The following is a 72089-nucleotide window of genomic DNA, read 5'->3' on the forward strand; positions in this document are numbered from 1 at the left end:
TTCAGCGTAAGCGACGGCAGTGCCCTGGAAGAGGTGTCGGTGCTCATTTGTGAAATTGGTGATCAAGACGTCAGCTTGGCCATCCCTAACGTCAATGATTCCTCGAGCCACGCTAATTCCGAGCGTAAGTAGAAGGGAGACGTTACACTCTGCGAGGACTTCGCCTTCACGTATGCCCTCGGACGTTACCGCAATCATTACACTAGCACGAGGTGGTATCGTGACGCTGTCGTCGGAAATTCGAAGAGCGGCTGTGCGGCGGCTGGCATCTCGTGTCGTCGCTTTCTTTGTAGAGAAAGAGATACAGCGTCGGCGGAGGTCGATGATGGCGCCATACTCTCGAAGAAAGTCTATGCCGAGTATTAATTCACGGGAGCATTCTCGGAGAACAAGGGAGCTGATCGGAAATGTAGAATTTTGAATTTGCACCCGAGAAGTGCACACACCAAGCGGTTTGACGACATGTCCGCCAGCTGTCCGTACGTGCGTCCCTGTCCACGGCGTAATGACTTTCTTTAAATGGCTTGACAGTTTTCCGCTGATAATCGAATAGTCAGCGCCAGTGTCGATTAAGGCAGTAACATTTCGACCGTCGATCAGCACAGGTATGTTCATGGAGAAGTCTCCAGCCTGAGATACTGGCGTCGTCAAGTCTCCGTCGGTCTGAGGTCGCTTCGATTGGAGGTCTTCGGCACGTCCAGTATCAGCGGCCTCGCCTCGAAAGGTCGCTGACGTTAGTTTTCCAGGCGAGGGCTCGGAGATCGTCCTTGCGACATCCGCCTTGCACCTCCCGAATAGGATGGTCGTGGTGACGGCGATCGCGACTGGCGCCTTGATGACGGTGGCGCACGCTGTCGGGCGAGAAAATCTTCAATCTCGGGTGGCCGTTGTCCGAAACGGGGTCGGGGTGAATTGACAGGAAACCCCTGGAGTCCAAGGCGGCGGTACTGGCACTCTCGGTATAAATGTCCCGCCTCACCACAGTGGTAACAGAGCGGTCGACGATCAGGCATGCGGCAAATGTCCGATTTACGCGCGGATGGCCGAGCCTCTCCAAAATAAGGAACCGCCTGCGCTGACTGAAGCGTTGCATACGGGGTGACGGCAGGTAGGGGCGCTGGTGCAGGGATAGGGGGCCTGAATGCGTCTGCATAAGCCGCACGCTGGTAGTCGCTCATGGTAGGAGGCGTCACCGGCGACGGGGCGGTGCATCTTAAAACGTCAGCGTATGTTGCCCGTCGAGGTTCACTTGATGTTGTGAAGGCCTCAACTGGTGGAGCGGCCTTAAGTGCTGCTTCGTAACGTGGTGCGCCGAGCGCATGCTGCACTTCGTCACGCACGACGCTAGCGATGAAGTTGGCTGAAGGCTGTTGCGTCTGATGCAGCTGTCGCAGCTCGTGGCGGACTACCGCTCGGATAATCTCGCGACGCGACTCGACGTTGGTCGTGAGAGCTCCTAGGCCACTGGTAGCAGAGGAGAGATTCACTTGCCGATCGTATTGGTGCGAGCGCTGGTACAGGGCCTTCTCCATGGCGACGGAGTCAGTGAGAAACTCCGCAACCGTTTTGGGCGGACTACGAACGAGTCCACCAAAAAGCTGCTCTTTCACTCCGCGCATCAAGTGACGCAGCTTCTTGTCTTCCGACATGGTAGGGTCAGCTCGCCTGAAGAGACGCACCATGTCTTCCACGTACATAGCCACACTCTCGTTGGGTTTCTGAATGTGAGACTGGAGGGCCCATTCTGCTCGTTCTCGACGATCGGAGCTGGCGTAGGTGTCCAAGAGCCTGCGACAGAACTCACGCCATGATGTCAGGATGCCTTCGCGGTTCTGGAACCACGTGCGAGCACCATCCAAAAGACAGAAATAAACGTTTTTGAGCTTCGCCTCGTCGGCCCATCCATTGAACTCTGCTACGCGCTCGAAGTCCGCGAGCCAGTCTTCCACGTCTTCTAGAAGGTCGCCATGGAAGGGACTTGGCACCCGCGGTTTTTGCAGCGTGTAATGAGGAGGTACCGGAGGTACCGGAGTAGCCGTCGCAGGGTTTGTCGAGGTAGTAGCGGATGTAGCATCCATACCTGCCGACGTTGTCGTTGTCCTCTCAGGTAGCGGCTCAAACTCGGGGGCCAATCCCTGGATTCTCCGGCTGGCGCGATGTACTGGCGTGAGCACCGGTAGCGATCTAGCGTTCCTGCTGCTAGGAGGGGTCTGTTGCATGGGTCGAGAATACCCAGCACCTCCACCAGAAAAATGTCACGTTTAATGAAGAGGCGACTTCTAAAAGAGGCCGTTAAGGTAAGTCCGAGTCGCCAAAGGGGCAGCGCAGCACCGACAAAAGACCAAGGTGCTAGCTCGTGCACAAGACTGTCCTCGTCTTCTTCTGGGAGCAAGTGGCACAAGCGCGTGGCAATATTGCATAAATTATTAGGGTATCGAAGCATGGTGCTCGCTCAACATCGCCATGAGAGACCTATCGGTCCGACTCAACCAAGGTGGGGGGCGTCAATCTCAATCATGCTCTCTACGCGGACGACATCACCATCTGGTGCGGGGGCGGGTCGGACGCAGCGGTGGAGCCGGCTCTGCAAGAGGCCCCGGACGTCACGGAAAAATTCCTCGAGGGCACGGGACTGGTCCTCTCGCCGACAAAGTCGGAGCTCTTGGTGTACCGGCCCGACAAAAAGGGCCGCAAGTTCGACATGCCGCTGGATCAAGTACCGATCGATCTCAGAATGAAGACGGGTCAGCGCATCCCGAGGGTTGATTATCTCAGGGTGCTCGGACTGGTCACCAACGCAAAGGGCAGCAACGTGCAAACAATCGCGCGTCTGAGGGCGAAGACGGAAAACATGGTCAGACTCGTCTCACGAGTGACGAGCCAGAGGGGTGGCATCAGCGAAGCCAACCTCCTAAGGATCTACCACGCCTTCCTCATGAGCCTTATCAACTACGTGGCTTCCGCACTAAACTGGTCGCGGTCTGAGGAAAACAAGATTGACGCACTCATCAGGCAGAGCATTAAACGAGTGCTCGGTATCCCTGTGACGACCAGCACGGATAAGTTGATGCAGCTCGGGGTCCACTATACCCTGAGCGAAATCGTAGAAACACAGAAAACGGCACAGATCGTTCGCCTGTCTGCCAGCAAGTCCGGCCGCCGAATACTCGAGATGGCGGGCCTCACCGCCATGGCCGCGGAGTCGTGCGCCGTCCCCCTCCAACAGGAAGAAAGAGACGCGTTTCGAGTCTCCACATTCCCGAGGAACGTTCACCCACAACACAACGAGGCCAGGCGCGCAGCCAAGGCCCGAGCACTCATCAAGACTGCCCTGCAGAACCCAGAGCTCGCGTCCTTTGTCGACGCGGCGCAGTATCCCAGATCAAACTCGTACGCGGCCACGGCGGTTGACCCGCAAAATCCTGAACGCAGCGTCCATCCAACACTCGACGGCGTTCGTCGCAGAGCAAGTCGCAGTGGCGCTGGCTCAGTGCGATCCCGGGCGCACCCAGATCTTCACAGACTCCAGGTCGCCGGCGATGGCCTTTCTCGCCGGCTCGGTCTCGGCCGAGGCTGCGGCGGTGCTTAGGACCCGCAAGCCAGGCACGGTCCGTCACGTCATCACTTGGTTCCCGGCTCACATGGGCCGGAACGCCTCTCCCGGCTCGAACAACCCCAATGAGCTGGCCCACGACCAGGCGCGAGGTCTCGTCAACCGCGCCGGTCTGAGGGGCCCGGCTTCGCAGGGGATCGACCGAACCACGGACCCGCTGCTTACTTTCCACGACATCAGGGCTCACTACCAGCTGGGACGAGAGGCAGTTCCCGGCTCCTCACCCGAAGCTCGGCAGACCCCAGGCCTCGGTGTTAATAATGCTGCAGACGGGCTCATTTCCGTCTCGATCTAGGCTGAGCCACTACGCTCCGGGTGTGAATCCCCGCTGCCCCGACTGCGGCGAGGAAAGGTCCACCTTTAATCACATGCTGTGGCAATGTTCAGCATTGCACCACTCGCCTTTTAACAGGCAAGAAGACTGGGAAGAAGCCGTCAAGAGCGACGACCTTCAAGTCCAGCTTCGGGCTGTCCAAAGGGCCTGCGAAAGGGCTGAGGATCACGGTCTTCCGCCCCCGGTGCAGGTGCGGCCCGCGACTACGACAAAGTAGTCCCTTAGGACAAAATAAAGTTTCTTATCTGCTGTCTGTCTGTCTGTGCTCGCTCTCGAGGAGCACTGTATATATTTACGATTACAGTCTTTGCTTTATTTCTTTTGCATGGCCACACCATTAGTTTTGATGCTGTGTGTCGTGCTGTGGCATATACGTGACGCTGAGGGTCAGGTCTTTTCTCGCGAAGGTGGCGACCCTAGGATAATCAGGATTGGAATTTGTCTCGTATCCCTTTAGTTTTTCTGGACTGAGGGTGTTGAGGTGTTGCGTTCTTCAGCTTTGACTTCACTGGTCCCCGCCCGGTTTCTTGATGGTGTACTTCCAGAAAATTTTCCTGGTCGAAGTGAATGGGTCCTTCCGTGGTATACCCTTGCTCTTCTTCCTCTGACTCTAACCACCTGTGTGTCTGTTTCTTTAGTTAAGTGTAGTTAAGGAGAGGTTGGTGCCTATATGTGGCGCCGGCTACTCCTCGTCTTTTATATGATATTTTTCCTCATAAAGTTGTCAAAAATCACAAAACTGGACTAAGAACCACATGTACAAACATTCACGTACTAAGCCTTAACTGCAATATAAATAAATGTTCACGTTTACTCTTCAGTCTACGTGCCTTTGATGGCGGCCATGCTTGGCGTCCTGACGACGGTTCTGGTCGGCGAACCTGTTTTAGACGCTTTCTGCAGCTTCGGTCCCCCGTTAGGTAGGCTTCACCACATTAGGCACACTTCGGGTTACATTCGTGTCCGTCCGCAGGATCTTCCATTCCACAAATCCTACACACAAAGTTCCGGTTGTGGGCACACATCAGTTCTGTGACCCACCCTTTGACATGCTTTGCAGACTTGCACTGTATTTCGATACGGATAGCAGGCCATTACGCCTCCCTCGTAGTACACATATCTTGGTACAAGGTTTCCGAAAAATACAATGACGGCACTCATAGTGTCCCCCAGCATTCGTGCGTGAGCGACTTCCACATTTAGCGTGCGCACTCTGATTTTCGATTTAGAGACGTCTGATGGCGTATGTGGGGTGAGTCCGTGGATTAACCCCCGAACTGCTCCGTCCCCCAGAGCTACATATGCTTTCACCGCATGGGGTTTACCATTTATCTTGAGTGATGTAATCTGGCGCAATGTGTTTGCGACTTCCTTTTCCGGGGTTGAGACAATTACAATGTTCGATCCAGGCTTAATACGCAGCAGAAACTGCTCACCTTGGATCTTTTCATCGCAAGCCTCAATAATCGCACGGGCCATCACGGGAGTTGTAATTGCTCGAAGCGGAAGTGCTTGATGCGGTCTTACAATGACCTTGAAATCGTCTTTTGGTAAGGGTGGCAGTTTCTTCCCGTTGCGTCTCGGGCGAGGAGGAGGAGGAGGAGGAAAAGTTTTATTAAGAGAAAAAAACAAGCAGGCGTCTTCCTGCTTGTGTTGGGAGGTGCCCTCAGTCCTGGGCTCCTGCGGCTCTTGCTGTCTCCCGGGCCCGCCGCACTAGTTGTTGCTGGTCACGATGGTCCGAGCTAAATTTTGGCTTGTCTGCGTTCTTCGGAGAGTCGTTCTTCTGGTACTCCTGCGCACGTTCTATCCGTTGCATTTTTCTTTCACTGATGGACAAAACCGTGGTCCATCCCTCTTGGGCGTCTTGAATGCGTTTGTCGGTCGTATTCTCACCGTTGTTGATGGTGGACGGTGCTGGGCTTATCCCTGTTTTGGTGGTCATCGTCTGGTGCGGTCCGATGACCGCAAAATCCATGCGCTCTTCGGTGTTGGAATCATGGGTGGTCGGGGCTCTCCCCACTGAGCCGCTTTTCGCACAACGCGCCATCTGCGTCGGCGTCGCGGCGGTGGCAGAGTCGCAAACTCGCTACTCGTCGGTAGGCTTGCACAGGCTCACTTGTGGAGGTAGCAATCCCTTGGTCGTATTTCCGTGAAGAATGGTCCAAGGTCGAAAATACTGGCCTCCCTGGCTGCCGCTTGACTTCCCGGAATGGATGAGGTGCACTTTTCGGAGGTTCGAAGAACTGGACTACACGAAAAGCATAGAAGTTGCGGAGCGTGATGCGAGTGCGTCCACACTTCTCAACGCCACCCCGCGTCTCCCCCTCTATATATGGTGATTGTAAAGATGCCGTTATAGAATGAGATCTGTAAATACAGACGGCTGTATTCGTAAGTTGGCTGCGACGCGATGTTGTGGCAAATGTTCTCGCTTACGCTTCATTTGTACTGTTGTATGCTTTTTGTGTGTGATGTGGCGTGAGCTGGCACAGCAGACGACTTTGCACAAGAGGCTTCGAACGGCCAACGTTGATTTTCTTCCACCGACAAGTTGGCCCCGCGATATGTAGGTGGCGTTTCCGTTCCTCCACAAGCCATTGCAGGACATATGGGCTAGAGCACTGCACGGGCTCGGGCTTACCCGAAAGCCTAGGCCCGGCCTGGCCAGTGGCCCGGGCCGGGTCTGGTAGGGAAGTTTTTTCACGGGCTCGGGCCGGGCTCGGGCACGGCATCTGCTTTTTGACCCAGGCCCGGGCCGGGCTCGGATTTTCTGGCGGTGTGCATGTAACGTACAGCGAGTTATCCTCGCGCGTCTCGACTCTGAAAAACCTGTTGCCCCGGCGCAGCTGGAAGCTAGCATTACTACTGTTGTGTACTTCCCTTTTCTTTTTCCGTCGTATTTTGCGCTGTTTGAACAGAACGTAAAAGTCCAGAAAGACCGAAGTGGCCTCAAACCAAAGGATGCGATTGTATTCCTTACCTAAATCAATGTAATTAATGCTTTCAGCGCAGTGCAAGCGCAATCGCGACTTGCTGATTCTTCAAAGGCGATTTGGTAAAATGATGACTGGTAAGATAAGATAATTCGTCACGCGGCTGAAATATGGCACGGCGTCCGTCCATGATTGCACGCATGTTCTCAACCGGGCGCCTAGCAGCAGCGCATTACGCTGTACCATAGAGGAACGAGCTTTCTTTCTTCATGTACTCCATCCATGCACTGCGCTCACGAGTGGTCGTGGCTGCGAGAAGTAGGAGTGGCGCCCTGTACGAGTGACGTCACGGCCAGGACGGCGCTCGCTCGGCTTCTACGCGCGCTCGTTCCCATCATGCATGCTTGGGGTATTGGTGGTTCGAGCTGTACTTATTGAAGAATATTTCGGCTTCTTTTTAATGTCATAGTGACCCTCAGATGCCTTTGTCGCCATCATGGCACAGCCCTTACGCAAGTAAATTCGCGAAACCCATCAGTTCACTACAACTTCGTATTGAAACCATGAAGCAGTTCTTTAAGCGCCAATTTCAATGCCTAAGGTATACTCGAGGCTATACAGCGCAGCTTATGCTGCGCTGAGGAGGAAAATTCAAACGCCTTCTGCCTCACCATGTCTCGATCCGGCGTTGTTTAACTACACAAAGAGAGAACTATTCGCTTCGTGAGTGCATAAAAGATAACCTCACATACCCGCCTCATAGAGAAGACACCACAAGCCTAAACTGAAGTCACTTGATTTTTGACCTCTACAGGGAAATAATGATATCTTCAATAAGCCCCATACTGCTAATGAATGAGGCTGCGGCCTATTTCTATCTGCATCCATACGGGCCGAAATGCATATTTAACTAAAGAATTTGGGCCGAGCAGCCTGCGTCACTCATCCAAACAGATTCGTGATGTCTGTTCTTCAAGAAACAATCAGCAGTAAATTGCACAAGTGAGTTGAACGTGTAGCACGGAACAATGAATAAATATTGTTGCATTCCTTTGCGTATTCTGAAAATAGATGTAAGCCTCAATTAGCTTTACTTCAAATTACCGCCACTTAAAGTTAACCGAGGAAGAACGGCCTAATTTTGAGAAGCAGTTAAAGAAACAAGTGGTGCTGGTTCAATCTAAATTGCAGTGTCAGGTCCTCGTGTTACTGCGGAGCGTTTCTGTGACGAAATGAAAAATTAGGTATTATTCCATGAGCTACTCGTTATAAGGAAACACGTTTTAATGGGTTAAAATGAAGGTAAATGTATAGCAGTCATATGTAGCAGACATAGTGAGTGACATGTTCGTTGCACCACTGCAGGTATGGTATCCTAACTGGATTCTTATGTGCTATGTTTATGCGTTTATGCTTTTAGTAGTCACGCGCTATTTGTGCTTTTTTATTAGTCCCTCAATCTGCAAAGTCTAGATCCGCGCATGAAAAACGCGCAATGGTCTGGTCTGAGCTCCTTCGGCTGGCACTGCAGAGTAGCCCTTGAGAAATAAATTGTCGTCTAGGAAATAAGCTCTTTGAATAGTTTGCGCGAATGAAGATGTCGTAAAAATGTATTTTACATGACCGTCATAAGTATACCAGCCCAGGGAACGACAGCGAACAAACGTAAACATTTCAGAAGACGCCAGGACAGCGCCCGAACGGCAGCAGACGGCAGGCGCGAGTCCGTGCCCTGACGGCACGCGAGTGGCGCTCGCAGCGCCCCTGTAGTTCGTTCTCGGGGCTAATAGTGCACTACAATACGGTTGAGTTGGACGAGCGGCTGGGGCGGCGCATGCTTTGCAGTAAGGCGCCCGACGTGGAAAATTACTGTGTCGGCGCTGCGATAGAAGTGGATTGGGCCGCATCGAGATCGCGCTGTTGGAAACTGCTCGCTATACTGCTCGGCAGGGTCATTCGTACTACTTTGCCCGCTGGTATTTGAGTTCAGACCGCTCATATGGTGTTCATAATTGCATATTACATGTGTTTATGCCTTAAGAATATATTGATTCCATTGTCTTCTCTATTTTATTTTTTTAATGCCGCTTGGTGATCTTTTTCGGTCTTGGGCCAGGTTCGGGCCGGTTTCGAGCCGGGCTCGCGCCGGGCTCGGGCCTAAGGTAAAGGGACGGTTGGGCTGGGCGGGAAACGTAGATTATTTACGGGCCCGGGCCGGGCCCGGGTCTCGCCTTAAAGCTTTTGGCCGGGCTCGGGCGGGCAGTCCAACGTAAAAACGGGCCGGGCCGGGCTGAAAAAATCGGCCCATGCATTGCTCTAATATGGGCTTCATGGGAGTTGAGGCAGAAAGTTGGGCTAGTTGGTAAAGATCTGCAAAATAAGAAATGATAACTAGCGTAACAAACCAGGGACTAAAGAAAGAACATGGGGCCACGCTAGTCCCGTGTTCACTATCATGGGACACTATCAAGATCCCGTGTTCTTTGCTTTCTTTAGTCCCTGTCTTGTTACGCTTGTTATCATGTCTTGTTATGCTTTTAGGGGAGCTTCGCTAACAAGCATACCTTGTTAAGGGTACGTTTCTAAGCGCATTAACCTACCCTCCTGTCCCCTCCTAGCGCGCGCACATCCCCCCCCCCCCCCCCCCCCCCCCTTGCGAACATGCGAAAACAGCGCGCATCCTCTCCGCCCCGTCTTCTTCTTTCGCGAACGTAAGAAGGCACCGCCGCATCAAGCCACCATACTTATCGGCTGACCCTCCCAAGCTTTCGCTGGCAACTATAGAGCAAACGGCACGCGGCCTCTATGTTATCGCACCTGGACTTCTTACGGAACATCATGGCCACGCAAACGACGAAGGCTAAAAGTTGCCTGGAGTGTCCATATTATTGATATCATAATAAAATGTCGCATTTTCGCCCGAGACGCGAAGCATCGATTGCGATAGCAACTTAATGTCTGCTATACGAAGTAAGGATAGCAGTTTTATCAGCAGTATAAACTTGCAAACATAGGCATACTACCCAAATTAACAAGCATGGTGCTTCGCGGGCACAAGCAAACATGAAGGCATCTCACTGGATGACCGCGGAAACTGGCTCTCAAAACGCTGGAGTGAGTAATCGCCGCTGCAGCAGCGAGCGAATCGACCTTCGGCTGCCGGTCGCATCAATGCGAACTAAGCAGCGAACACCCAGCACAGGGCGGACTCTGTCACCGCCGCGGATAGCTTTCAAGATACAACGGCCGGGCGTACGCGCGCGGTGCGGAACGCGCCCCCGTCCTCCCTACTCTCCCGCCGGAGCCTTACGGCGCCTTGTGGAGCCTCGCCTCCCGCCGGAGCCTTACCCCCTCCGTACCCTCCCTCCGGAGCGTTGCGCGCTACTGGAAGACGTTGCGCGAGATTGAACCGCGATCGCCGGCTCACCCTCGCATGCTTTCCCTCGCACATACATTATACGTCGCGCGGCTCAGAGTTCATTTTTTTGCAGTTTTTCACCACCGAAGATAAAATCTATGTCTTTCAAAGAAGCTACGGGTTTCGTGTGTCTGGGGAGGACATAAAATGCATTTATAACATGAAAATGTCTATAAATACGACAAATGTCAAGCTTCAACAAAGCTACAAGTATCACCAAGGAACGTAAGTGATCTGCCGTGTAAATTTTTTGCTCCTATATGTACAAGCTTTCAGGTGCGAATGGCTAAATTTTAACATAAACACTGAAATTCCAGGGTCCCTATTCTTAAACAAAGTGTTGCAATATATTTGGCATTAAAGCCCAATACTTCGCAAACGTCCTCTCAAAATACTTGAATGGTCTTCGTGCAAGCGAATTTATTCCCAAAGAATGTGAATCGCGTTTGTTTCCTTTTTCCTACCCGCATTCACTAGGCTGTGTGCTCTGGCTCATCTGGCAAATATGAAAACCAGGAGGGCAAGGTACCCTTACATTCTGGTGTACGAGATTTCGCACCGGTTTCGTTGTTCAAATGAATTCAAGGAACACGCAGGGGAAAAGGGTACTCGTATATCAGCTAGTTACTACAAAAATGAAAGGTGATGAATGGCCGCACGCTGACAAAGTCGGAGCTAAACTACTCTGTTACAGAAAAGGAGTGTTTAGCCATACTCTGGGCCCTTACGAAATTTCGACCTTATTTATACGGCCGCCAATTTGATGTCGTAACGGACCACCATGCGCTGTGCTGGCTCTCCTCATTGGAAGACCCCTCTGGCCGCATCGCACGCTGGGCACTCCGTTTGCAAGAGTACGACATTCGGGTTGTGTACCGCTGTGGACGCAAGCACACCGATGCTGATGCTCTCTCCCGCTCGCCAATATCACCTGACCCTGATCCTGACAGTCTTTGCCCACTCAACTTTGTCCTCTCAGGACTTGCCATCGATGACATGCGCTGTGAGCAGAGCAAAGACCCGTGGATTTCTTCGCTTTTGGAGTTTCTCTCTGATCCTACCACTGTTACGGAGTCTAGGACTCTACGGCGGCAGGCGCATCACTTTGCTATTCGCGACCAACTCCTCTACCGTGGCAATTATCTCCCCGAGGGTCGGCAATGGCTCCTAGTAATACCACGTCATCTTCCGCTGATTTATGCGCATCGTTTCACACTCATCCCCAATGTGCACACGGTGGCGTGTTAAAGACCTACACCCGCCTTACGCTCCGGTATTACTGACCTGGCATGTACAAGTTCGTTCGCAAATACGTCCGCTGCTGCCTCGACTGCCAGCGCCGAAAGTCGGTCCCTACTTCCACTGCCGCACCCTTGCAGCCGCTTCCTTGCCCATCCCGTCCTTTTGATCGGGTCGGAATCGACCTTTACGGCCCGCTTCCTTCTACTGGTGCTCGCAACCGCTGGATTATCGTTGCAGTGGATCACCTCACACGCTATGCAACAACCGCGGCACTTCCATCTGCAACTGCCCAAGATGTTGCATCCTTCATACTGCGGCATTTTGTTCTTCGTCACGGAGCCCCTCGGGAACTTCTCAGTGATCGAGGCCGCGCATTTCTATCTGAAGTCGTGACGTCGCTTCTGAAGGAGTGTCACATCATCCACAGGACCACTAGCGCATACCATCCACAGACGAACGGGCTGACGGAACGTGTCAACCGTACTCTTGGCGACATGGTCGCAATGTACGTCGCGTCCGACCATTCCAACTGGGACGCTGTGCTTCCGTTCGTCACGTTTGCCTGTAATACTGCCACTCAAGCTACCACTGGATTTTCTCCGTTTTTCTAACTGTACGGCCGCGAACCTTCCTGCACCATCGATACCATGCTACCCTACCAGCCTGATTCATCGGAATGTGTTCCTGTATCTCAAGCCGCGCAGCATGCTGAAGAATGCAGACAACTCGCCCGTTGTCTTACCACCGCAGATTAGACACAACAGAAGCTTCGTCGTGGTGGCTCTGACCCCCCAAGCTTCCCTTCCGAATCATTGGTTTGGCTGTGGGTTCCACCTTTAGCTCCCGGCCTTTCTTCTAAGCTGCTCCCAAGATATCATGGACCTTACCGTGTAATTGCACAAACTTCCCCGTGAATTATGTCGTCGAGCGTGTGTCACCGTCTTCTGATCAGCGCCGTCGCGGTAGCGAAACTGTTCACGTAGATCGGCTCAAGCCCTTCTACATTCCCTCTATGTTGCCGTATGCTTAGATCGCCAGGATGGCGTCTTTTTCCCCGGGGGACAAATGTAACGAAGAAGAATTGCCGGTTAGCCAGGTGCATCTCCGGTGTATGAAATACGACGAAGTGCCGGTCAGTCAGGCGCATCACCAGCGCTTTTACGCACGGGGCTTGTCCTGACTGCTCGCAGGGTTCTGACTGCCGCACCGAGTTCGACCTCTCAATCCTGTCAATAAACACCTTGACAGATTTGATGGTTCGTCAAATGGTTGAAAGCAGCCATTAAACGGTTATATGTTTTCTGTCATGACGCAGCTCATAGCAAAGCAATATAAACCAATAGCAAAGACAGGACCCAGTAAGGCGCTTGCAAACGCATTCATGCATACTAGATGCGGCAGTGTATTCGTAGTTTGTAAGTTCTCACGGACCTGATTAGCTAGAGCTTGATAAACGGCCTGCTGTTTAATAATGGCGCACACTCGGTGACAAACCAATCACCAGGTAATGGACTCCCCTCTGGTGCATCAGAAGCACCACAATCCTTACCCACTTCGCAACCACAAAATTATATAAGATCAGCTTCTATCCAGCCTTCCGTCTCCCTCCCATGGTCGCACCCGCAATGAGGCACGCTGCAAAAGGGTTCAGGATATGGCAATAGAAATGTAGAAGTTACAAAAACAAAAAATCAGTTTTGCAGCAGTGTTTAAAAGACAAGGATAAGCCGGACGTCATAATTCTGCAGGAAGCACATGGGGTGGCAGGATACAGATCGTTTGGCTATTCCGAAGGGGAGACCCGGGTATTAACCACGCTTGTAAAAAGAAACATGGTATGCGTGCAACACAATACAGGCATAGCGCACATAGACAATATTCTATTGGAACTCCTCCCACAAAAGAAGACAGGACCTAGCTTATTTATTCTGAACATTTATAGCAATCCCACTAAACATAAGCACAAGTTCAAGAGCCTATTCCAGAAAACACTCAAACTAGCTGGAGAAAATGCGGTAGTAATAGGAGGAGACTTTAATGCCCCACACACTGCGTGGGGATATCTATATTCCAGACCAAAAGGAAGGGCCTTATGGAATGACTCGCAAGAATTAGGCCAAACGCTAGTCACAGATCCCGGTACTCCAACCAGAGTAGGCACGGCGTTAAACAGGGACACAACCCCAGACCTAACATTTACCAAGAATATTGAAAAGGTGACGTGGCGCAACACACTACATGATTTGGGTAGCGACCACCGCATATCGGAGTTACTCGTCAAAGAAGGGCCGCATAGACCCAACGAACGACAGATCAAATTAATAGACTGGGAACTATTTTGTAGATCGCGAGAGGCTACACAGCAACGATCCATCACAGACATAGAGCAATGGACTAAAGAGCTCAGCGATGACGCCAAAGCTGCCACAAAAATAGCACCACCTGAATCTAACTTGGAGAAATGCGACAGCAGACTTCTCCACATGAGGGAAGCTAAGCAGTCGCTGCAAAATAGACTTCAAGGTCAGAAGCATAACAGAAAATTGAGAAAGCGCATAGCGCTCCTCAACAAAGAAATAGAAGAATATGCTGCGCAATTGAGCAAGCAACAATGGGACGAGATATGTAATTCCATGGACGGGCAATTAAGCACCGGCAAAACCTGGAACATGCTTAGGTTCTTGCTGGACCCTGAGAATAACAAGAAAAACCACAGACAAGTCATGAATAAGTTAATACACGCCTATGAGGGCACGGAGGAGGACTTTCTCAAAGAATTAGAACAGAAATACATAACACAGGCACCCCCTTGCAACCATCCTAGCTACAACGGGAATATCAACGCAAAATTAGACGAGGAATTCACGGAGGCAGAAATCGGCGCGTCCCTACAAAAGTTTAACACTAAATCAGCCCCAGGCCCAGATGGTATAACAAACAAGACTCTCAGGAACCTCGATGATGGGTCGATCACCAACCTAACAGAATATATAAACGAGTGCTGGATAAAAGGAGCAGTACCAGCTCAATGGAAGAAAGCGACGATAACGCTTATTCCAAAACCTGGTAAAAATCTTGAGATCGACAACCTCAGACCGATCTCCCTAACATCCTGCGTCGGAAAATTAATGGAACATGTAATTTTAAACAGAGTAGATAACTTCTTAGAGGATAATAACATATACCCAGATACAATGATAGGATTTCGCAAAAACCTTTCGACACAAGATGCGATGCTTCAACTTAAGCATGAGATAATCGACTATAAAACGCGCTCTACAAGGGCCATCTTGGGCCTTGATCTTAAAAAGGCTTTTGATAATGCCAACCACGCAACCATATTGGAAAACATCGAGCGATTAGGACTCGGGCAACGGACGTATAACTATATCAAGAGCTTTATATCAGATAGGAAAGCAGACTTTTCCGTCGGAGGACTCACGTCACCTGAAATCGACATCGGGGGACCGGCACGCCGCAAGGCTCTGTCATCTCCCCGATGCTGTTCAATCTCGTCTTGATGGGACTCCCCGAAAAACTAAATCACATCGAGTCCCTCAATCACACAATATATGCGGACGATATTACTATCTGGGTCTGTGATGGCAGCGACGGATCAATAGAACAACGACTCCAGACCGCAATAAACACAGTAGAGGAACACCTCGTAGGAACAGGCCTCACATGCTCTGCAGAGAAATCCGAACTGCTCTTATACCGCCCCACACTTAGGGGCAGGTCTCCCAAAGGGTACGACAGAAACAAGGCTCATGAGGAAATCAAGCTACACACCAAGAACGGTCGGAATATCCCAATAGTAAATCAGCTCAAGGTACTGGGTCTAATAATCGAGAACAAAGGTACAAACGGGGAAACCATACAGAAGTTAGACACAAAGGTAACGAACACCATGAGATTAATCAAACGAATTACTAACAAGCACCAGGGTATGAAGGAAGAAAGTATCATACGGCTCATACAATCATTCATAATCAGTCAGATCACATACATAGCAGCCTTCCACAATTGGTTTGCAGCTGAAAAGACCAAAATTAACATCCTCATAAGAAAGGCATACAAACTAGCACTAGGGATTCCAATCAGTACAAGCACAGATCTATTCCTAAAGTTAGGACTCCACAACATACTGGACGAACTCATAGAAGCGCAACAAACATCCCAGGTGGAACGACTAACCAAAACCAAAACAGGACGGCATATACTACGCAAGCTAGGAATGAATTACCACAATCAATACGGGGAGAAGACGACGATAACGAGAGAAATTCGCGACAAACTCCTAGTAACAAATATACCCAAGAACATGCATCCAGTTTACAACAAGGGCAGACGCACGAGTAGAGCAGAGAAAATGTTCCGAAGCTATGGCTCAGACGACAGAGCAGCCTTCGTAGACGCGGCTGAATACACACACAGAAATAGCTACGTGGCAGTAGTCGTAGATCACACCTAAAACCCCTTACAAGCGTGTCAGTTAATACCAAACATTCCGAGACAGCAGAGGAGGTAGCCATTGCACTAGCATTGGTCTCCACAAATGCTCAATACATAATTAATGATTCTCAGGCGGCCATTAGAAACTATGCTAAGGGTAGGATCTCTCCTGAGGCGTGGCACATCATCATAGTCAACAAAGCAAAATTCTCTAACGCAGAGAAGAACGGCAGGCAATTGCTCTGGTTCCCAGCGCATACGACTCCAGCAATTCACGCAATCAACCCCAACGAGGTAGCACACCGCGAAGCTCGAGGTCTTACTCGCCGAGCTGAGCAAGGAGTGACTTCCATTGGTCAGGGAAACGCGGAGGAGGAGATCTGGAGAGAAAAATACAAATTAACAAGATTTAGCCATATTACAAAATTATATCAAAATCAGAAGCGAATATTACCACCGCCTCACATTAAACTGAACAGAACTGAGTCCGTTGCTTGGAGGCGATTACAAACAGAAACCTATGTGAGTCCCGTGCAGTTAAAGACTTTCTACCCCGAGATATACGCCAGCGATATATGCAAGCTATGCAAGTCTGCTAGAGCCACCCTTCAACACATGTTGTGGGGATGCACAATATATCAAGAAAAATTGACAGTCTCCCCGGAAAATCTACGGGCGCGGTGGTCAGCCACGCTGCTCAGCTCAGAACTCCAAGACCAACTTTGGGCCGTCCAGCGAGCCATGGATGCCGTGCGGGAGCAACAGCTCCCAGTGGCCATCTAGGCGGCCCCAGGCCCGGGCCTCCCAATCGCCGGATTTAAAATAAAGTTATGTCACTCACTCACTCGGTGACCGTGCTAGCCATGGCGTACTTAATTGTCGACTGCCGGTAACAGCCTAAATTGACCTTCGCATCCCTATGCGCTTCCAAGGGGACAACCTTTTGCGCAATCTTCTCAAATAGCGCCGCCTCCGATCGCTGCGACGCCAACTTTAGATCAACGTGTTATTATCATTTTGCCGTGCTTGATAGTTGTCATCATCATTTTACTAATCAGCACAAAACCTGTGTCAGATCAAAGTGCTCTACAGGTGCTGCAGTCCTTGAGTCCCGTACTTGATATACTACGGTAAAGCTATTATGACCCACCAGAAGCTGTAGACTCGTGATATGGTCCTGAATGCATCTGTCTTTCAACGGAACGGCTGGGGACCTAAATTACTCATGTCTGAATTTCGATATTTTTTAACAGCGAAGCTGTTTAAGCCAGCTGTAATTTGTGGTTCGTATCAAGAAACTAACATCATCAGCAATTAAGAAAGAAATAAAAGAAAATAAACTATCTTGCCGAGACGGGATTCGAACCCGCGGACCCGAGGCGAGCCACTCGGCTCAGCCACTCGGCACCCGAGGTAACCACTAGGCTATACAGCCGTTTTTTTTTCGTTATTTCCAGCTTGGCTAAAAACCTGAACAGGAGTTTGTCAGATCACACAGGTTTTATATGTGCTTAAGCATCCGACATTGACATCACATTTTCATCACAGTCAGACGTTCTGTACACATCACGTACTTTCAATACTATTTCCACAAAATATTCATGCACAGATCGGCCTTTAACATCGCAGTGTCCATATGCTAACAGACTACGCCAAACTGCGTGCAGCCCGTGTAAAAAGATAACGTCAATGTGTTGAAAATCGCGTTCAGGCGGTAAAAAACGAATGCCATGTGGATTGATGGGTAGGCCTATCTTTAAAGTTCTCAGTATTATATCCCAAAATAATATAACATTATTACAGTCAATAAAAACACGTTCAATAGTTTCAGCTTTGTTGCACAGAAAGCATCTGCTACCCCCATGGCACAAAAAAGTCTACTGCTCAACCACAACTGCTGCCTCGCACATTGCCACAACGACAAGCAAACAACTCTCGGTAGTAACTTTCAAATACCGTCATGTTAACTTTCTGTTTTCTCGATATCTTACCATCATATCCTTTTTCGAATATTTCATTTCCTCAAGCGTACGCCTTTTCATATGACAAAGCTCGTTTTGTTGGTACTTCCCCCGCGAGATATTTTTCAGCTCGTGCGCGTATAATCGCACCTCTGTATTTATCTTCCACAAGTCAAGAGCAGCTTCAACAAAGTCACTCCCTCATCAGAACAGTAATTACCCTCCCTGGTGCAGCATTCGGCTACTACCACCCTCATGACTCCTACAATTAACCCATGGCCCTCAGTCCCCAGCGGCTGCGGAGCACCTGACCAAGCCGGCGGTCAGGCCTGCGACGCGGCAGGGGGTGCTAAGAATCTCTGGGTCCGGACAGGTCGCCACTGGAAACTGAACCTGGCAACGTTCAACAAGCGCACCCTATCGAGTGAGGCTTGCTTAGCAGGGCTATTTGAAGAATTATCAGGCATTGCCTGGGATAATATTGGCCTTAGTGAGGTTAGAAGAACAGGTGAGCCTTATACAGTGCTTCACATTATAAGAAATGTGCTTCACAAAAAATCACATTACACTAATTAAAAAACTAGACCACTATGGTTTCCGGGGTAACTTCTTAAATGTCGTCAAATCATATTTGAAATACCGACAACAAAAAGTTGAAATAAATGGCTACGCGTCTAATATTAAAGAGTTATCAAATATAATGGCCTTCCCCAAGGTAGTATTCTCGGCCCGCTACTTTTCAATATTTATGTAAATGATTTGGTGAACATAGATACTAGTACAACGTTCATCATTTATGCAGATGATACAAGCTTGTTTTTTAGGGACTGCGATTTGCATAAACTTGTGCACAAGGCAAACGATGTCTTGAAATCACTGAACACAAGGACTTTAAGGAATTCGTTAATTATAAACACTTCTAGAACAATATCAGTACTCTTTTGTCCCAAACATAAGCCCGTAAACTGCGATTTCACACTAACAATTGGCCCGGAAACAATTAAACTTGAACCTATAGTGAAAACCCTGGGAGTGATTTTTCACGAAAATATGTTATGCAACAATCACGCTGAGCTTGTCCACTCTAAACTTTCTCGTGTCGTAGGTGTCCTATCACGTCTGCGCTTTCTCTTGCCGCAAAGGATCAAACTTCTACTATATAATTCTCCATTCTTATCTATACTAACTTATTGCTATCTGGTATGGGGCACCACAACGGAAAAGAACTTCGGCGGAATATATAGGCTACCGAAAAAATCTGTACGCATATTTACAGGTGCTCCACGCGATGCACACTCTAAACACTTATTTGAAGCCCTCAACTTACTACCAATGCCTGACATTTACAATTCGAATTTACTTAAGAGATATCGTACTTGCAGGAAAAAATCATGATTCTTTTCTCTTAGACTTAGCGCATTTAACACTATGCACCTGCCCGTATAGCACGCGAGCTTCAGATGATTGGAAAATCCCTTACACACGTAGCAACTATGGTCGCCAAATGATGAAGTATTTACTACCACAAACACTGAACAGGTTTTCCACAAAAAATGAATGATACCATTCTTTTTCTACAAACATCTTTTTTGTGCGTTTCAGAACAAAAGCGATATAATACTCAAAGACATGTTTACCACTGTATATTATAAGTACTTATGATTTCTTGTTGCTGTTTGCTATTTGTTAGTGTGAAAGTCCTTGTCAAGCGTTGATGGCTTTTTCCTTTCACCCCACAGCATCACTGTTGTGACTGTTGTACTGTCTCATCAGGTGTTGAAATAAACTGATTTGATTTGATTTGACTAACGGCCACGTACTCTGCTACAGAGGTCTTCCCGATAAGATAAAATTCGGAGTAGGATTTCTAGTCTATATGGACATAGCGGGCAACATTGATGAATTCTACAGCATTAATAAGAGGGTAGCAATTGTCGTAATAAATCTGAATAGGAGGTATAGAATAAAGGTAGTACAAGCCTACGCCCCAACCTCCAGTCATAATGATGAAGAAATAGAACAGTTTTATGAAGATGTTGAATTAGCAATGAGAACGGTACAAACTCAGTATACTGTAGTCATGGACGACTTCAATGCAAAAGTGGGGGAAAAGCAGGTTGGTGAGCAAGCAATTGGCAACTACGGCATCGATTCTGGGAACACTAGAGGAGAGATATTGGTACAATTCGCGGGAAGCAATAAGCTCCAAATAATAAATGAATTACTTCTTCGGGAAGGGCGGCAACGGGAAGTGGACCTTGAAAAGTCATAATGGAGAAAGAAGGAATGAAATATATTTTATATTCTTTGCCAATCCAAGCATAGTGCCGGATGTAGAAGTGTTAGGTAGGGTAAAGTGCAGTGACCATAGGTTAGTGAGGTATAGGATTTCTGTTAATTTGAAGAGAGAAAGAACAAAGTTAGTCATGAAGAAACAGGCCAACCTAGACGCAGTAAGGGTAAAAGCAGAGCAATTCAGGATGGTGCTCGCAAACAAATATGCAGCTTTAGAACAGAAAGATGAAAACAACATAGAGTTAATGAATGAAGCCGTAGCTAGGCTGATCTCAGAAGCGGCAATCGAAGTGGGAGGTAAGGCAACAAGGCAGCCAGTAGGTAAGCTCTCCCAAGTAACAAAGGAACTAATAAAGAAACGGCAAAACATTAAAATTTCAAACTTGAGAGATCACATAGAATTCGCTGAACTGTCGAAACTAATCAACAAGAAGAAAGTAAGGGATATGCGAAATTTTAACGTGGAAAAGATTGGGGAAGCAGTAAAATATGGACGCAGCATGAAATCAAGGACAAGAAAACTTGGCATAGGACACGGCAAAATGTATGCACTGAAAGATAAGCAGGGTATTATCATCAGCAATTTCGATGACATAGTAAAAGCAGCGGAAGAACTCTATACTGACCCGTACTCTATACAGAGTAGCCAAGCTACTTTCATTCGAAGTAGTGATGAACAGGATAGAGAGGCTCCTTCTATAACAAGCGATGAAGTTACAAGGGCCTTGAAAGACATCACCAGGGGAAAAGCTGGTGGTGAAGATGGAATAAGAGTCTATTTAATCAAAGATGGAGGAGATATCATGCTTGAAAAGCTTGCGGCCCTTTATACGCAATGCCTCACGACTTCAAGTGTACCATAAAGCTGGAAAAACGCCAACATTATACTCATTCATAAGAAGGGAGACAATAAAGAACTGAAGTATTATAGACCCATTAGCATGCTTTCAGTATCGTATAAAATATTCACCAAGTTAATTTCCAATAGGATAAGGGCAATACTTCACTTCAGCCAACCAAGAGAACCGGCTGGCTTCAGCAAGGGATATTCCACGATGGATCATATCCATGTTATCAATTACGTAACAGAGAAATCTGCGGAGTACAATCAACCTTTCTATATGGCTTTCATAGATTATGAAAAAGCATTTGATTCAGTAGAGATACCAGCACTCATAGAGGAATTGCATAACCAAGGAGTAAGTACACGAGGCATACGTGAATATCTTAGCAAATATCTACAAGGGTTGCACAACCTTGGTTCTCCACAAGAAAAGTAGAAAGTTACCTATCAAGAAAGGTATCAGGCAAGGAGACACTATCTCCAATGCTATTCACTGCATGGTTAGAAGAAGTACTCAAGATCTTAGACTGGGAAGGCTTAGGAGTGAGGAGCCACGGTGAATATATCAGCAACCTTCGCCTTGCAGATGGCATTGTCCAACTCAGCAACAATGGGGACGAAAACAGCAAATGATTGAGGACCTTGACCGAGAAGGTGTAAGAGTGGGGTTGTAGATTAATATGCAGGAGAAAAAATAATGTTAAATAGCCTGGCAAGGAAACAAGAATTCAGGATCGCCAGTCAGCCTCTAGAATCTGTAAAGGAGTATGTTTATCTAGGTCAATTACTCACAGGGGACCCTGATCATGAGAAAGAAATTTACAGAAGAATAAAATTGGGTTGGAGTGCATACGGCAGGCATTGCCAAATCGTAACTGGGAGCTTACTACTGTCGTTGAAAAGAAAAGTGTACAATCATTGCATTCTACCGGTGCTAACATATGGGGCAGAAACTTTGAGGTTACCAAAGAAGCTGGAGAACAAGTTAAGTGTGTGTGTGTGTGTGTGTGTGTGTGTGTGTGTGTGTGTGTGTGTGTGTGTGTGTGTGTGTGTGTGTGTGTGTGTGTGTGTGTGTGTGTGTGTGTGTGTGTGTGTGTGTGTGTGTGTGTGTGTGTGTGTGTGTGTGTGTGTGTGTGTGTGTGTGTGTGTGTGTGTGTGTGTGTGTGTGTGTGTGTGTGTGTGTGTGTGTGTGTGTGTGTGTGTGTGTGTGTGTGTGTGTGTGTGTGTGTGTGTGTGTGTGTGTGTGTGTGTGTGTGTGTGTGTGTGTGTGTGTGTGTGTGTGTGTGTGTGTGTGTGTGTGTGTGTGTGTGTGTGTGTGTGTGTGTGTGTGTGTGTGTGTGTGTGTGTGTGTGTGTGTGTGTGTGTGTGTGTGTGTGTGTGTGTGTGTGTGTGTGTGTGTGTGTGTGTGTGTGTGTGTGTGTGTGTGTGTGTGTGTGTGTGTGTGTGTGTGTGTGTGTGTGTGTGTGTGTGTGTGTGTGTGTGTGTGTGTGTGTGTGTGTGTGTGTGTGTGTGTGTGTGTGTGTGTGTGTGTGTGTGTGTGTGTGTGTGTGTGTGTGTGTGTGTGTGTGTGTGTGTGTGTGTGTGTGTGTGTGTGTGTGTGTGTGTGTGTGTGTGTGTGTGTGTGTGTGTGTGTGTGTGTGTGTGTGTGTGTGTGTGTGTGTGTGTGTGTGTGTGTGTGTGTGTGTGTGTGTGTGTGTGTGTGTGTGTGTGTGTGTGTGTGTGTGTGTGTGTGTGTGTGTGTGTGTGTGTGTGTGTGTGTGTGTGTGTGTGTGTGTGTGTGTGTGTGTGTGTGTGTGTGTGTGTGTGTGTGTGTGTGTGTGTGTGTGTGTGTGTGTGTGTGTGTGTGTGTGTGTGTGTGTGTGTGTGTGTGTGTGTGTGTGTGTGTGTGTGTGTGTGTGTGTGTGTGTGTGTGTGTGTGTGCAACTTTATTGAAAGCACACGGAGGTAGCTTGAGGTGGCCCGGAGGGGGCCACCTCTAAAACTCACTAGGTGGGCTGCTCATTACAGGAACCCATTGGCGGCCGCCGCGGCTTGTGTTCGGTCGACAAGGGTCGTCTGGCTCGCCAGGTCGGAACAGCCGAGCAGGGCTGCCTGCCAGTCCTCCCGGGTGGGGTTTGGTTTTAGGGTGAGGTTCGGGATTGATTGGCATGCCCACACCATATGGAAGATGAACGAAGACTACTCCGCACAGTGGGGGCATTTTCCTGTACGACACTTTGATCCCTGCAGGATCAAAGTGTTTTAAAACTGCCGGGCACAGCAGTGTTTTGGTGTAAAGGCGGAGGAGTGTACGTTCCTCTGCATTTGTTGAGTAATTTCTCGAAAATGAGGGCTGGATTAGGTTCGGGATCCATTTCGGAAAGGTCTGAAGGCGTTGCACGGAGAGTGAGCGCGCGGGCAGCGGCGTCTGCCGTTTCATTGCCTTCGAGGTCCGTGTGAGCAGGAGCCCATACGATCGTTCGAGACGCAGATGCCCCGAGGTAGTTACTGTTTTGAAGGATGCGAGACGCAATGAGAGGAATGTACCCCTGTTAAATTTTTCTGCAGGCCCCTTTCGAGTCGGTAATGATGACGCACGAGTCCTGTTCTGCGGCAGCTAGCGCGATGGCGACTTCCTCCGCATGTGTTATGTCTTGAGCTCTGAATGTTAGGCCATACACCGCGACGTTTTCATGGACGACTGCGGCCGTGTACCACCCCTCATGGTGAGAGCGGAGGCGTCCACGTAGAAGATTTCGTGTTTGTTGCCATAGTGGCGGGCCAGTGCCTCCGCCCGCGCAAGGCGCCTGCCACTGTGGTCGTCACGAGTCATGTTGGCCGGAAGAGGCCGCACATGCAGGGCGTGCGGCCTCTTCGGGGATGCGTACGGGCTCTTCCGTCAGTGTTGGGTGCTGGATGTATAGTTGGGCTAATAGGCGGCGTCCCGACGGCGTCTTTGAAAGTCTTGTATATTGATAGGTCAAGTGTGCCTCTTGGAGCTCCGCGAAAGTGTTTACCATCCCCAGGCCCATGAGGCGGTGGTTGGACGTGGTCATCGGGAAATCAAGGGCACGTTTGCACATCTTCCTGAGAATCACCTCGAGGGCGTTCTCGTCATACTTGCGCAGGTGGAGGTAAGGAGTCAGAGTAGAGGACTCGACTTATCACGAATACATGCGCCAGCCGCAGGGCGTCTTTGCACCGTAACCCCCCGCGTTTGTTCGAAACCCGGTGGACCATCCGGCCCACCTGGTCCCCCACCTTACGCAATTTGGCTGTTGTATCAACTCGTTTGTGTTTGTGGATAAAGAGACCAAGCACTCGAATCTCATCGTGTTCGGGTATCGGGCCGCTGGCCAGGAATAGCTCCATTTTGGTGGTGCACTTAGGCGACGGGCGAATGTGAACGAATTAGGATTTCAATGGGGAACACTGAAGGCCGCAGCGGCGGGTGTAGGCGTCCACGATCTCCACCGCTTGCTGCAGGTTGGCCTCAATGTCTCCACCCGATCCGTGTTTGGCCCAGATGGTTATGTCGTCGGCGTACAGCGCATGCTGGACGCCTTCGACCTTCGCCAGCTGAGCCGGAAGCTTCATCATGGCCAGATTGAAAAGTAACGGCGAGAGGACCGCGCCCTGTGGGGTACCTCTCGTTTCCAGTTGATAGGGGCCATGTTCTTTGTCTTGTATTCGGATGAAAGATTGTCGATCCGAGAGAAATTGCTTGACATACTGGACTGTGTTATGTCCACAGTTGGTCTGGGAGAGATGTTGTAGGATAATTTCGTGTGTGACATTGTCGAAAGCCCCCTTCAAGCCTAGGGCGAGTATTGCCTTATCGTTGAGGGGGTATTCGACAGGGTTGAGAATTTCTCGGTCGAGTTGAAGCAGAACATCCTGCGCGGAACGGTGCGCGCGGAAACCAAACATGGTGTCTGCGAATGCATTTTGGTTTTCCGGAAACCCAGACAGCCTGTCCCGCACTATGGTCTCCATCAGCTTTCCCGCACAAAACGTGAGGGAGCTGGGCCGGAGGTTGTCTGTGTTTATGGCTTTGCCGGCTTTTGGAATGAAAGTTACCAGAGTGGTGTTCCATTCGATTGGGAGGGGTGCCTCACCAAGCCAGATCGAGTTGATGAAAGCGAGGAGGGTATCGTAGGTGGGGTCGGGAAGATTGGCAAGCAGTTTCACGGTTATGTTGTCCCGTCCCGGTGCCGTTCCTCATTTCATTTTAGCTAGGGCCGCCTTCAGGCCATGCAGCTGGAACGGCTGATCCAGCTCCGCGTTCTCTGAACCTGCATACGAGTACGCGGGCCCTCGTAGGTCCTGTTGAGTGCGAAGGTACTGGTCGCGTAGTTTGTACGCTAATTTTGAGGTATCTCCATAGTAGCAATGAATAGCTCGTTGGAGATGTTTTTGTGTCTCGGCGCGTGTTTCAGTCGGGTCAATTAGGGCGCGGAAGAGGCGCCACGTGCTCCAGCTAGACATTTGTCTGGCCGCCGTGTTACGGCAGTCCACCCAGTTCGAGTCGGCGAGCTGGGCCGCGTACTCTGCCGCTCACTGGGTGAGCTCGGCAATGCGAATTTTGAGCTTTATATTATGTTTTTGGCGGCGCCATCTGCGGACGAGGCTGTGCCGCGCATCCCATAGGTGCACAAGGTGGTTGTCTACCCCCGGCGTTGCCTCTGAGAGTTGAATATGGGTTTCCGTCGAACGAAGGTGTGTAATCAATTCTTGTGCCTATGCGTGGTATCCTTGTTCGCGGAGACAGGCCGATTGGACGTATCTTTGCCGGAACTTATTCCAGTCGAGGAGCCCAGCTTGTGCGTGTGGTCTTGCCAATGGTTTAGTCCTTACGGTGGTAGTGATAAGGCAGTGGTCACTCCCGAGAGTTTCCTCGGTGTTGGTCCATTCTGCGTGTCTAATGTTTTTGGTAAAGGTAAGATGCGGACACGTATCCCGGGTCACGGAGTTACCCACCCGCGTTGGAAATGCAGGGTCGGTGTGGAGAGTCAGGCCCGGCGTAGACGCAAGTTCCGCCAGCTTGCGTCCACGCTTCTCCTCACGCACGTACCCCCAGAGAGTACTGTGGGCGTTGAAATCGCCCACAATCATCAGGGGGGTCCCTGCCCGCAGGCTTTAGAGGGCGGCTAAAGAGCGCTGCGAACGTTACATCTTTGAGTCTGGGGGAACAGTATATGTTGAGTATGTGGAGTGGTGCATCGTGTTTCTTGAGCGGAAGAAGTGTCACCATCACATACGAATATTCAGTTTCAAGTTCCAAGTCGACTAGATTAGCCGTATAGTTTTTATGCACAGAGACACAGGAAGAGGGGTCCTGCTGGAAGGTGATGTAGCTTATAAGGGTGGCGCCGCTCCCTGGCTCCTGGAGGGCAACCACCGCCGGAAGCGAGTCGAGAGTTGAAAGGAAAACTCGGAGATTCGCCCGCTTCGCGCGGGACTGGAAGCCCCGACAGTTCCACTGGACAATGTGAACAGGGTGGCCGAATTGGTTTTTTGGGGAGCGCCTGGCTTTGGGCTGCTCTCCATGGTCAGTTAGGCTGAGGTGGGAATGTAGTGACGCTGCTCCGAAGCCAGCACTCACAAGGAGGGCGGAGTCCTCCATACCGAAGAGCGAGCAGCTGTCGTCATCGTCTACCTCGGGGGTGCGTCTAGAAGTTTTGAGAGGGCTGCCGGATACGTCCTTGTAGGGACCGCCGGGCCTGCGCGAGGAGCGCGAGGAGTGCGCAATTTGTTGGACAATCATCGCTGGAATTGTATCTTGCAATTATGAGATGGCGGTAACCATCATTGAGATTTGGTTTTCCAAGGCGGCGAATCGGGCGTCTATGGCCCCGAAACGGGCCTCGAAACGGGCCTCGAATGCGGTCTCTGCGCTTGTTGCCGCCTTCGGCTCCACGAGCTCACTTTCCATTACCTCAGTCACGGGGAGGGAGGGAGGAGAAAGAGGCTGGTTAATTTTGCATCCCAATTCGTTAATTTTCTTTAGCAGCATCTCGTTTTGGGCCCTGAGTGCTGCTATTTGATCTTGCTCGGCGCTCCGCGCGCTTGGGAGGGGAGTAAGAGGGGGGGGGGGGGGAAAGAAGCAGCCCTGCCCGAATTGCTCACCTGGTATCCGTTCTTGACGGCATTGACCCAGGCCCCGGTTTTGCCGTGCGTCTCTGCCGCTCGTTTCTGCAGGCCGCCGTGTGGTGGTGGCTGGTCGCTGGGTTGCCCAAGGTGGCGGCTTTTGTTCTTGGGGGTCATTTTCTTTTTCCCGCCCTTTTTGGCGGCCATCTTGGGTGTGCGGAATTTTGCCGCACACTCGCGAGAGCTGGTGGGACCTCCGACCCAGCACCACTACAACGTCTTTGTCTTTGCCATTGCTCGGGACAATATCTTGGCACATATCTACGAAGGTTCCTCAGCTACGATGGTTCTCCTCAAGAAAAGTAGAAAGTTACCTACAAAGAAAGGGATCAGGCAAGGAGACAAAATCTCTCCAATGATATTCAGTGCATGCTTAGAAGAAGTATTCAGAGGCTTAGGAGTGAGGATCAACGGCGAATATCTCAGCAACCTTCGGTTTGCAGTTGACGTTGTCCTATTCAACAAAAATGGGGACGAATTACAACAAATGAATGAGGACTTGAACCGAGAATGTGTAAGAGTGGGGTTGGAGATTAACATGCAGAAGACAAAGATAATGTTCAATAGCCTGACAAGGGAACACGAATTCAAAATAGCCAGTCAGCCTCTAGAGTCTTTAAAGGAATACGTCTATCTAGGCCAGTTAGTCACAGGGGAACCTGATCACGAGAAGAAAATTTCCAGAAGAAAAATTTGCCGCGTATCTGCGTGCTTCGCTGCAAATGTCGTCGAAAGACGATAGTCTTCTGCCGGCCGTACTACATGAGTGCTGGTCTGATCCGCGGCCACCCGTAATGCTGTTCTCGTACCATTTCCGTCCTGGCATGAAGGTTTGTTTGAACAGATTTCATTTTACCGCATTATTTCATCAAGCGGCCATTTATGTTTTGCCCTGCCTCAGACAGCGCTTCCTTTATGTTGAATCGGCCGCATCTGGCTGGCATTGATAAAATTGAGGAGGCGCTGCGTGAGACATGAACGCCATCTGGCAATACATCGGGAAACATGAGCTTGTGCAGAGGGTTTCCTTCCTCCATGGCAGAGGGCGCTCGTCGGCGCGCAGTCGGGGAACGTCATTCGTCGGCGCGCATAGCATGGCATTTTCAGCGCAGCTTAAGAAACTAGGGTCTTTAGAGTTACGTATCTATGTATTTTCTATTAAAGGAACACACCTCCTAATACTTACCTAGTGATGTTGCGCCTCAGATATGCGTAATATTTAGTTTGTGATCGATAACGTTCACATGTATGAACAGCCGTACCAGTTTAAGTAGTGTGGGCGGTAAGCAAGTGGTCCAACTTTGGCCGGGTGGCTGAATCGGGTGACAGACAGACAAACAGACAGACAGACAGACAGACAGACCAAATTTTCAGCGTTTAAGTTCCCCAAGAAAGACTATCGTCTTTAATAAAATTCGGTTAGATTGCATACGGCAGGCATCGCCGAATTCTGACTGGGAGCTAACGAATGTCATTGAAAAGAAAAGTGTACAATCATTGCATTGTACCGGTGCTAACATGGAATCCCGGCCGCCGCGGCCGCATTTCTATGGAGGCGAAATGCAAAAACGTCCATGTGCTTGCGTTGTAGTGCACGTTAAAGAACCCCAGGTGGTCAAAATTAATCCGAAGCCCTCCACTACGGCGTGCCTCATAATAGCGACTGGTTTTGGCACGTAAAACCCCAGAAAGAAGAAGGTGCTAACATATGGCGCAGAAACTTGGAGCTTAACAAAGAAGCACGAGAACAAGTTCAGAACCACACAAAGAGCGATTGAACGAATAATGTTAGGCCTTACGTTAAGAGACAGGAAGAGAGCAGTGTGGATCAGAGAACAATCGGGGATAGCCGATATTCAAGTTGACATTAAGCGGAAAAAGTGGAGCTGGGTGGACCATTACGGTTACTGAATGGATACCAAGAGAAGTGAAGCGCAGTCGAGGACGCCAGAAAACAAGGTGGCATGTTGAAGTTACCAAATTTGAAGGCACAAGTTGGAATCAGCTAGCGCAAGACAGGGGTAATTGGAGATCACAGGGAGAGGCCTTCGTCCTGCAGTCGACCTAAATATAGGCTACTGCTGACGATGATGATGATAATTTATCGTCCTCTAAGCTTTCCAGTTTTGTTCTAACGTCTTGCATCACTTGCGTCATAAAACCCGGATGAGCTGTATCGATTCGCACCAAGTCTTCCAGCTCTTGCCGCAGGCCCTGTTCCAGTTTTTGTGCTTGATACTTCATGTGTCCACCTCTTTCTATTGCGTTCGATTTTACCCTTTGTTTAAACAACTCCCATTTTTCTGCGGCTCGGCGTTGTGTGTCACTAAAAACTGCTCGATTTCTTTTTTTTTCTCTAAAAACACTTCATCTCTCATTAGCTTAGTGTTAAAGCTATACAGCCATGCTTGCAGAACATGCATTTATGCGAGCCATGTGATTGCGCGCGAGCGTCTTCGTCCACAGCTGGCGCGTTCGCAAGCGCTCGGCCCAATGCTCTGCGAGGTGAAGATGTTTTGCGCGCTATGCTGGGGAGAGAGATAAAGAAAATGAGAGAGAGAGACACGCATTCACGGAGTGGGTCTACTGGAACGCGTTGCCTGCATTGCAACGCGATGGAACGCGGTGTCGACATTGCAACGCGGTGTCGGTGCTGGAAGCTGCGCTATGCAACGCGCAGTGACGGCCGTTAGTCCGAGACGCGCGAAAAGAAATTACAATCATCATGAGTAATAAGATGAAAAGTTTGCGCGCACTTCCGGAAAATGCTGGGCTACGATCGCCCAGCTTCGCTATTTCAAGCGTTGCGCGGCCGAGTGCAAGGTTAATTAATAGTTTTTTTTTCATTGTTAGTTGTAACCTAAAATTTCATGTGCAATCACACTGCTTGGGTACCAAGAGAGCTGGAGTCACGCATATCTCACTTTCGACCGTTTGTGTTCGATAATTTCCCTATTTCCCCACTGTTATTTCTGAACCTGGCATGTCGTGATTTTAGCCAGCCTGAGTATGAGTATTTCATGCCGTTAACACACAAATTCGTGGGCACAGCAACATTCATATGGGGACGAATTACCAGCGAAGCGGTTTAGGCTGCATACATGCGGTGCATACGGTATGAAATCATACATCGTTTTTTCATACGGCACCACACTACGCCGACACAAGCGCTGCCGTGATCACCGCACCTCCCATGCATCTGCCGCAACCGCCGCTGCCGCCGCGCCGGCACCTCCGACGCGTGTGACGTATACCCTTAGAACCGCAGGCCACGTGCACAGGCGCCATCGCCTTCCTCTTTCCCCCTCTCCCCCTAGCCATCTCCATTGCTGCAGTGCTGTCGCCACGCTCTTTCCCCCTCTACCCTACTCGTCTTCATTCCAGCAGCGACGGCACCTCCGACGCGCGTGACGCTATAACCACAGAAGCGCAGGCCACATGCAAAATCGTATTCATTCCTGGCCAATCGTATCATCTCTATTCCTGTCGCTGATACGGACGCAAACCGCGCAGCGTATACCTCACGTGGGAACGCATGCGGGGGATGCATACGGGTTCCAGAGGTTGATGATGATGATGATGAGGATGTATAGTGTTTACTGGCGTAAGGGCCAAGTATGGCTAAAGAGCGCCAAGAAATGGTAAAAAGTGATCCATGGATGATTAGCACTGAGTAGATGTATCACGGTTGTATAGGGGCCTAAAACTGGTCGCTGTATAGATGCGTAAAACATGTACTTGGGACAAAACTATGATAATGACTATTGTGAGGTGTGGTATGTATATAAATGACATCAATTTAAAACACTCAGTTATTAATAATTTTCAATCAGCACTACTGCCTCATCAAGACCCTTGTGCGCAAGGGCCTGTAGGTGTGTGCTATACACACTAATGCCGCAACATAGGCCTCTATTGCGAGGCCGTGCTACGGATCGCATGGGTGTATAACATTTAGTATACGAATATCATATAAAAACCCTAGCAATGATTTTGTGTTAAAGAGCGGGTGTTTGCCAATTAACAATGAAGGTGTAATGCAATATGTTGTCTGAATGCTAAAGTAAAGAACTTTTTTCTTTGCCCTTCTACTTCCCGGCATTCAAGCAAGACGTGGAACACAGCGTCTCGCCACATTTCCCACAGGCAGGGGGATCACTGTTTGTTAAAAGATAAGAATGTGTGCCATACGTGTGGCCTATTCGAAGTCTACAGAGAGTGACGTCTGTTCGTCGTGTTTTTGTTGTAGGTGGCCAACTTCCTAAATAAGGTTTTATTAAATCAAGCTTGTTTGACTGTTTTGTCCCACAAACGTTTCCAATAGCACCTCAGTTTTTTCCGCAGAAATGGTTTCAAATCTATGGCAGGGACAGCGATGGAAGTGTTATTAGCACTTGGTTCTGTGGATGTGACCATTTTGTCGGCAAGCATGTTGCCTTCAGTGCCTCTTTGCTCAGGAACCCAGCATATTGTGATATGTTGAGACGAGTAAGCTTTGCATAGAGCCGAGTAAAGTTCTGCAATTACAGGATTTTTATGTTTCTGTGACGACGATAGGGCTTTAACTACGCTTAAAGAGTCACTATAAATAACTGCGTTGTGAATCTGTGGATTATCGATGTACTTTACAGCCAAGAGTAGCGCGTAAGCCTCAGCTGTAAAAATACTTGTTTCGGGGTGTAGAGCGACGGATTCCGCGAACGATGGACCCACCGCTGCACAACAGACTTCTTCTCCTTCTTCTTTCTGGGGTTTTACGTGCCAAAACCAGTTCTGATTATGAGGCACGCCATAGTGGAGGGCTCCGGAATAATTCTGACCACCTGGGGTTCTTTAACGTGCACTACAACGCAAGCACACGGGCGTTTTTGCATTTCGCCTCCATCGAAATACGGCCGCCGCGGCCGGGATTCAATCCAACAGACACCGGCATGCGACCTTGAGGCGTCCGTGTAGAATTCTGGGCAAGAGTATTTTGCCTGAATTTCTAAGAAGTACATTCGGATTTGTATGTCGGGGGCATGTTTTGTGACTTATACAAAAGACAAGTCACAATCTATCTGCTGCCACTGCCACGGCGGTAATAGCTTTGTTGGAGCCATTAAGTTATGTTCAAGGAGTCGAACACTATTTCATCACTGAGGTTCCTCACGCGCAGAGAAAAAGGCCGTTTCACTGCAGGTCGGTTGTGGAACAGGGTGGCACTGGTCATATCGTTTATGGTTAAATTAGTTGGATGTTCATTGTTCCCATGTATTTTCAGAAAATACATGAAACTAGTGTACAACCTTTGAAGATGCAGTGACCATTCATTAGATTCTGCGTAGAGGCTCTCTACAGGACTTGTCCTGAAGGCACCGGTCGCCAAGCTGATACCTAGATGATGAACAGGGTCGAGAATCTTCAAGGAGCTTGGACTGGCAGATTGATATGCTATGGCCCTATAGTCTAAGCGTGTACGTATAAGACTTTTGTACACGTTCATCCAGCACTTCCTGTCACTGCCCCATGTTGTATGTGACAAAACTTTAAGCAGGTACATTGTTTTTAGGCATTTCTCTTTGAGGCGCTTTACGTGTGGAATGAAGGTTAGTTTTGAGTCCAATATGACGCCTAAAATTTTATGTTGTGTGGAAAGTGGTATGTGTTGTTTGGGTAGTTATACATTGGGCTCTGCAAATAAGCCATTTTTTAGTGTGAAAAGGACACAGGAGCTCTTAAGAGGATTGAGTTTAAAGCCATTTTCTTCTGCCCATTTGCACACTTTATTCAATCCAAGCTGGACATGTCCCTCACATATTGCAAGGTTACACGACTTGAAACCTAACTGCACGTCATCTATGTATATCGAATAAAACATACCCTGCGATATAGATAAGCGCAAGGAATTCATATTGACGATAAAACGGGTACAGCTTAGTACGCCACCTTGCGGCACCCCAGTTTCTTGTGTAAATGGTCTGGATAGGGTATTGCCAATGCTAACACGAAAAGTACGGTGTGATAACTAACTTTCAATTACATTAAGCATATTGCCTCGAACACCCATTTCCGATAGGTCTCGCAAACTCCCATATCGCCAAGTTCTGTCATACGCCTTTTCCATGTCTAGGAAAACAGAACGAAATAACTGCTTATGGACAAAGGCATCTCGAATGTTTGTCTCAATGCGCACGAAGCGGTGAGCAGTCGACCAAACCTCTCTGAAGCCACACTGATAAAAGTAAAGAATTTTCTTCGATTCAAGGAAGTGTAAAATACGACGATTTATCATTTTCTCGAACAGTTTGCATAAGCGACTTGTGAGGGCTATTGGACGGTAACTTGAAACGTCGGATGGGTCTTTTCCCTGTTTCATAGCCGGGACTATATACGATGGATTCTTTCCATGAAGATGGGAGATATCCGGCAGCCCAAATAGAGTTGAAAAGTCCCAGAAGTGTTATCCGTGTGTCGGTGCGTAGGTTTTTAATCATGTAGTACATGATTCGATCAAATCCCGGTGCGGAGCTCATACATGTGCTCAAGGCCGCTGTAAGCTCGGCAATATTAAATGAACAGCTGTACGGAATATTTGGTCTGCATTGGCTTACGTTCTGCTACTTTCGTGTATTTAAGCAATGATTGTGAGTATTTTACGGAGCTTGATACACGCTCTAAGTGTATGCCAAGGGCATCGGCCTGGTTTTCCAACGTATGCCCTTGGTCATCGACCAAAGAGATCTGCTGCCCTTTTAGCCTCCTCAGCCCATTCCATACTTTAGTCTCCTGGGTGTAGGAATTGATGCCTGAGAGAAACTTCTCCCAGCTTGCTCTCCTAGCCTGCCGTCTCGTGCGCCTTCCTTGCGACTTTATATGCTTAAATGCAATGAGATTTTACGCCGCTGCATATCGGCGCAGTATACCCCATGCCTTATTTTGTCTCTTTCATGCATCTCCGCAGTCTTCATCCTACCGAGAAACACGTGTCTTACATTATTGGCCGTTTGTTTGCGGAATAAACTTTTCCGCTGCACCAATAATAAAAGCAGTAAAATATGCTACGGCATCATCTATGCTAAAATCGCGTATAAAATCTTGTGATAAGTAAGTAGATTCTTTAAAATGCTTCCAATCAGCCGAGTTGAGTTTCCAGCGAGGGACGTGTGGTTGAATGTCGTGTTTTGTTAGTAGATTTAGAGTAACCGGGAAGTGGTCACTCCTAAAGGGATTTTGTATTGTATTCCATTCTAAGTAAGGAAGAAGTATGGAAGATCCCAGCGCTAAATCTGTCGATGAATATAAATTATGCGCAAAATTATAGCAAGTAGGCGCTTTCCTATTAAATAGGCATACACAAGAAGTCACAAGAAAGCTTTAGATAAGTCGACCCCTCAATTCAGTCTGGCAGTCTCCGCAAAGACTATTATGAGCATTAAAGTCTGCGACGATAAGAAAGGGTTCAGGAAGTTGTTTAATAAGACCATAGAATTCTGTTTTGCTCAGGTGATAATTCGGAGGTATGTAGATGGAGCAGACGGCAACCAATTTGTTAAAAAGAATTGCCTGCACTGCAACTGCCTCGAGGGACGCCCGAAGGGACAAGTGTTGGCAAGCAACAGTCTTGTCGACAACTATAGCTACACCACCGTATGAGGTGTTAGCCTCGTCACGGTCTTTGCGAAAATAGCTTATGACCGGAGAAAATTGTTGTCTTTGTAGCTTTTAAATGCGTTTCCTGTGCACACAGTACCTTTGGGTTAAGTTTATGTAAGAGTTCTGTTGTGTAATCAAGACTCTGGAGAAAACGTCTCACATTCGACTGCATAATTTGTGTATTCATTTTGACAGAGTTGGGTACTGCGTGTTCTGGAAAAGAAAGGTTAGCTCACAGGACCCTTTCCGGGCGCGGTGTTGCGCGTTTTGCTTTTGGAGCGGTCACGAGTATCGCGGCGCTCCCGAGGCGCTGGCTGCGCCATCTGGATGGTAGTTGTGTCCATTGACTCCTGGGAGCCGCTGGACTTCCGCTCACTCGAGCGGGGGTTTTCAGACTAGGCCTTGACTCGAAAAACAGGGCCTAAGCAGGGCCTAAGCAGAGCCACCAACCTAGAAGTCGATCGTCCCTCCTTTAGAGACGGCGAAGGAGCGCCGGCTGCGGTCGCCAAGGGGGCTGATGGCACAGCCGCGAGTGACCTAGAGCACTGCACGGGCCGATTTATGCAGCCCGGGCCCGGTCCGGGCCCGTTTTTACATTGGGCGGCCCGCCCGAGCCCGATCAAAACTTTTATGGCAAGACCCGGGCCCGGCCCGGGCCCGGAAATAATCTACGTTACCCGCCCGGCCCGGCCCGCCACCCCTTTACCTTAGGCCCGAACCCGGCTTGAGCCCGGCTCGAAACCGGCCCGAACCCGGCCCGAGACCGAAAAATACATGTTTTTCAGAGTTGAGACGCCCGAGAATAACTCGCTGCACGTTACATGTGCACCACCAGAAAGCCCGAGCCCGGCCCGGGCCCGGGTCAAAAAGCACACGCCCTGCCCGAGCCCGGCCCGAGCCCGTGAAAACACTGCTCTACCCGGCCCGGCCCGGGCTTTCGCGTAAGCCCGGGCCCGTGCAGTGCTCTAGCCGCGACCACACTCTTTGTGGGCGGGGCCGATACCGGAGTCTGCTGCGGCGTTGCCCCCTTACGCGCCGCATCAGCATACCCTGTACTATGAACAAAGGAAACGCGCTTGCGCGCTTCTCGGAAGGAAATGTTCTCCTTTACTTTGATAATCACGATCACTTTTTCCTTTTTCCATGTCGGACAAGAGTGGGAATATGCGGCGTGTTTGCCGTCGCAGTTCACGCAATGGAGTGCAAGGTTACAGTTATCTGAGGGATGATCGTGTTCACCACACTTGACACAGGCCTCGGCAGCTTTGCGAACCGTGACCATACCTTTGACATTTGAAGCATCTGTGTGGGTTAGGGACGTACGCCCTTACTCGTATCTTTACATATCCAGCCTCGATTATCTCGGGCAGTTCACTTGTACTGAAAGTAAGTATCAGATGTTTGGTTGGAATTTGTTCTCCCGTTTAATTTTTATTCTATTTATTCCTTCAAGCCCTCGAGAAGTTCTTCACTCAAGTTCATGAGGTCTTCGTCTGATATCACTCCCTTGCCTGTATTCAGTGATCGATGTGATGTCAGCGTGATTTGAGCATCAACAAATGCAACCAGATTTGAAATCTTTTCATGCTGCAGCTTATCGCGTACATTAAGCAGGAGGTCGCCGCTAGGCATTTTTGTCAGTTTGTATATAGCCACTACCCAGCGCGTCCGTGAGGCATTTGGCAGCAATGAAGGGTGAGATGGTTCTCACAGTCTTTCCAGGGTTCTCAGTATGTATAACATGGTATTGCGGGAAGCTTTTATTGCGTTGGAGAAAAGGATTGAAACATTCTTCGGTGCGTCCTCTTTTGTATAGAGGACGATCAGGTAGCTTGGGGAAAGAATATGATGCCATAATGGATGCATGGTAATCCATCCATCCATATTGGATGGATGGATGGTAATCCATCTAAATAATTTCGGCAGCGATGCCAGCAGCCCACCACCGAGCCCTACAAGGGGACGTGACAGGAGTCTCTGCAAAGGAAGTCCTGTGAACGCCAGCTGTACAGCGTTGCTATAACCAAATACGACATAACCAAGACAGGTTAGCCACACAGGGTAACCCTTGCCGCCTGGAAGGTCGGAAGTTAAAAGAAGTGAATAGGAGACAGTAAAGATGGAAAAGTGAGAGAGAACGAGAAAAGATGAAAGAGGGGGACAGGAAAAGGCGACTGCCGATTTCCTCCAGGTGGGTCAGTCTGGAGGTACCGCCTATGTGAAGCAGAGGCCGAAGAGGTGTGTTGCCTCCGCCGGGGGGCCTTAAAGGTCCAAACACCCGGCATTAGCTCAAACTCCAGGATCCCCCTTTCCCAGACATGGCTAAGCCACGCACGGCTACGCGTAGGAGGGTCCAACCCCGTGTGCTCAGGTACGTGGTGACGCAACTCACCAAACGCCGGTTTGCGCAGACGCCCCTGCGGGGGGGGGGGGGGGGGGTTCCAGAGGTAAACAGCTCCACTGTAAACGAAAGCAGTAAAGTTTATTTGATTGACTGATTGAACCGTATACTGTAGCGAGCTCGACTTTACCTGTGCGTCACACTCTTTTAGCACGAAGGTGTGGTAGCCCTCGCACTTACAAATGTGAAAAATTGCCCACCTTCTCACACAAATATCGAGCGTCTGATTAGCTCCGATGTTATCCGGTGCTATCCTTTGTAGTGAGGCTGCAATTCCAAATATTTCTTGGAGACGGCTTTGAATTTTGTCCTGTCCAGACTGCAGGCAGTGAGGCATCGGCCCTATTGAAAGCGCACCGAAAAACAGTCTGTACCATGAAAGAACTCGATGGGACAAAGCCGTTCAGTGGACGCACATCCTTTGTTTGTTATCTTGATGCGTCAACAACCCGACGAAAGGGCAAATCTTTCTCCAATTGCAATGATGTCAGTGCCATTTGCTCATGTGAAAGGGAGTAAAATCCTCTACGTTTTTCTTCTAATATGCAGGCGGCCGTGATGTCGTACTCCTGAAGGTGAAGACACCATCGAGCTAGGTGGCCTGAAAGGATGCTGAGCTTGGCCAGCCAGCAGAACGAACAGTGTTCTGTGACCTCTAAAAGTATCGTGTTGCACAGGTGCGGTTATAACTTACCGACGTGGCAAGTCATTCCTACACAGTCCAATTCCTGTAGTAGATTGCCTTTTCCTTTCAGAGACTATGGCTTGCGCTCTGCAACTTCTTGCCACTAAAAGAGAATGGCTCCGAGCGCCACGTTTCTAACGACTATGTTTTAAAGCGATTATCATTCTTAAGTATACTTAACGCACATTCAGGGAACTGTAGATATTCTAGTGAATGATTGGAACGGTATAGTGGGTCGTCCTCTCCAGCTCTTTCTGGTGGGGCGTTCACTTCAGCGCTATGGCCGGGAACGCCGCTCGCGCTCGGAGTCCGTGCCCTGCTTAGACTGTTGCCGCTTCGCTGCTTCCAGTTGAATCAAATAAACACCTTAACAAGTTTTGGGGGTGCTGGACGTGGAGGTTGGTTGCGTCGTCAAGCCCACTAATTCGCCATTCGCAACGACCTACTTCATCTACGCAATTACACCACCGATGGCCGCCAGTGGCTGATAGTCGAACCCCACCGTAATCGTTCTGAACTATGCACTTCATTTCACTCTGATTCATCATGTGCACATTCTGGAGTATTCAAAACTTACCAGCGCATTCGACAAAGGTACCACTGGCGAAGGATGTACATCTTGAAAGTTTGGGTGACAGCGCAAACAGACGACCACAAGCAGGGAGACACGGGCAGACAGGCGCCGGACACACAGCGCCTGTGTGTCCGTGTCTCCCTTCTTGTGGTCGTCTGTTTGCGCTGTCACCGAAACTTTCAAGATGTGCCAACTCGCCCCAAAAAAAAAGTATTGATGAAGGATGTACAGCTACGTTCAGAAGATCGTTCGCTCTTGCCCCGGTTGGCAGCGCCGGAAATCTTGACCGCGCCTCTCACCCGCCGGTCTGTAACCTTTACCTTGCCCTCCCCGGCCGTTCCGGCGCGTCGACATCGATTTGTATGGGCCACTTCCCCTGACATCCGCTGGTAACCGCTTGGCCATCGTGTCTGTTGACCACCTCACGTGATACGTCGATACTGCCGACCTTCCAGTGGCTACAGCGTGCGATGTTGCCTCCTTCCTACTTCGCCGATTCATACTGCGTGATACCATACTGCGATTCATACCACAGGAATTTCTCAGCGATCGCGGACGGGTCTTATTGTCAAAAGTCGTCGAAGCCATCCTCAGAGTGCCACGCTGTGCACCGCACAATTACTGCTTACGACCCGCAGACCAATGGCCTCACAGAACACTTTAATCGTACGTTGGGCGACGTGCTCGCAACGTACGAAGCCTCCGACCACACAAATTGGGAGGTCATTCTGCCCTTTGTAACCTACGCCTACAACAACGCTACTCAGAGAACCACTGGCTTTTCACCCTTTTTCGTATTGTACGGCCGGCACCCGTCGCACACAGTCAACACAATCCTTCCGTACAAGCTGGGTACATCTGAGTGTGCGCCTATTTCTGCCACAGCCAGACATGCCAAATTGTGTCGCGATCTCGCGCGGGCCTTTACTTCAAACGATCAAGAGCCCCATAAGAGCATTCGCGGTGACACCACTTCTGCACCCACGTTCCTCCCCAGAGCGCTTGTGTGGCTGTCGTTCCCTGCCACTGTACCTGGTCTTACTTCGAAGCTAATGCCCAAGTATGACGGCCCCTACCATGTCTTCGAACGCCAATTTCTGGTCAAGTAAGTGATCGAACCCGTTGAACCCTCTTGGGACATGCGCCTTCGTGTACAATATATTCTGAACGCCAAGCGCCGCAAGAACTACTATGACACGCTCAAAATGACAAGCTGTTAGGTCGCCGGCTGGCTGCCTTTCCGTTCCCGGGGGCAGTTGTAGTGAAAGATTGTAACCGCATAGTGGGTCATCCTCTCCAGTGCTTTCTAGTGGGTCGCCTTCAGCGCTTTGCTTGGGAACGCGGGTCGCGTTCAGATTCAGTGCCCTGCCTAGAGTGTCGCCGCTGCGCTGCTCTTAGTTCCATCAAATAAAACACTTAACAATATATTTATGCGTGCGTCTAACCGTTTTACAACGCACTATAGTCATTGGGACCAAGTAGTCTCATGGATAGCGCATCAGGCCCATGCCCTAATGGAACTAGGTTTGAAAACTACAGTCGGACCAGCCAGGGCCAATGGGTATGTGCCACTCATTTTTCACCGAACATTTTACAGTGGAGCTTCCTTCTGCGCTAGTTTCCAGGGTATCACTACGTGGGTAGACCGAGCGCGTAGACCAACACACCGTAGCCTCAACACAAAGCAAAAGCGGATTGACGGTGTGCCCCAGCTCCGTTTAATAGCCAATGGGCGCGTCTTTTTCTTTTTTTGGCTGATGACGTCTCGCACTGCGTAGGCACGTTATCTCAGTTGCGTTTTGGCCGTGTAATTGGCAGGCCACGTATCGTGCACACCGAGCAAAAAAAAAAGCATGGCTACGAAGAACGATGGCGTAAGCAGAAGACGGAAAGGGCGCAAAGGCGGCGGGAGGCTGCTAACGCTCCCGCCACCATCGCACCCGTTCTCACTCAAGCATCGTTACCGAACCCATGGCCATCTACCATAGTGACCTAAAAGCTATAGTCACCTTATCGACAGAATAATAAAGACCGTAGACAATGACAATTCATGTGGCATGTGTCTTTATTTATTTATATATAGTTCATCACCTTATATACAGCTCCGCTGGTCATCTACCTTCACACAGTGGAATGGCACTGAGTTTTTTATGCAAACTTGGAGCACTGGGTATGTGCCGCTTGTTCTGTGCCAGTCTTCAATGAACCTGCCATCCCATTACTGTGACCGACTCGAGATCCAGCGACTCAACCACAGGATTTATCCTCCCCCCCACAAGAAGCTCAGCACTGAAGAGGCAGTAGCTCTCAGACTTCAGACTATAACACATTCCCAAATCTACACAGATACAGCAAAATGTACCCACACACATCGCGGCATCTGTTCCTGGTGGGGCGACACAAGCCCTACACTCTTTCAGATCTCGTGGGGTGCGGAGGCAAACTTCAACACTTAAAGACGTCTAATATGTCATTTGAGCGGTGGGAGGAACAGCTGACCGGCGATACCCTGGCGGGACAAGAAGCTCTCGTCCAGGAAATACGTCGAGCAGCCATGGCCAGTGTAGTCCTGGCATGAGGACACCACCCACTCGTCCTCAAGATCAACGACCTCGATGGTCCAAATAAATGTTTTCTCTCTCTCTTTCTCGGACGCTAACTTGAGCCACTGGATATTCCCCACTAAGGATTTGCCGCTCTTCAATGATTCTCTTTGAGGCCGCCTTCGTCACTGGGTATGAGCCATTCGGTATGTGGCAGTAGGTATTTGCTGCTCTTCATTGAAGCTGTTTAAGGCAGCTTCCGTGACTGGGTATGTGACTACGTATGTGTCACTCTTCAGACGACCCCCTTGACGCTTATTTGGGCGCTGCGTATGTGCCACTCGACATACGCCGCTCTCCAATGAACTCCTTTCACGCTAACAAGGCCACTAGGAATGAGCCGCTCTTCAATTACCCTCTTTGAGTGCAACGTTGTTGACATGGTATGCGCTGATCTATTTGTGCTACTCTTCAATGAACGTCTTTTACGTCAACTATCTGCCACTTAGTGTGTGGAGCTCTTCAATGGAAAATATTGTAAAACCTTTCTGGTGCTGGGCTGAATCAAACGCGCTTCATGCATAATGAGACAATTTGTATCTATGTATATTCTAATAAACGTGAAGTACGAAATTCGTGGCAGTGCCGCAGGCTGACAACGCGTCAAGAGCGCAGCGCGATAGAGGAGGCTCACCTCATATACGCCTCATACAGGATACGTCTCTGCGGTGGCACGAGGGTGGCTGATTGCTTTTATTGCCAATCGCATTCACGTCGACATTTATTGTGATATTACTTCTGCGATAACCTTGTATTTATGTCAGCTCGGTGATCACAATGCTTGAATAACTGGGCTGTCTTTTAATCATTGGACAACTCTGTGAAAGACTGCTGTTATTCCTCCGCCCACACGAAGGGAATATCTTCGCCTGGTTGTCTCATGAGAGGTTCAGCGACTCGTGAAGATCTTTGAACATAAAGGCAGTGGTTGACAAGGCTGATCACGTGCCCAAGTACTTGAAAGCTGAAGGAACACTTCTGGAGCTACATGATGAGTTTTTCTTTGCGGATTGCAGTGGAGATCTTTAACAGTGGATGTTTGTAAAATATGGTCAAAACACGACTACGTCGTTCAAGGAGACAAGGCACGCCGGCCAATTCAATTTACCGAGGATATATGGCAAATGAGGGCTGCGCGATAGACGCAGGTGGGGAAAGTTGCATGAAAGCGAAAACTTGGAATTAATTTAAGCATAGCTGGAAGCTGTAATGAAACATCATGCACTTTATAGAAATGTTATTGAAGGAAAATGTATGCTTTTCCGGAGATCCCAACCCGGAGCAACGCCTTTACGGGAAGGTCGTTCTACCATCTGAGCTAACCAAGAGGCTAGCATAATCAGGAGGCTATTGGGGAGAGTCAGTAAGTCAATACGACAGTTTCGCTGAAATCATCAAGCTGATGTTATCGTCATCATTATCTAGCGTGGCAACTAGAATGAAGCACAATCGCTATACTCGTTTGCATGCCGACGTGTGCGTACCAGGTGATGAAGTGAATAAAATATCTGCTTTATCGCTGGCCAACGTCACTGGAATTGAAAAATTAAATAAAATGGTCATTGTATTAATTGCTAAAGCAGGTGTTTCTGCGATGAGATTAGGCGATTTAAAAAAGCACCTGTGGCAAATAACGAAATTCGTCCTTGAGCTGGTCCACTAGAAGAGGGGGACATTACTCTCGCAATAAATTGCAATGCGTAGTCAACTAGTTCAAAAAAATGCACTAAAACATTTTTTATCTAATTGCCTTACTGCACGCGTTGCAAGAGAGAAATAAATGAGATGCGAAAGGCAGGGAGGTTAACCGGAAGGTAGATATCTAGTTTGCTACCTTACACTGGCGAAGGGGTAAGGGGAGACACAAAGATAAAAAATGCACACACTTAGAAAGAGAGGGAGATTAAAATTTAATAACTGTAGCCGGTGTGCCCGCGAAGCATATCCACTTGAAAATAATTATGTGAGTGACACTATGTTCAAGATATGCGCATCAAACTTCGGGTGAAAAAGCACTGTCAATAATTTCACTTTCTTTAAAACGCATTTTTGTACATTAAAGCAGAAATGTAGCTGGACAGCCCATGTATTTCATCGCAATGTTAGGAGATAATAGCTTGAAATTGGTGTCATCCTGAGAAGTCGATCAAAATGTGCTGGCCTTCTGAACTCCCCGGCTACAATTTGTCAATTGTAATATGTGCCGTAAGGTGCTTAGTTGAACACTAATGACTAAATTGTTGTTAATTACTAATTTATGTACTTGAATCTTTCGTGCGATTAATGTCCGCCTGTTTTAGCAATCCAGTTATTGGATTATAATTGTGCTATCTGCCACAAGTGACCTCTAAAAAAGTCACAGGCCTGCGCGGCACACGCAGCACAGTCACAGCGTAAGCTGGTGGAGCGGCTCAAGAGTAGCAACTTCGGCACCACGCACAACAGGGTCTTCGCAGCAAAGTGTCTTCGCGTCGTTTTGACAAGAATGATCTGAACTGTCCGCCCGGGGTCGACGGTGAGCTGCGGCTTGTAATGCTCTCTGCACAGCAGCCTGCGGAGCCCGATGATGCCTGGTTGTAGCCGCGCACGTAGCTCTACGATTCGCTTCTTCAGCAGCGGCTCGTACTTTGCGACGAGACGCCATAACGTGTACCGAAGAGGTACACAGAATACGTGGCGTACATCTCACATCGGGATCGCGTTGATTGCGCGCCTTGTCTGAATCGCATCTCGTCGTCTGCGCCTGCGCACGCTGCGTTTGCAAGCACCTTAACTAGATGGCGCCACCATACTAGCGAAGGTGCGGGTCGTCTGCGCCTGCGCGCCTGCCTAGGGCGCACTTATAGGGCCTTTTGCTGCTGCCTGATAGCAAGCGCTTGCGTGGATCAGTGGTAAAGCATCCGACTCCGGCGCAGCGGCCTTGGGTTCGATCCCAGCGGAGACCGGGTGCTTTTTTCGCATTTCCGGCGATAGCGCTTACGCGGCGGGGGCGGACGCCAACGCTAACCAAAACGGCTATACGAATGAGTCCATAGCAGCTTACGCTGTAAAATTTATTAAAGTGTGCAGGAACACCCGGTAGAACTGGATTTCGTTCTTCTCCCAACAAACGCTTTGTGGCTGAATTGTACAAAGCACCGCATAAGTTGTCGTTGATCAGGCAGCAGTAGTTGGTATTTGCAATGGTGGCAAAGCATACAAAGAAATTTTAAATCAGAAAATTACGTGTATACTATAAATAAAAAGAAAAAAACTTGTGTCGACCAATGTAATAAAATAAAAAGCTAAAATGTTCACAATTAGCTATTTCTTTGTAAAAATTCGTAATATTGTATGCGATAGCGTAGAAGTGTTGTCCTAGTTTAGGCATGTTCAGGATATATTTTTACCCATCAGATTTATCTGTAACCAGTACAGCACAGATGTGGTTGCTCCTTGGCTAGAGGTAACACCAGCGATCACCTGACGAAGACGAAGACGTTAAAGCAGCCACAGAAGCAACGCGAGAGCTTCAATGACCGGCCGTGCATTTCAATACAGTAAATGGTAGAAACTGCACCACCACACAGGATCGAAGTAAGATATGCGTTTCTCAATGGTCTAAACAACGTAACGTTGTAATAAACACTTTTGCAGTATTTACCACACAATACGTCTCATTGACTCCGTTTTTCTCTTTGGCAGCTCTATGCACAATCTGGAACGTTCGACTGCGTTACATAAGCGCTTCTTCTATCTTAAGGCTGGTTTTTATGGTCGTTAGGTCAGAGGTAACCATGTAGTTTAGCTTGAACAGTTTAATAAATTGTGAACTCAGCTGGCTTCGACAGTTAAAATTGGACAGATGATACCCACATGGACTAAATATCCGTTCCGCTTTTTCTTCCGTCACGATTCCAGGAAAGTCTACGTCGTAGAGGCTACATTGTCAAGACAGGATCTTGCCGACAGTGCCCCCATTCTGCACGCCATGGCGCAAGCGAGTAAGCTACAAAAGCCTATTTTGCTTTCTTCTAATAGGCCAAACGCGCGGAGACAAATTTGGCGACTAATTCTAGTACAAAAAAGTCAATCCAAGTTACTATTATAGCGAAAGTCTTAAGTGTTCGAAAAATCTGATTTCCGGCGTCATCGAAAGATTGGACGCCCGGCATTATGGCCCGAAAATTGATGGGAGTCGAACCCACGGCCGCCTTCTACCCCGGGCGGCCGCGCGTGCCCGCCTAGGACGCAAGGCTCCGGGGGAGAGTAGGGATGGGGGAGCGCGTTCTACTCCAGGAGGCTCCGCCGGCCGCGCGCGCTCGCCCTGGTCGCTGCACTTTGAAAGCCATCTGCCTCGGGTCACAGTCTGGTAAGCGCTGTCTTTTCTCGGCTTAGTTCGCGTTGATGCGAGACTCAGCACGAAGGTAAATTCTTTGGCTGCTGCCGCGCTAGCTTCCTCACTCCAGCTTTTTGAAAGCGAGTTTCCACAGCCATCGAGTGAGATGTGTTCATGTTTGCTTGCGCACGTGACACCATGCTTGTTCAATTAGTTAGTATGCCTATGTTGCAAGTTTATACGGCCGGTAAAACTACTACGCTTACTTTGTATAGCTGTCCACCAATTTGCTATCGCAATCGGTGCTTCACCTTTCGGGCGAAACTGCGGCTTTTTTTTTTATTAAGGTGTTACCTAGTGCAATGATCGTTGCAGATTGTTGTTGAAATTTGTGAAATTCGACTTTCTCCTTGAAAATTGCCTTCACTGATAAGTCGAGCAAACCATACGCCAACCACCGTCTCGTTTTGACTCTCATCGTTGACAATATGTGCGAGCATTTACATTCACTGATTGAAGCCCCTTGCCCACCTGTACCTAGCGGCTTGGAAATAATTACACTCTGAGAGCGGTACGGCTGAGAGAGACAGGAGATAGAGAAGCCAGGAATGTTAACCATAAAAGTATCCGTTTGCCTACACTACAAAGGGGGAAGGCAGAGGGGGAATATAAAGAAAGGATACAAGAGAGATAGCAATGCAGTGATTGCATGCACATGTACGGACAGCACAAGCCCCGCATTTTTTTTACAAAGCACGAAAGTGCCTTTACTGCCTTCTGGGCAGTATTGATTGCACGCTATTCCAATATTTCATGTATGCTCAATCGACATTCATTTAGTCTACTCAATGCAATAAAAAGTGATTAACATTGTATGACAAATTTAGGACAGTCGCACCGTGGGTGTTGAATGTTATCCTCGCAGCGGGAGACATCATATGTCGGACTGTCAGTAATTCCATAGCGCTCAATAAGCTTTCTTAAAGGAAACTCCAGCCACAATCCACACAGAAGCGATTCTTCGAGTCCGTGCAGTCGGGGTGGAGGTCCGAGTTGCAGCGAATGATTTATACTGTGCAGACTGGTGCGGCCTTATATGTGTAGTATTGCACCCATATAATGAGTGCGCGTGCCAAAAGCTGAAGCTGTCGAGCTGTGGTGCTCTTTATGTCACATCCGAACAGCCTTGTCCACATCATTTGCAGTGATACATCGCATCGCGGCATCGCTGGAAATGATTATGCAAAGATGCAATTTGAAGTCGTAGTAGTGTGAGGCTTTTTTGAGGATGGCTCACACACTGTCTCGGAATGAACGCGCTATCCGTGTCTCGTACCCTGATGTAACTGAGGCACGATGCACGATTACAGTGGCACTTAAAAAAGGACAGGACCTTTCTGCTGAGAGGCTCTTGAGGCGATAGGTAAGGGCCCGGGCGAAGTGCCTGAGCTGTACATGCATTTTCTCAACGGTAAGCTACGTTCTTATTGCGTAGTCTTAAGCGATTGCAGTGGTTTACCACGTTGACGCGCTCCATAGTAGACCAAGTCATGAACACTCGTCTTGAAGGCTTAGACTTTTATATTTTGGATCGCACTCAGATAGTTTTGCAGGCGTTGGCGATGACCAGCAGGCTGTACTGTAGAAATGCAATAAAAAGGTCCCTGTACAGTTCCAGCACGAAGTGCATTGACACACACAAGGTCTTTCCTGCTAAGATCCTAAACATATGGAAATTTCTGTCAGACCCGCAAGGACGACGACGAAGTGCTTCTTTTGTGGAACACAACCTGCCCGTCTCTCTGCTTTTCTGGGCATTTCATTGGTTTTGTGGGGCCTGCCGCCCCACATCTCGCGGTGATGTCTGTGCAACCTCCCGAGGCCCCGTCCGGTTCCAGTTCATCAACGGGAATCCCTTAGAGGAAGCGAGGAAATACATCTAGCGACTGCGAGGACACTAAACTGTACTCCGCATCTGTTGACGAGTCATCGTAAGACGGCTTTGAACCTGTCTTGCACCGTAAAGCCAAGCGAAGGATCGTCAATGCATCTTCGGTGTCAAGTTCGTTCACCGTAAAAACTGCAACTCAACAATGGCCTCATACCGTTTTGTTTGTGCCAGAGAACTCGACAGACAATCTGCGCGTCCTCAACAGGCAAGCACTGTCCTTGTTTCTTGAGAACACTGTACCAAACGAGATCAAGGATGTGAGAATAAATACACGGAAAAACATCTTAGCCGTCGACGTGATGACCACGAGTGAGCTGAGCCCTCTGCAGCGTATAACGCAGCTGGGCAACATAAGGGTTCGATCCATTATCCCAGCGGATGGTACCATCATTGCAGGAGTCATTTATGACATTGACATTGAGATCCCTGATACAGACCTTCCAGTGCTCATAAAGCCAGCAAGTGAGAGTAACGTTATTGTGCACGTTGGCCGTCTTGGTAAGACACGTTTGTGAAATTAACGTTCAAGAGTCATTGCCTTCCTTCTTACGTGAAGGTTGGCCACTTCCGCCACCCTTTTCGACCATTTGTTCCAAAATTGCTGCAATGTTATAACTGCCAGAGGATCGGCCATGTGAAGAGCTTTTGCATGAATTCAGCCACATGTCCCCGATGCAGTAGCGCACCCAGGATCTCTGCCAGGGGGAGGGTTGACAGTTTGCTAATACCATCTAAACAGCACTAATTTCGATTTCTTCACGGCAAATTGTCAAAAAAATGCGCTTTGTACGAGTGTTCAGACGATTGCGCGCCTTACATCTTAGTTACAGTACTGAAATGCGTAAGGAAAGAAAAAGGGTTAAACAAAAGGGGGGGCTAAGTGGGCCTCAGGGGGGGGGGGGTTACAACCCCCGAATCCCCCCCCGTCGGTGCGCCACTGCCCCGATGCGCCGAGCCACACTCGGAACAAAACTGTAATGCGACTGTTTTGAAGTGCCCTAACTGTCAAGGCGCTCACAGTGCTTCTTCCAAAGACTGCCCCAAGATTAGGAAGGAATGTTCTGTGCTCAAACAAATGGTTAGGGTTGGTTCCGCCCACAAGGAGGCCGCTGAAACAGTGCGACGCAGACGCCGCCGCCGCTGACGGTCCTCACGTAGGGCCGCGCCAGCTTAGAAAAATGCGTTACCTCTTCAAGTAACAAAGTCACCTGCAGTTCCCAGCACAGCAAACGCTGACACGGGACGGCAGAAAACTACGAGACGTCTCTCTACAAATGAATGGCCCGCGCTCCTAAGTAAACGACCTATTGATAAACAGCAGCAAGTGGTATCGCTACTGCGATCCCTAATGAATGCCATTCGCGTATTGCTGAACAACATGCACACAACGTCAGCCAAAAGTGCACTGCAAGTACTGGACACACTAAGTCTGGTGCTGGCAGCCCTTGAGTAAATCATGGCTCACCAGCAACTGTCTTTTCGGGAGGAGGTCCGAAAAGCAGCAATCTTGCAGTGGAATGCCCGGGGACGCCGATCGCGCATCGCCGATTTCCGACGGTTCGTGTACGCCAACAGGTTTCCCATTGTCATCATCTGCGAGCCGAACTTATCGAACTCAATCAGGCTATCCGGCTATGAATCATTTATGTCATCAACTAGTGGTGAAAAAAGCAAGGTTATGGTGTTTATAGATGGCTTGCACTGACGTCATTGTAGCCGCCATGTTGGCGCACCGACACGATGATAAGCTGGGTTCGTAACGTCACATGAAAGCTTTCAGTAAGATGGATTGGACTGAAGCGCTCGTAGTCGCCATGTTGGTGCCCCAAAACGGTGATAAGGTGGATGCGCGACGTCACGTGAAAGCTATCAATTCGCCGTGACCTCACTTTTATTCTTGAGCCTGTGCCACCTCATGACGATAACCAATACGTATGCTTAACAGTAAAGAAGAAAAGACTTACCGTCACTGTTGTCGGTGCGTACCTATCACCATCAAGTATATTTGACTCCAAAAGATTACGAGACATCCTGTCAACATCTCCTGATCCATGGATTATCATCGGGGACTTCAACGCTCATTATACAATCTGGGGAAGTACGAAAATCAACGCGAATGGCAGAGCCTTGTTATCATTCGCCTCCGACAGCGAGCTCTGGGTTATAAAAGACGGCAGTCCTACATTTATTGCGATAGCAATTATATGGACACTTCAACCGGATTTCTGCCGTCGGCGTCGCCGTGAGGTTCTGTATAGATTCCAAGGGCGATAAAATTGTGGCCGGGCGCCGTATGCGCGAGCGAAAGCGCGCGGGGGACGCGTGCTATCACGGAGGGCGAACTCCCCCGCGCGCTATCACGGAGAGCGAACGCACGGCGGAAAGCAAACGCGACCATCGCGCGAAAGGCGTGGGGGTATGGGAGGGAGGGAGGCGGGGCGGCGCTGTGCTCCGGGACCAAAGGCGCATCTTGCCACTCAATCTCCCACGCGAAAGCAACAATGCTGGAAGTCAGCGCGGGAAGGAGGGGGGCGCAGCTTCTTCTCTGCCAACAACTTCTCCTCTGCACAACTTGCCCTGCGTTGGCGGTCGTCCGCACCGTCTCTTATCTCCACACGGCTCTGACCTTTGTATGCGCTGTGCATTCACCGCTCAGTTTCCGTTGAAGCTATAGACCGATAGACCGCGCGAGCCTTCGCCCGCTGCGGCGTTTTCACAGTCGTTGTCTACGGTCATTCAATGTCATCTATTCATGTTTGCTTGTGCGCGCTGACACCACGAATGTTAATTCAGTTAGTAAGCGAATGTGTCCAAGTTTGTGCGGCCGATAAAACCACTATCCCTACTCCAAATAGCTCTCTACTAATTAGCTATCGCAATCGATGCTTCGCCTTTCGGGCGAAACTGCGACATTTTTTTTACGCGGCTCCACATACAGCATCTGTCTTGACTTGGCCTTCGTATCACGAAGCCTCGTCAGGCGTACAGGATGGTTTACGGAAATTGAAACTCACGGGAGTGACCATATTCCCACATATGTCAAGATCAGAGGACTGTCGTCGTCGAAGTCAAGTGATACCATCCGAAGAGTAGACTGGCCGAAATTCCAGGCTGTTATTGAAGACTAATGTCAAGGTAATTTATTACATAATTTCAAAGACATAATCAAAACCACAGTGCAAGACAGTACACGTACTCTAATGTGCTCTTCGAAGTTCACTGAATTTGACGTAGAATTAGAGCGACTTCGAGCTATACGGCGACGTGCCGAACGTAGATACCGACGCACGAAGTCAATGGACGATCTACGAACCGCTAGACGCCTACAAAAGAACATCCAGTGCTGGTTAGATAAGCTAGAGTCACAACGCTGGACTGCTTTCTGTGAATCGCTAGACCCTCGCAAGCCCCTATCGCACTTATGGAGGATGGTGCGAGGGCTCAGGACGCCACCCGTAAAACGGTCTCCATTCAAGGCTCTGGCCCTCTTCCAACAACGACCAGATATTGATGTCGCAGAAGACTTATGTGCCAGATTATTCGGGCAACGCACAGCTTCCAAAAACTTATCACGTTTCATCAGCTTCTCGCCACCACGTAACCCCCGCATGGATCTACCATTGTCAATCCATGAACTCAAGGCGGTGCTAGCTTTGTGCAGACACATGTCGTCACCCGGACCTGACGGAACTTCTTAGAGCTCTGTGTCATCTTGGTGAGCGGGCGAGGAGTGTTCTTCTTGAAATCTATAATGAATCCTGGCGAGCTGGCACACTTCCCACAAGCTGGAAGACTAGTCACATAGTTCCGCTACTGAAGGCTGGAAAGTCTCCGTTGGAGCTTTCATTGCATTGGTGAGCTGCGTGGGAAAAGTGATGGAGAGGATGATCCTCGGACGCCTGGAGTGGTACTTGGAATTCCACAACGTCTACCCAGATGCCATGGCAGGATTCCGACGTGCCCGCTCATCGATTGATAATGTCGTCGACCTGGTCACCTATGTTCAGCACCAAAAAGGGTGTAAACGTCTGTGCGCTTCTTTGTTCCTCGACGTCAAAGGGACGTACGACCACGTTACACATGAAGCCATCCTCACCGCTCTCGAAGAGGTAGGCCTCGGTGGTCGCATGTTCCGATGGATACGTAGCTGTATCTGGAACGAAAATGAATGGAACGAAAAATCTTAGGAGTAACGTTAAGAGACAGGAAGAGAGCGGTGTGGATCAGAGAACAAACGGGGGTAGACGATATTCTAGTTGACATTAAGCGGAAGAAATGGAGCTGGGCAGGCCATGTAATGCGTAGGATGGATAACCGGTGGACCATTAGGGTTACAGAATGGATACCAAGAGAAGGGAAGCGCAGTCGAGGACGGCAGAAAGTCAGGTGGGATGATGAGGTTAGGAAATTCGCAGGCGCAAGTTGGAATGCGCTAGCGCAAGACAGGGGTAATTGGAGATCGCAGGGAGAGGCCTTCGTCCTGCAGTGGACATAAATATAGGCTGATGATGATGATGATGATGATGATCTCTATGCGATCTTTCTTTGTGAGCACCGAGGACGGCTGCACCTCTTTGCATTACACCTACTGTGGCGTCCCCCAAGGTGGCGTACTGAGCCCTACGTTGTTTAACCTTACGCTGATTGGTCTCCTTGATCACCTTCCAAACACAGTTAAATTCCCAATGTGCGCGGACGACATATGCGTTTGGGCGTCCGGAGTGACACGCCTGTAGCTGTGCGCCAGGCTCCAAAAAGCTGCCACTCAGACTACACACTACCTCCGAAATCAAGGCCTGGAGATTTCATCTGATAAATGTGCACTTGTGGCATTTACGCGTAAGCCTATGACGCAGTACAGTGTATTAATCAATGGGCAGATGATACCATTTGTACGGTCATACAAATTCCTGGGTTTCATAATTGACAGAGACGTCTAATGGAGCCCCCATGTATTGTACATGAAAAAGCGGTTGACAGGCATCTGTCGCCTTTTTAAATTCTTCGCTGGAAACACCTGGGGAATGTCGACAAGCGCTATGCTTCGACTATATAGAGTACTTTTTCTCGGCTTCTTGCGGTACAGCTTGCCAGCATTGACTAATGCAAGTACAACAAGCCTACGTACTATACAAATTGCGCAGGTTCAGGCGCTCCGGATTTGTCTAGGTCTTCCTCGAAGTGCGTCAACAGCGGCAACTATTGCAATTGCCAGACACCACCTCACAAAGACCCACATTGCAGTTGAAGCAACAAGAATGCACGTAAGGCACCTAGCACGGACTCCTTGCTACCATCTAGCCTCTCTACCTGGGGAGAGACCACACGCCTCGTACTGCCGAATGGTATCCGCACATCGTAAGGCTATACCGTCTTGTTTCACACCTGCCGCGAGACCTTCAATTCCTCCTTGGTGCCTCATTCCGCCAACGATCAACCTGACAGTACAGCGGTGAGCACTGTTAGGGTGAACACGCGAGCGCGTGGCCGACGGCACTGTCAGCGCCCCGTTACGGTCATCACTGGAAACATTGCGCATGCGCATCACGCCTTCCGCGAAATAATTGTTCCACCGCGCGCATGACGTCATGAATGCACTTGTTCGTCGTCTGCTAGCCGCATTTTTGTTTTCTAAGCCCATGCATCCTGCATTTTAAGATTTCTTTAAACATCTGTGCTTGAACAGAACAAGACAAAAAAAACTTGTATATCTATGGGGGCGTGTCTATTCGTTCCCTTCAAAGTTGTTGTGCATGCAACGCCGTATATAAAACAACCAAACATCTTTCGCAGCCGTTCATTCTGTCGCCAGATCGTATTATGGCTAGGGTTCCCGATGATGAACGGCGCTCAATTGTCGATCTTTCCCTGAAAGGTTATTCCCAGCGGTATATTGGCGCTTTAGTTAATAGGCCCCTGAAGACTGTGAACAGGATAATTCAAGCCTACAAGTATGAAGGTCGCATTCAGGATGCACCCCGCGCGCCCCGCCCTAAAGCTACCACAGACGATGAAGACGCCCTCATAGTTGCAGCTGCTGTTCGTAACCCTTTCTTGCCAGCCCCAGCAATACGCGAGGACTTGGATTTGGATGTTTCGGACACCACTGTTCGACGTCGCCTGCGTACTGCGGGCCTTCGCAGTCGCGTCGCAGCGCAGAAGCCACTACTAACGGCGGCAAACAAGGACGCACGACGGCAGTTCGCTGAGCTGCACGAAGCATGGACATCAGAAGAGTGGGGTCGCGTCATCTTTTCGGATGAGTCGACGTTTTCGACGCGACAAGACCAAAGATTGCGTGTTTGGAGACTACCAGGCACACGGTGAGGCAAACTTCCTGCTTTGAAAAGCAATTGTTTTAGTTAACGTCACAATGCCACGCAGGAACGACCCGGACAACGTGCAAGGTGTTTCTGCCAGTGGGAGATCGAGTGTGAACGTGTGGGGTGCTGTTTCAAGATATGGTTTAGGGCTTATCGTCGGAACAATACTGCAACATTTTGAACAATGTGCTGTTGCCATATGCGAGCAGTTTATTCCCAGACGGTGATTACCTGTTCCAACAGGACCGGTCACCGATACACACGGCGCGGGCTGTCAAGGAGTTCCAGGCGGAGCAGCACATGCAGCTACTGGAATGGCCTCCGAAAGGAGCGGACCTGATTGTGATAGAAAACGTGTGGGGCCGTCTGAAAGCTTCTTTGGCAAGGAAGCCCCTTTATTCCGCGACTTCGGACCAGTTGTGGGCGCAAGTCAGCAACGAGTGGGAAAGGCTGAAAGCCGATCGGGAATATGTTCGATCACTTTATACGACTCGTTACCGTCCAGAATAGCTGCAGTCGTTGCTGTAAGTGGTCACATGACTCGCTATTAGATTTGCTCATGTTTTTATATTTGTTCTCATGGTCTTGTTTAACTTGAATCGCAAAAGTGCAATTTTCTTGAATAAAAAGTTTAATAATTATCCCTCTTACACTCACTTTTTTCCTTCACGCGCCAATCTTCAATCCAGATGGACCTTGAAATGCAGAAGGTATCAGCTCAGCGAACAAAAAATGCGGCTAGCAGACGACAAACACGCGTATCGATGACGTGATGCGCGCGGTGGAAAGAGTGTTTCGCAAAGCACATGCTGCGCATGTGCAATGTTTCCAACGATGGCTGTTACGCGGCGCTGATAGTGCCGTCGGCCACGCGCTCGCGTGTTCACCCTAACAGTGCTCACCGCTGTACATGGCGTCCGGAGAAAAGTAGATATGTCATCGCCGGCTCTTAAACAGCTTACCTGACTCCTACTATATGAAAAGTACAGGAATTACACCCACATATACACCAACGGCTCCGTCTTGCAGAACAGCTCTACCGCCGCTGTCGTTATTCTAGAAAAAGCCACCACTATCAAGACGAAAACATCTCACTTGACATCGTCGACGGCAGCAGAACTCGCAGCGCTTCGAGTCGCGCTACAGTTTATTAATGATGAACCAGCACACAAATGGCCCGTTTTCTGCGACTAGAAGACGGCACTTCAGAGTGTACTGTCAGCCTTACGGCGCAGTCCACAGGAACAACTGGTTTTCGAAATCACAGAGGCCATACACCACCTAACTGAAACAGGACACGAAATAATCTTTCAGTGGCTGCCAGGTCACTGTGGAATCATTGGCAATGAACATGCCGATCAAGCTGCTCGTTCAGCTCATGAACAAGACAACCGCCTATTGATCCCTCTGTCTAGGACAGATGCTGCAAGGATGCTCCGCCTACTTTCACGCCAATGCACTTCATCAGACTGGAATAAACCACATTTTATGCACGCCCGATTATACACTTTGGATCCAACCTTAAGCCTTTGACTTCCAACAAGACTTCTCCGAAGAGATGCGACCCTTTTGTGCAGGCTATGGTTGGGCGTCGCGTTCACCAATGCCTACGCGTTCCACATAGGGATGGCCGACAGTGCAGCATGTGACAAATGTGGAGACGCGGAAACGATTCGTCATGTTCTTTGTCATTGCCCACAATACAGTGTGCAGAGACAATCGCTTTCCGTCGTGCTGAACCAGTTGGACGACCAGCCTTTATCGGAAGAAAGAATTCTGCAACATCGACGCCACTCAGCATCGCATCAGGAGGCTGTGCAACCGCTCCTGCGGTTCCTGAATTCCACTGGCCTGTGTGAACGTCTGTGATTGGAACGCCTCTTTTGTTACCTATGCCTGTGTCTTTTTTTTGTGTGTGTGCGTTATTGTTTTCGCTCTCTCTCTTTGCACTCTCTCCAACCCCTTAATCCCCCACCCCAGTTTAGGGTAGCAAACCGGAAACTGACTTCTGGTTAACCTCCCTGCCTTTCCTCTCTCGCTTGCTCTCTCTCTGTAAGACCCGCAGTTCACGTGAGGACTCAGGGGATGTACCTGACAATCACCATACCTAAAAAGTTACCACTTGTGCTTTTTCAGATCACCTAACATTTCACAGATATTATCTATGGAGACATTTGGTATTGGGTAAGCTGCTCTACTCAATACTTTTCAGATAAACAGAGCCGCAGTTTCGCCCGAAAGGTGAAGGATCTATTGCAATAGCAAATTAGTAGACAGCTATGCGAAGTGAGAACAGCAGTCTTATCGATCGTGTAAATTTTTAAATATTTGCTTGATGACCAAAATTAACAAGCATAGTGTCAGCGCGCACAGGCAAACACGAACACATCACACGATGACCGCGGACATTCAATTTCAAAATGGTGGCATCAGGAAGCACGGCAGTACCAGCGAGTGAAGTTACCTTCGTGCTGCGTATGGCTCCAACGCAATCTGACCGACGAGAACACTGCACGCATAAATGTATGAGCTGCCTGCAGATTTCTTTCAAGATAAGGCGCGTGCGACTAGGCGCGGCCGTGGAAAGTACGCAGTTGGTGCCGGAGACAAACGCGCCCTCACGACCTCCGGCTCTTGCTCCCTCCATGCGCGCGCGAGATTCAGCCGCGATCGGCGGATCCCCATGCGCGCGGTCGCGAAAAGCGCAGTTGCAATAGGAGAATAACGCCACTTCCCTCCCTCCTATTACTTCACGGCCTTTTGCACGACGGCAAACAGCGCATTTAGGCTACGTTCACACTTGGTCTCGAAGCAGGCGGAAGCGGCAAATACTTCTAAAAATCCGCCCGCCTAGGCGGCAAAATGGGTGGAAAACCAGGCGGCAAGCCAAATCAGTCTCGGACCGATTTTTTTCGCCAAGGCGAAGTGGAAACGTGGCGGAAAGTCGTTGGGCTCGACCCGGAGCGGCACTAGCATGCAAACATCCGGTCGTAAAATTGTACATGGCACCAAAAGTGTAGGCTGCGATGATCGACGCGATCATAAACCACCCTTGCTCTACTAACAGAGTGGTACTAAAACGTACTGTCAGCAATGCTCGTGATAGTATTCAACGTTGTGCGACCGGAGCTGCAGGTAACGAAGTCTTGGCGTGACCCAACTTCTCGCGCTTTCGCAACGACGGGCGAACCGAACCCACCACCGCCGCTTCCCAGGTGTCCACTTCCTCCGTTATTCATTGTCCATTTATAGAAAACAAGTAGGTAGAAGTATAAAAGCGATTTCTTCTTCCACTTCCATGGCAGACAAAAGTTTGGCAGATTTCTCGTTGGAGCTCCGCAATTCTCCTCGCCCGGGCGCGTTATGTTGCAGAAGCCGCGGGGCGCTTTTCTCGTTACGAGGTGCTTTTCTCGTCGTGATGATAGATTGTATTTTTTTCTTGTTTTTTTCTTTTACCAGTACTGCTCCAAGAGGGCACATGTAACCGGCAAATAGAGTACACCTGAGATGGCCTCCGGAGTACGCCTGGGATTATAATAAAGCAGGCGGCGCCGGATCTCCAGGGCGCCCAAGGGGCTGCGGGGTGATCATGAACCAAGCAGGGTGCTGCGTGCATTGGGGCCACCGAGGCAGGAGGGTAGGTCGCGCGTAGGACGCGCAGGCATCGACCAGCCCCAATACAAGGACCAGCCAGGGTTTTAGCTCTGGTATTCACGTTGCCGCTTTGTTGTCCTGGAGGCGCCGCCAATAATACAAAATGATGACACGTTATTACAACTAGTAAATAAACCCAGTCAAAAAAAGTTCATCAAACCAGTTGGAAATTTCTAATTGAAACCAATTGGATATTCCCAAAATTGTTTTGGCACACATTGAAAAAGTCCATCAGGTCCAATTGGACCAATTGGGGTTTTAACACAATTTGGACCAATTGGTCTCTGAATTGGACATTAAAAATGAAGGAAAGGAAGAAGTGCAGATAGGCCCTAACCTTGATATGACATGGATATTCTGGAAACTCCTTTTGAGAAGCATACTCATGCGTGAACAAGCACCACGGCAATTATCTTCATTGACATACCCAACACGCACCACTTCACTATGAGAGATGCATGTCAGATGCTATATATGTGGTCAAATTTGGTTGACCAAGTGGGGCCAGTGGTTCATGAGAAACTGGTAAAATTTCAAGATAGATTTTTAACTTGATAGAAAGCTAAATGATTCTCTACGTTGATCACACCAAAGTACAAAGATCATTTACTTTAAAACTAAAATAAAAATTGTGATATTATTGTCACGTAGTAGTGGCGCTGAAGGAAACAGTCGTAAAACTGTGTATGACGAAAGTGATTCTTTATTGGGTCTACCTGTGCCCACAAAAGCAAGCTATGCTCGAAGCACAACGATAGCGGCGAACACAGTCGGCGATCGTCGAAAACTGATCAGCGGGGAAACGCGTCGGTTTTTATACACGAGTCATCCAAGGTTCCAGAATAATCCCTGGTGCCCGCGTGTCTTCTAGAAGGTACTACACAATTCGCGTCGCTCATACAATCAGATTACATATGCGTCGGTGACCACAGACGACGGATACAAGCATCGATAACGTTTCAGAAGCTTCCGACACATGCAGGCGCGTCCTGCGCCGAGCGATAACGTTTAACGTTTGTTAGCCGGCGGAAAGCGGTCACCGTGAAAGATAAACAAGTACATGTGTCATTATTTTAATAAACTATCCTGTTCTTTCGCGAGATTACTCAGTCACTTCCAATTGCGACCAGTTGGAACCAACTGGCATACCAAGCTCCAGTGATGTCCAATTGGCACCACCTGGACTTCTCATTGGAGCCCAATTGGAACATGGGCCTCCGATGAAGTCGAATTGGAACCACTTAGGTCCCACTGAAAAATCCAACTGGACTCAATGGGTTTTCTTGAATGGGAAAGCTATTAAAGAAATATAATCACGCCTATAGACACCAACCTGTGACTCAGCGCTACCGTGCCGGTGTGAGGAGAATCACTGAACCCCAATGAGGAACTTACCGAAGGTCGCAGTCAATGAGTGAAGTGGCGCGAAATGATCGCTTTTGATGAGGTATGGGTGAATAAATGAACATACCGCTCGAAATGGTGCGATAATGAGCGCCACCACGCCGACAAACGTACGCAGACTAGATGGATGTGGGCGAAAGCGGCAGCGGCGGCCGCGGTGGTAGCAAAAAAAAAAAAACAAATGTGAATTTGGACATGCGCGCAAAACATTTTCCGGCCGCTTTGGCCTTCCCGCCCGCTTGCCGCTTCCCATGTGTGAACGAAGCATTAAAGCCCGGCCCACATGGAGCAAACTTTCACAGCGAACTTCGTTCGGCACGCACCAGCGCGGCGGAACGCCGGCGTGCCGCCGCCGTGCTGCACCCACATGCGGCGAACAACAGGCGGCCGCCGCCGCCACGATATCAGTGTTGCTAGAAACAGCGTGATTCCATTCCCAGTAAAATGCAGTGAAAAAGAGATTTGTTTCTGCAAGTGAACCATATTGGTCGCGCCTGGCCAGCTGTGATCAGTCGATCATTGTACGCGAAGCACGCAGCTTTTGTCGCCATGCTCGCTCTAGGCTCTTTGGATTGCTAGCCGAGTCAAATGAGGCGTTAGGACACGACCACGCCCTGATTGGTCCACGCTGACAGCCTTCATTCGCCGCTCCCGATGAGCGGTTGACCACCTGCGAACATATCAAGCCCGCCTTGATCAACGGAGAACAGCCCCTGGCCGCCCGGCGGACGCCGCGCGCGGCCGGCCGTTCGCCAGTTTTAGATGCGAAGCAGCTTATGGTCGGGACTAGAGCACTGCACGGGCCGATTTTTGCGGCCCGGGCCCGGCCCGGGCCCATTTTTACACTGGGTGGCCCGCCCGAGCCCGATCAAAACTTTTATGGCGAGACCGGGGCCCGGCCCGGGCCCGGAAATAATCTACGTTACCCGCCCGGCCCGGCCCGCCAGCCCTTTACCTTAAGCCCGAGCCCGGCCCGAGCCCGACTCGAAACTGGCCCGAACCCGGCCCGAGACCGAAAAATACACGTTTTTCAGAGTTGAGAAGCCCGAGAATAACTCGCAGAAAGCCCGAGCCCGGCCCGGGCCCGCGTCAAAAAGCCTGAGCCCGGCCCGGGCCCGGGTCAAAAAGCACACGCCGTGCCCGAGCCCGGCCCGAGCCCGTGAAAAAACTGCTCTACCCGGCCCGGCCCGGCCCACGGGCCGGGCCGGGCCCGGGCTTTCGGGTAAGCCCGAGCCCGTGCAGTGCTCTAGTCGGGACTATGTCACTCCCTCCCTCCCTCCCTCCGCCGTGCGGCATCCACACCCCTACTGCGCATGTACGCCAAGCTCCGGCTTCCGGAAGCCGGAACCGGAAGCCGGCTTCCGCTTCCGGCTCCGCTTCCACTTCCGGTTCCTTCCGGAGAACGCTTCCGGCGTTTTGCCCGAATGATCCCCGATGCTTCGCCCACTCATCATCATTCACTTCGTAGATATGCGGTGTTGAGAAGAGGGCTCGAGCCGCTGCCACGAAACGGCAGCGGTGACAGGCCGATCCCGAGCTTTGGGCTCGCGAAGCCCAAAGGAAACGTTAACGCCGCCGAGAAGCTGCTACTGATGCAACGAGGTCTCGCGTAATGGGAACTTGAGTCGACCCCATGGCTACTTCGCATACTACTCAGGGTTCCCTTACGGGAATATTGTGTAATTTGTTTGCGACAGCAATTATATGGACACTCCAAAGCAGATTTATGCCGTCGGCGTCGCCGTCGCCGTGAGGTTCCGTATGACGTCAATGGAGATGAAATCGTCGCCGCGCGCCGAGCGCTGTATGTGCGAGTGAAAGGCCGCGAGGGACGCACGCATTCACGGGGAGTGAACCCACGGCGGAGAACAAACGCGCGTTCTGCGCCGTGCTCCCTTAAGGGCTGAATAAGTAGGCGTCCTTTTCCTCGTTTACAATCACCTTATATGTACAGCAAACGCGCCCTCTTCCGACGCGCGAAAGGCCGTGAGGGGGGGGGGAGGGGAGGGAAGGGAGGCGATGTTTAGCTGCGGCACCAAGTGCCTATCTATATAAAAACGTTGTGAGGCGAGAAGGTGGTAAAAACTTCCGACGCTGCTCGACGAGTGTCCCGTTCTGGGGTGCGATCTTGTACGCGTTCCAAAATGGAACGGAGGCGTTCCATTCCATCGAGCCGCACACGATTGGTCAATTTGAACGTCGCGGTTGAAATTGGCCAATCGTGTGCGGCTCGATGGAACGGAACGCCTCCCTTCCATTTTGGAACGCATACAAGATCGCGCCCCTGATGTCGTCGAAAACCTCCGAGCCGCCCCCAGAGGCTCCGGCAACAGTCACCAACGCTGCACGCATTTTGTGCGAACGCGGGCAAAACGCCGACGTCGTCAACAACAGTTCTGCGTGTTGCCGGTGCTGCTGCATGTCCAAGTTTATACAGCTGATAAAGCTACTATCATTACTCCGTACAGCTCTCTACAAATGTGCTATCGCAATTGATGCTTCGCCTTTCGGGTAGACAGTTTTATTAGACAGTTTTATTAGAAGAGCGCCGCTTACGCTCCGCTTCGCTCAGATTTCATGCTCTGGGATACTGCAATGAACGACGTAGATTTCCCATTTGTAAACGCGTCTTGCCGAGACGCCAGTGACGGGCTATCAATTCAGCTGAAAAACGACGAAGAGGCCAAGTAGACACGCTGTCACGCTTCGCTCGGTCGGCTTTGTAGCGGAGCGAGGGATGCGGTCTTCGTTCCGCGGCCGGTACGAGCGTTGTGCGCAAGCGCAATAGCGTTCCCGCTAAGCGGTTGTGTGGCATTTGCTAGCATATGCCGTTCTGAGTGGAGCGGGCAGCATCCGGTCAGCTAAAACACTCTAATGTCAGCTTCCCTCACTTGCGCGCGCCAGATTGAGCCGGGATCGCCGGCTCCCCTCGCGCGCTTTCGCTCGCACATACAGCATAGGGGCGTGGCGACGGTGTTATCGCCTTTGTATTTTATAAGAAACATCACGGCGACGCCGACTGCAGAAATGCGCCTGGAATGTTCATATATTTGCTATTGCAATATCATCTGCAGTCGCCGTTCGTATGGGTAGGAGGAAGTGAAAGCGAGTGCCTTCTGAAGCCGCGTCTGAATGTTCAGCCGCGTAACAGCCGACGTCCAAATATAAAGGCCGTCGGCGTAAGAGAAGAGCAGCATTGTGCTTGGGTGGATGTCGGTGAGTCCAATGAGACGTTTATTGCAGAGCCTGGGACTCAGTACTTCACGTTGAGAAACTCCACGGTTACTGAAATAATGGGGCTGTCTTCGCTGAGTATCAAGGAAGACATTTGTAGCAGCTACATATCCAGTCGTATATCTTTCCGCCAAATCCTACTGCCTCTAACGTGCTAAAAATTGCTCCGCGTGTGACGTTAATATAAGCACCTTTAAAACATAAAAACAAAGTAGCAGATAGTCGTTTACACGATTCAAGGTGGTCGACATAAGTTACCAAGTCCACAATATTGTCAGTCACTAAATCCGGTCATTGTGTCTCCGGTGACCTCGTAATGTTCGAAGGGCCATTCTGATCGTGCTAGAACCATCCGGTCAATTTTTTGACGCAGTTGGCAAGCGAAATCTGCCGATACGGTGCAATGTTTACAGGTGACTCGGCAGGCTTGAGGTGCGCAATTGGGTTGACTTCGACTTGTCGAGAACTGTGCCTGTCTGCCAGGAGTTGTTGATACAGAGCACGAGTAGTTTTTCTAGCCTATTCGGCAAGATTTGATAGGGCATGGTAGGATGTACCATCGGATCAATGCAAAGATCAACGCTTGCCTAAGGCAAGTGCAGATTCGAGTTTGTTCATAGAAAAACCACTTTGAAATCAGGGAGGGGCCGAGCATCTATTTTCCAGTGGAGCTAATTTCGCCAGGAACGTCAGCGATGGCTATCTCTCCGCGTTTTACAGCGAAGCTGTTAGCCTCTAGTTGGTTGGGATTTTTCATGACGTGCTTACCCAAAAAACGGCAGCTGGAAGACTGTGCTTCCGCGTAACAGAATGTTTTCTCGTATGTTCAAATTACAATCCGATGCTATCATGTGTGAAAGTTGTGCGTAAGTCGTATTTTATAAATTTTCTTACGCACTTTACCTTGAGAAATTCAATTATTTCAATCACGCACTTGTGCTAGGCAGAGGGACTACAAGAATGAGGATTTACAGGTATACTGTACGGTACCGCCACCTAGCCATAGAATAAAGAACCAACTTTAGAGGAGGGAAACTGTTCCTTCCCGAGCGGCACGAAAATGAGAAGCGGCAGCGCATAGAACTCACTTGGGGACTCTACAGATGGCGCTGCTCAAACAAGAAGCGGAAATCTATCTTTTAGTGCAATATCCAATATGGCCGCTTTTTACCGGTCGCGTACGATGGTACGCACCACGCTCAACCTGCTGGCTTTGTGCCATGCCTCAGTGCCTTGACTCCTGCTTAGCTGGTGAGTTTTAATTGCCAGGAGACCAAAGAGCATCTACAGACGCCCATACGAACAAGCCACAAGTGAGTGAACAGGACGTGCGACTTTATTAGGAGAAGACAAACAGCGCACCTTCTCGTACAAGAGCAGCAATAAAATTTGCATGTCGAGATACGCTGAAACAATAAACGCCACTTCGTAAACTGCTCACTTTCGTCATCGCACATGGCGGTCCGGTAACAGGCGACAACCAGCCGCGCAAGCAGATAGTGTCCCACCTGTTTGCACCGACAGTCTTCCATAGCGAAGCCGTCGGGTGACGCGGGTATCTGCTGCCGCACCCAACATAGCAACATGGACTACCATGCGTTTTAGCATTGCCTGTTTTCTAACCTGCGCGTTTATTTTTGTCTATCGGGGCCGCTAATGTGTCGCTGACACTTAGTGCCCCACTTTCTCTCAATATGGACAAGTCGGTTTCGTGGGCATCACCTTTGGCAGCCACTTTTGCAGGCCTTTCCACCCAGGTGGCTATCAACTTCATACGCTTCCGACCTTGTAAGCGCGTATGCCAAATCGCGGCTCAGGAAGCCCACAATCACAATTTGCCCACGGCTGCAGCAGGAAAGGACGGAACGGGGAACACCAATCACGGTGCGTGTAAATTGGGAGTGTATGTCGCTGCGCGGACTGTAGGAGTAAGTGCTTACTTCGAGAGACTGCTTCCCAATGCAACTGAACAGGCCGCCACATTCAAGAAACGTAACACAGCGACCATAAACAAGTGAGATAACAGCAAAATGAGTTTCTGCATTAAATCACCGCATAATGTTCGGACACTGCACTATACATTAGCTAAGAATCACATGGTAACTGTGAATAATGACGTACACGGGTCGCTTAGCCACATTCAGTAGTCCTACTACAGGCACAGTGCTTGCCTTCGTTCCACATGGTGGTCTGGTAACAAGCGACAACAAGCAACGCAAACAGATTGGGCAGCATCTCCCACCTGTTTGCACCGACAGTCATCATTGAAGACAAGCAACTTGCATTGCGAAGCATTCGGCTGACGCAGGCATCTGCTGCCGAAACCAACATAGTGACATCGACTACCCAGCATTTTAGCTTTAACTCCTTGCCAGCCCTTGGTTCCCCACTTTATCACTATGGACATGGTCGGTTTCGTGGGAATCACCATTTTGCAGGCCTTGCCACCCACGTGGCTATCAACCTCATACACTTTGGAGCATGTAAGCACATATGCTGGTCTCCGTTCACACCATATCACGGCCGGCGAGGGCCATGAGCATAATATTCCCACAGTTGCAACAGGAAAGGACGAACGGGGAGCACCAATCACGGTACGTGTTAACAGGGAGTCTATGTCGCTGTGCGGATTGCAGGAGCAGATGCTTACCTCGAGAGACTGTTGCACATTGCAACTGACCCGGCCTCAGAGAAATGTAACACTGCAACTATGACCAAGTGGGACAGCGTCGAAATGAGACTCTGCAATCAAATCGCTTCAGACTACCTCTAACAACATTCAGACTATACACTATACATTAGGTAAGATAAACATGACAACAGTGAGCATTCACGCACATGTGTCGCATTCGGCACATTCAGCCATCTGACTGCAGGCATAGAGCTTGCCTTTGTCGCACATGGTGATATGGTAACGAGCGACAACCAGCAGCGCAAGCATATAGGACAGAATCTCCCACCTGTCTGCAGACAGTTGTCGTTGAAGATGAGCAACTTGCATTGCGATGCAATCGGGTGACGCAGGCACCTGCTGCCGCAAACAACACAGCGACATGGACTACCCAGTAGTTTAACGTTAACTCCTTTCCAGCCAGCACATTTCTTTTCTTTCGGGGGCGGCTAATATGTGGCTCACACTTGGTGGCCCACTTTGTCGCAATTGGACAAGTCGGTTTCTTGGGCTTCCCCTTCAGCAGCCACTTTTGTGGGCCTTTCCACCCATGTGGCTTCTTCATACGCATCGGCCATGTAAGCATGTATGCTGGTCTCTGTTGACGCCCAATCGCGGCCAACGAAGGCCACAAGAAAATTTTGCGCACGGCTGCAGCAGGAAAGGACGGAATGGGGAGCACCAATCACGGTGCATGTAAATTGGGAGCCTATGTCGCTGTCCGGTCTGCAGGAGCAGGTGCTTACCTCGAGAGACTGCTTCCGAATGCAACTTACCAGGCCCCCAAATCTGAGAAATGTAACACAGTGACCACGAAAAAGCTTCAGCAACCACATTCTGCAATCAACCCCTTCAGTGTAGCTTGCGCAAAAACTCAGGCTAATGAGCAAGAAGAGCAATCCTGAACGAGACTAGGAATTAAATATGGGAATCAAAAAGCTTGCATTCAAGAAAGAAGCCACTCTGCTCTGCAAGCACTGAAGGGCAAAAACATTAAGAAAAGTGCAATTCTACATAGCACACGTTGCAAAGGTTAATGCAAAACACATGCCAATGCGGCATCCGCTAATTCGGGAGAGTAATTTAACACGTCAACGTACAGTAGAAAATACTGCTACAAAGATGTTCTGCTAATATACAATGACGGGCATTAAGTATGAGCAAAGAATCGGTTCACCTTTATGTTTGGGTAAGGAAGAAGAATGATCTCTAGCAAAAATGGGGAATGAAAAAGCTTGCATTCATAGAAAAAAATTTGTACTTGGCACAAATTGAATTTAATAAGGCCAGGAAGTTGAATAAGGAAGGATAAACTGACGGAACACTTTTGGCCAGCGTCGTCCATGCTTGTTCAGAGGTTGCAGGTGCATCTGAACACGAACAATTTCTTTTGTTGAGGTACAGGCCTGGATGACTCGACCAATATCCGTGCTGGTGGAATGATGGCTGAGGCTCTTTTCCTTCTAGAGAGAGTCCTCCGTAGACTTGATATCTCATCCAAATACTTCTGAATCGACTTCTTTGTTCGTGGTGTAAAAGCCTTGCAAATTCAGCTGCAGCCCCTACCTGTTGGTGTAGATGGGGGTACCTGTGATGAGGACCAAAGTGTGCTTGGTGCAGACTCCGTTGGGGAAGAACAGTAAAACATGAGATACAGCACAGATTAGCCAAACTCATGTTGTGTTTTCTTTTAAGCTTGAACCAATTATGCATCTCTGTAAATATCAACAAACATTCATATCATCTGCTACGAACAAATGACAACGTATCTCAAAACTAGCTAGCCAATACAGCATATATAAAGCATATTTATTTATGAACCCGGTGTTGTTTACCTTGTAGTAGCACCAAAAGTCCACACGATGGCATTGTAGCAGGCAGTAGGTTCTCTTTAATGTGTGTAGTGTGTTGCTTTACAATGGTGCCGTCTTCTTTACTGCATGCCTGGAACAGAAATTGTGAGTGCATCAGAAACTGAAAAACAAAATTCGGCAATATGAAATGCAACAAGCTGTGACATATATATTGTGTAGTGAAGAAGAGAGACACGCTAGTGGATACAGCGCTACTGGCTCTAAACGCTAGTGGGTCAAGCGCTCTCGCTCAGCAACGGCTCTCGTGCTGGGAAGCTCTTACTGCGCTGACCGTTGACGCTGCGCTGCTCCAAGCTCTGCCGAACAAACACCCTTAGAATTGGTGGATTGTGCTGGGTAACCTCAGACAATCATCCTGGAACTCCGGTCCCGTACCCTACCATCTACCATGCCCCAAGAGGCCTCCGAGCAAACGTCTCATCCCGCGCCCACTGCGTGTCCCAGGGTACCTCGTCACCGCGACCCTCCTATCTACACTGGAGCTGACGACACTGACGTGGACGAATGGCTCACGGCGTATGACAGGGTAAGCGCCCATAACAAGTGGGACGAAGCAGACAAACTGCGCCATGTTCTGTTCTACCTCGCTGGTGTGGCCAGCCTGTGGTATAATAACCACGAAACAGAGTTCCAGACATGGTCTGAATTTAAGACTTCCCTCGCCGATGTACTTGGTGGCCCTGCTGTTCGCAAGCTGCGGGCCGAGCAGCGTTTGCGGGAACGTGCTCAACAGCCAGGATAAACATTCACCAGCTATGTTGAAGATGTCCTAGACCTATGCAGGAAAGTCGATTCGACCATGGCGGAATCTGATCGAATTCGCAACATCCTGAAAGGCATAGAAGACGACTCCTTTAACATGCTGCTGGCCAAAAGTCCTCGCTCTGTGGCTGAAATTATCACACTGTGCCAGAGCTATGAAGAACTCCGCAGGCAGCGATCACTGACCCGTCGATCTCTACCGCGTGACGAACACCTCGCCGGTTTCGCTGCCATGTCCGACCAGACAGCTTTGCTCGCAGAAATGAAGGCGTTCGTCCGCGAGGAAGTTGCCCGGCAACTGTCATTAATGGATTTTGCACTGCCGCAGCCGGTACACGCGCCAACGCCGAGACTTGCGCCTCCGCTTCGCCGCGTCATAGCGCAAGAACTGCGCGAGGTTTTGCCTGAGCACCACCAGCGCGTTCCTGCGGCTGCGTCTTACAGCTACGCCGAAGTCATGGCCAGGCCCCAACAGATACCAACGACTGTGCCACTCAGCTACGCGGAAGTCGTCACCCAGCCTCAACAACTCCCTCAGCGGGGACCTCTCATGTACGCCGAAGTCCTCGCTATGCCCCGACAACAGCCTGCCGTGCAATCACTTCACCAGCCGCCACGTCCAACGCGTCCTCCCACATGGATGGGACCTGCCACAGCGACTCGGTGGCGTACGGCGGACAATCGGCCGATATGTTTTGCGTGCGGCTACGCAGGCCACGTCGCACGCCACTGCAGTCGCGTGCAGTCGCCTAGCGCTACACCATATGCGCCAAGTCCTATGGTGGGTTCTCCGCGCCCATATTACGACGACGAACCTCGAGCTGTGTCACCACCATTCCGCCGGTCGGCCCACATCCGCCGCTCACCTTCTCCACGCCGACGCTCCCCATCCCCGATGCGACCTCGTCCCAAAGCTAGCTATGAGGAAAACTAATCGTCGCAGTCCATGAGGCAAGGGCTGCGACGCCGTCGAAACGCGAAAGTCCTCAACGTAGCCCAACCAATGTGATAGACGTGTTAATTGACGGTGTGCGCACATATGCCCTCGTGGATACCGGAGCCGCTGTGTCAGTTATGGACGCAAAGCTTTGTCGCTTCCTTCGAAAGGTCACGACGCCCCTTGCCGGATTCTCGCTCCGCACAGCAGGCGCACAGCGTATTCATCCGCTAGCGGCGTGCACCGCTCGTGTTCTCATCGAGGACGTTGTATACGCCATTCAATTTGTTGTGATTTCTTCGTGCTCCCACGAAGTTATCCTGGGGTGGGACTTTCTCGCCCGCCACAATGCTGTTATTCATTGTGCACGGGCCGATCTCAGATATGACGCCTGTCGATAATGCTTCTTTTGCGAACAAACTGCTCGTCAGGCACGACACCAGCGTTTCTCCCGAGTCGTCAGTGATTGTCTCAATGCATTGCAGCAGCCTCTCTGACGCCGTCGCCCTACTTTCTCCGTCTGGCCGATTTTATACTCGAAAAGGTCTGCTGCTACTATTTGCAACTGTGAACGTCAAACAGGGCTCCACCGCTATTTTCGTCTGTAACCCCTTCTGATACCTCGTGATGCTGCTTCAAGGCGAATGTCTAGGCCATGTGGAGGTGATCGACGACGTACAAATTACGGATGTTCCCGAAGCCACGTCCTGCGCCAGTTACAACACGCTCAGTTCTCTCTCTACGTCCGACCCTTTGCCCAGAGGTGTGTTCGATTCATCTATTACCGATGGCCTCACCCCAGCTCAGCGTTATCAGCTTCTGCGCATCTTAGAAGAATTTCGTTCTTCTTTTGATGTCGGGCAACCTTCTCTGGGCCGGACGTCTGCTGTCACGCACAATATTGACACTGGCTCCCAACCGCCATTGCGGCAACGCCCATATCGCGTCTCTGCCACAGAACGCCGTGTGATTCATGAGCAAGTGGACGATATGCTTCGCTGCGAAGTGATCCGACCCTCGAACAGTCCATGGGCATCTCCTGTCGTCCTTGTTACGAAAAAAGACGGCTTGGTACGGTTCTGTGTAGACTATCCGCGCCTGAACAAGATCACTCGCAAAGATGTTAACCCGCTGCCGCGAATCGATGACGCTATCGATAGCCTACAAGGAGCAGAATTCTTTTCATCTCTAGATTTACGCTCCGGATATTGGCAAGTACCCATGGCTGACGTCGATAGGCCGAAGACAGCCTTTGTCACACCCGACGGTTTATACGAATTTAACGTCATGCCGTTTGGACTTTGTAATGCGCCAGCAACCTTTGAGCGCATGATGGACACAGTTCTGCGCGGTTTGAAGTGGCACACATGCTTATGTTATCTCGACGACGTTGTTGTTTTTGCCTCTGACTTCATTCACCACGCACCTTCAACGCCTACGGCGTGTTTTGACGTGCTTAGAAAACGCTGGCCTCCAACTGAACCTAAAGAAGTGCCAATTTGCAGCGCGGCAGCTCACGATACTAGGTTACGTCGTCTCGAAGGATGGAATCCTCCCCGATCCAGACAAACTTCGTGCCGTCGCCGAATTCCCTAAACCGACGTCCGTCAAAGAATTGCGCAGTTTCGTAGGCTTGTGTTCCTACTTCAGGCGCTTCATTCGCAATTTCGCCGCCGTCATATCGCCCCTGACGAAGCTCCTCGGAGGCAACGGACCACTCCATTCGTGGTCATCCGAGTGTGACGAGGCGTTCACTAAACTCCGTCGTTTGCTGACGTCTCCTATTTTGCGCCACTACGACCCAACGGCACCTATTGAGGTACACACAGATGCCAGCGGTGTTGGCCTCGGCGCTGTCCTAGCGCAGCGCAAAGAAGGGTTTCCTGAATACGTTGTGGCATATGCAAGCCATACGCTTACTAAAGCCGAGACCAATTACACCGTCACGGAAAAAGAATGCCTGGCAATCATCTGGGCGCTTATTAAGTTCCGGCCCTATTTGTATGGTCGCCAATTTGATGTCGTCACGGACCACCATGCACTATGCTGGCTGTCGTCATTGAAGGATCCCTCAGGTCGTCTCGCCCGCTGGGCGCTGCGCTTAAAGGATTACGATATCCGCGTACTGTACCGCAACGGACGCCAGCATGCTGACGCTGATGCCCTCTCACCTTCTTCCTTGCCTAACGACAATGCCTGCTGCTCACTATCCCAGCTTGACGTTTCTTCCATCGACATTGAGACCATCGCTTCTGAGCAGCGCAAGGACCCCTGGATTGCCTCCATCATAGACCTCCTTGTTGACCCGTCATCGCCGCCAACCACTCGTGCGTTGCGCCGTCAAGCTCGCCATTTCGCCATTCGCGACAACCTGCTTCACCGACGCAATTACACCTCTGACGGCCGCCAGTGGTTATTAGTAGTACCTCGAAGCCTGCGTTCTGAAATCTGCGCATCGTTCCACTCTGATCCACAGTGTGCACACTCGGGACTTTTCAAAACGTACCAGCACCTCCGACTACGCTACTACTGGCGAGTAATGTACAACTACGTTCAAAAGTTCGTTCGCTCATGCCCCGACTGCCAGCGCCGAAAATCTTCACCCCAACTCTCGACAGCTGGTCTGCAGCCTCTACCCTGCCCTACCCGGCCGTTCGGGCGCGTTGGCATCGATTTGTATGGGCCACTTCCCTTGACGTCGGCTGGTAACCGCTGGGCCATTGTGGCAGTAGATTATCTTACACGATACGCCGAAACCGCCGCTCTCCCAGCAGCTAGGGCGCGCGATGTTGCCTCATTCCTACTTCGCCGATTCATCCTGCGGCATGGTCCACCTCAAGAACTGCTTAGCGACCGCGGACGCGTCTTTCTGTCGGAGGTAGTTGAAGCGATTCTCAAGGAGTGCCACGTTGTTAATCGTACGACTACGGCGTACCACCCTCAAACGAATGGCCTCACAGAACGCTTCAACCGTACACTCGGCGACATGCTTTCAATGTACGTCACCTCCGACCACACGAACTTGGACGCCATTCTGCCCTTCGTGACCTACGCGTATAATACCGCTACGCAGAGCACCACTGGATTTTCACCCTATTTCTCATTGTATGGTCGACACCCTTCGCACACCATCGACACCATTCTACCGTACCGGCCGGATGCATCCGAGTGTGTGCCTATTTCTGCCACGGTCAGGCATGCAGAAGAGTGCCGCGACCTAGCACGGGCCTTTACTTCCGATGATCAAGAGCGCCAGAGGAGCTCTCGCGTTGACGCCACTTCCACGGTCACCTTCGATCCGGGAGTGCTCGTGTGGCTCTCAGTCCCTTTCACTGCCCCTGGTCTCTCATCAAAACTGGTCCCGAAGTATGAAGGCCCTTATCGTGTTCTCGAACGCGCATCCCCTGTGAACTACGTAATCGAACCAGTTGAGCCATCTTCAGACATGCGCCGCCGTGGACGAGACATTGTCCATGTCGACCGTCTCAAGCGTTACTTCGACCCGCTCATCGTGACGAGCTGTTAGGTCGCCGGACGGCTCCCTTATCGCTCCCGGGGGTGATTGTAGTGAAGAAGAGAGACACGCTAGTGGATACAGCGCTACTGGCTCTAAACGCTAGTGTGTCAAGCGCTCTCGCTCAGTAACAGCTCTCGTGCTGGGAAGCAGTTACTGCGCTGACCGCTGACGCTGCGCTGCTCCAAGCTCTGCCGAATAAACACTCTTAGAATTGTTATGGTTTGGGACTGCAAAACACATGCAAATGTACACTGTTTGTTCTAGGGTGCTTCAGTAGCAAGATAAATAATTATTGGTACTGTCCATAAAATTTATGTCTGCC

Source organism: Dermacentor silvarum, chromosome 5 (assembly GCF_013339745.2).
Source record: "Dermacentor silvarum isolate Dsil-2018 chromosome 5, BIME_Dsil_1.4, whole genome shotgun sequence".
NCBI lineage: Eukaryota > Metazoa > Arthropoda > Arachnida > Ixodida > Ixodidae > Dermacentor > Dermacentor silvarum.